The sequence below is a fragment of the Octopus bimaculoides genome, chromosome 6, assembly GCF_046866305.1.
Source record: "Octopus bimaculoides isolate indiv1 chromosome 6, ASM4686630v1, whole genome shotgun sequence".
Lineage (NCBI taxonomy): Eukaryota > Metazoa > Mollusca > Cephalopoda > Octopoda > Octopodidae > Octopus > Octopus bimaculoides.
The window spans coordinates 110,572,104-110,633,862 of NC_142933.1; the positions used below are offsets into that span (position 1 = coordinate 110,572,104).

General features: G+C 39.3%; 1 protein-coding gene across 2 annotated transcripts; it reads right to left on the reverse strand.

The window, feature by feature from the left end:
• Positions 1–5,053: 5,053 nt before the first annotated feature.
• Positions 5,054–45,925, reverse strand: LOC106873543 (retinoid-inducible serine carboxypeptidase). 2 transcript variants are annotated; one of them, XM_089354440.1, is made up of 12 exons: positions 45,510–45,925; positions 35,464–35,591; positions 33,871–33,960; positions 31,325–31,477; positions 28,908–28,982; positions 28,182–28,292; positions 21,443–21,674; positions 19,470–19,583; positions 10,909–10,971; positions 7,609–7,686; positions 5,603–5,757; positions 5,054–5,243 (listed from the first exon to the last, which is right to left on the reverse strand). In XM_089354440.1, the coding sequence occupies exons 1-12, from the start codon at positions 45,574–45,576 to the stop codon at positions 5,187–5,189; spliced, it is 1,323 nt and encodes a 440-aa protein (XP_089210566.1). In that variant the 5' UTR covers positions 45,577–45,925; the 3' UTR covers positions 5,054–5,186. The 2 variants fall into 2 exon arrangements, with proteins under 2 accessions (XP_089210566.1, XP_089210567.1); XM_089354441.1 differs by having other exon boundaries at positions 45,639–45,795.
• Between the last annotated feature and the right edge of the window lie 15,834 nt (positions 45,926–61,759).

The following is a 61,759-nucleotide window of genomic DNA, read 5'->3' on the forward strand; positions in this document are numbered from 1 at the left end:
CAGGAGGCTGTGCCAGGCTCCAATATGATCTGGCAGCGTTTCTACAGCTGGATGCCCTTCCTAATGCCAACCACTCCGAGAGTGTAGTGGGTGCATTTTACGTGCCACCAGCATCGGAGACAGTCAGGAGGCGATGGCATCGGCCACGTTCGGAGAGTGCTTTTTGCGTGCCACCAGCATGGGAGCCAGTCAGGGGGCAGTGGTATTGGCCACATTCAGATAGTGCTTTTCATGTGCCACTGGCACGGGAGCCTGTACATTTTACAGACCAATGCAAATATAGAAGGCAAGATCATCAGACCAACAGAATATCTTAATTACATCCATTTTTTCAACTTCACTATACACCTACAAAATTAAATTCCTTCATCACTTGTCCAGTATTTTTGTTTGGATTTCAATTGATTCCTGCAATAGATTTTCTGTCTTGTTTCCATTGTTTTACTTTTCCATCTCCAAACCATTCAAAATGGTATCTTTCTATCAGCCACTTGCATCCAGCTGTATCTCCAAAGAACAGCTTAACTCTTCTCTTTTCTTTTTTTCTTTTTTTTTTAAACAAGAAGATAATTGAATGACCTGACCCTATTTCTAGACATCATACTGTAAGGTTTCAACTAAATTATATCAAGCTGCTCAAGAAAAGGGATTTCAAATTTTCTTGGATTTTTTTTTTTTTTTAACATAAATTTTGTTTTTCTAAACAATTCCATATGAATTATTATTCTTATCGACTGAGAACATCACTGGAAAATACGAAAACTAAAAAGAAGCAGCACATATGCTAGGACACAACCTCCTAAGCAGGCCGAGTGCAAATATGAGTAGCATATGGGAACCAGCATTAAAGAAGGATAGGAAAATATTGGATTTATAAGCCCTAAAATTCACTCCATTATTTTACCCCAAGATTCCGAGTTCAATTCCAGGCAGTGACCTGAATAATAATAATAATTCCATATGGACACTGATATCTGAGCTGATTAGGCAAAATATTTTTGTTCCCTGCATTGAAAAAGTTCATATCTTGCTTCTGTCTAAAAATTGGTTGCCTCTCTTTGGACTTCTGTCAGTCTTAGAAATCATTTCAAAAACTAAAATTCCAGATATTGACCTTCTGCTTTTATCTGAAGTTTTTCCGAAATGGTTAATAGTTGCTTTTCTTGTTTTTTTGATGTTGTTATCTTTTAAGGTGACCTGGCAGAATTGTTAACACGCTTTTCATCTGTCTCCAGATTTTGAGTTCAAATTTCGCCAAGGTCGACTTTGTGTTTCATTCCATTGGGGTCAATAAAATAAGTAACGGTTTAAGCATTGGGGTTCACATAATCAGTTTAGCCCCTCCCACAAAACTTGAGGTGTTGTCAAAAGGGTTATTTTCTTTAAGTCCAAATCAGTTTCTCCCAATGAAACTTTGGAACCTGTCGAATCGTCGCTACTGATGTAAATGGCTGGACATATTGTAGATGATTCAGTTAATGCGATACATTAAAGTGGATAAGTAAAGGCTTGCATAAAATATATTTTCAATTTTTATTTGCATGCAACAAACAGCTTCATAAGTTTGAGAGGAATTTCAATGTGATTTCAAATGTTGTGCTAGAGATCCTATTTTGAACAACAGTTGTCTAGGCATAAAAGAGAATTGTCTTTAAGGTTATTTAGAGGATTTGGATACAGGTTGCATAATTTTAGTGTTACATTTGTTCTTGTCAATGTCTTTTTAGTTAACTACAAATTTTCATTATTTTTGTTTTTCATCTAGCGTGAAAATTAAATTAAGGTTTTAAATTTCTCTAATGCAAAGCTAAATGCTAAGCCTTTTTTTTTTTTCTTTTTTTCTTTTCTTTTGTATTTTCCACTCCCCTTTGTTTAAAGTGAGTGAATTGGTTGAAAAGAAATCAAGAAGCTGACATCTGGAGTTTCCAGCTACTTATCCGTAGTTCCTATCTTCCAGATTAGGTTTTGGGAGAGAGTGGCCTGGTGCTTCAATGATGGACAGTCTATCATATTTAGCAGGCAAGTAGGCTAGGTCACAACAAAATGTTGTTGGGCTGGTTTAACCTGCCCCCAACTTTCCACACTGTTGGACAGTTGGTGACTCCCTCTACTTTCTTTGTCCTTCTCTTCCTCTCAAACCATTTTCTTTTACTCTTGGAAATAATTTTTTAAATAATTATTTAGACAAGTTGTTTCAGAATTTTAAAAATTTATAATTTCAGTAAATATTAATTGTAAAAAAAAAAAATAAATAAATAAATTTTCCAAATGGTATTTTAGATATAAGATTCTGATTTAATCTCTTTTAATTCTGAAAGTATTTAAGATGACCAGTTAATGGGATGCTTTCTAACTTTATGATAATCATGTTTTGCTACAGAGTCCAAAGTCTTTGAAAATGGTTGGGGGTGAGTACCATTTTTAAAAACTCTTTTTAAATAATTGGAACAACAACTACAACAACAACAGCAACAAATATCACAAATGGTCAGTCTTTGGAATATCATAGTAAAGGTATTGTAATTTTCAATCTCAGTTGGTTTTTCTTGTTTGACCCATTGTCATGGTAACCCAGACAAAATATATCAGTTTATTAAAATGTTTAAACATACAGGTAAGTCTGCTTTTCCCTGTTTTTTTTTTTTCTTCTTTGTAACCTAAGTGAAACATTAAAAGTACACCCCACTCCCCACCAATGACATTCACTGTTGCTTTTTGTTGAAATAACCATAGTGTATTTCGTTTTGTGTCTTGGTATTGAAACATTTTTTAAAAAATAACTAAACTTTCAATGATGTTTCAATCACATCCAAAGTTTCCTGTTCTGTGCATCTGGTTGAGTAGTCAGTTCGCTTTGAAATATTGGATTCTCTTCAAATAGTGATTGCTGAAATATCCAAAAGAATCTTGAGGTAGAGAAAACATTAAATTGGACACCTCCTGGTTCCATCGATGAAGAAAATAGCTGGTTGCTGTTGTTTAATTTGCAGAGGTTTTGTGGGTTTTTTTTTGGATTGTTTGTTGGATAAAAGTAGCACTTTTAGTAGGTTCTTCTAAATGGTTTGGTCAACTGGAAAACAGGGCAGAAGTGGACAGTAAAAAGTCTTGGTCTGACCAAATGGTTCCATGTCTTATAGAGATTGTTAGTTGATGGTTTTCACACTTGTCTGTTGTTTGTGATGGAAATATCTCTTCTGTTTGTGTGTGAGTATACACACACAAATTCTTGTTTCGGATTTGTTAATGATGAATTGGGAAAAGGGGAGGGATTTGCTGGACTGGCTACATATGGGGGGGGGGGGGGGGGGGGGCGAGTGTGGCTTTGTTTCGCAACCACATGGTATCAGATTTAGTCCAACTATGTGGTACCTTTGATCAAGTGTCATCTACTTATTGACCTTGTGAATGGATTTGGTAGACAGAAACTGAAAGAAGCTTCCCGTGTGTTTGTGTGTCTGTTTTTGTCCCCCCAAGACCACTTGACAACCAGTGTTGGTGTGTTTACATCCTCCATAACTTTGCAGTTTGGCAAGAAACCACTAGAATAAGAACCAGGGCTTTCAACAAAAATAAAAAATACTGGGGTTGAATCATTCAACTAAAAATTCAAGGCAGGGCCACAGCCAAATGATTGAAATAAGTAAAAGATAAAATTGTTCACTCTTTACATATTGTTGCATCATTTTATATTTTCACACTCTTACCTTTTCTTACTCTTTTGCTCTCTGTAATTATCTCTTTTAATGACTGCCAGACAAGGCAGAACCTTGGATTAATTACTATATTAAAGCCTCACAGAGGCAATGTGGCCAGTGTTGTGTAACTGGCACCAGTGCCAATGGCACATAAAAAGCACCTTTTGAGCGTTGGGCTTCACGGAGGCAATGACAAATGACCAAGATCTTTGTCAATATGCTGTGCTTGAGAAGACGCATCAAGCCAAGTGAAATCATAGCCATGGCAGATACTGGTGTCGCCCAACTGGCACCCATGCCAGTGGCACATAAAAGCCCCTGTTGGCATTAGGAAGGGGTATCCAGCCATAGAAGGCCATGCCAAATCAGAGTGGAGTCTGGTGCAGCCCCTCAGCTAGCCAGCATGGACAACAGACATTAAATGATAGGATTTCTAAACCTGTCACAATCTCTCTGCTCTCCCTTATTGACTCTCTCTTTTGTGTTCATATATAGTTTTTTTGTTTTCTTGGAATCTTGTAAATTATTTTTTCCACTTTGAAATTCAGAGACTACCGAGTTTTAGAGGAAATCATAATCGTCATCAATTCTCAAGTTTGTCACTACTGTGTCCACTGCTAACAGATTCTTTACGGGGCGCGCGCGCGCGGACACACACACACACACACACACACTTATATAAAAATCTTTTAAACCAACCAAACTGGGTCTGCCTCGACTGCAAATGCTTTGCTGTGTAAGGCTTTCACTTTTATTGAAATCCTCATAACGTTATGGCATTCCAGCATTTAAGGTACATCAGCCCATGGGTTGAACAAGTTTTATTTGGTGCCTCTTTCCAAGAGACAATTTATATTGATTACAATTTTGATTTTCTTCTCTTGGAACATTTGCCACTCGTTATCCTATTTACTGCCATTATCAATAGTTTGTGATTTAATTGGATGAAATTTCTTTCCTACATCAGCAAACATCTCTCTTATGAATTTGGTGGCCTGAAGTGCTAAATGAGAGAATTGACAGTATTTCACAACTCTTATGTTAAATATTTGGTTTATCTGTTCATTTATTTGGCACTTAAATTTGGGAAGAATTTGTTTTCATTTCGAAATAAGTCATTTTGTACCTGAAAATTTCTAAAGATCTATTTTGGGAGTGTATTATTGTCTCCAGACCGAGGAACTTAGTGCTATGGATTCTAATAGTTGAGGAAAGTTGTTTTGGGTTTTTTTGTAATTTAAGAATATTTCTAGTGTTTTTGAATCTATAATGATTTTAATGTCCTTGCTGGTGGTCTGTTTCGCAATTAAAAGAAACAAGAATTCTATTTTTGTTAATTAAAGCAAAGAAGAAAAAAAAATCTTTGAAGCATTTATTTGTGGCAATTATGTTTTCACTGGAGAACAAAGTCAGTTTCAGACGCTTCCGAAATACTCCGGTCCTGGAAGTGACTGTCTTGATGACTTGTTAGGGTTGGCATTTCTGTTAAGCTCAAGCTAAAATTAATTTGACCATTTGCAATGCACCAGTTGGATTATCTGATGGAATCTACAAGAGAAAAAATAGAAAACGGAATTGGTTTTTAATTGTGCAAGAGCTGCTGCTGCTAATTAAAATGGCTTTACTTTAATCAATGGACCCCACTAACTACCATATTATTTGGCTGAAACAAAACTAAATGTTGATGTCTATACTTTCGATGAATTACAAAATGGTCACCCATCTGGATTGTTCCCTGCCTTTCAAGTGTACTACTACTATTACTACTACACTGCATTCATTTGTATGAAAACAAAAGTAAATAAACCAATAGAAGTCTATTTTGCTGTATTTGTATTTTGTGTGTAATCAATTTATTGTGATGTTTAAACCCCAAAATACAATGAAAAACAAAAGTAAATATTTACCATGTGACCTGCATTTAATATCCAGTAGAATGAGAAATTTTTTAGGCTTCTTTTATATCCCATAACAGTTTGTGTGATTGGATCAACAAGAATTCTTCTTTTGGTGTTTTTAAAGGCCATGGAAATGTCCAGATCCGCCACCCATTTTTCAGTACCTGTTTGAAGAATTTCAATTAAATATTGTCTCTAGCTTTGGCACAACAACACAAATATTGGTTTAATATTAATGGATTTCACTCATTCATTTAACAGTTGCTAAATAACTGTTTTAGTTCAATTTAATGTGATATTGAGCTTTAATATAAAGTTTTCTATAGTAATGTTGCTGGGTAGACATGAAAACTGTTCACTCTGAAGGATATTGGTAATGTAATTGTAGTCCTCATCATTCCTGTTTCCAGGCTGAATGTGTTTTTACAGAAAATGGAAAATGACACCACTTATTTACAACTATTGTCAAGGTAAGGATAAAAACACACACACACTACATAAACTGAGTTTCTTTCAGTTTCCATCTATCAAATTCATTCAAAACTTTGGCTTCTATATAAAACACTTACCTAAGATGCCACATGGAGAAGGTTTTTTTTTTTTTTTTTTTCCCTCTCCATATGTAAATTGCACAAGTTTACCAAAACATTTTCTCCAGAAATAGTATATACTCACCTGGTGCTGTGGAGTAGTTCTGTTATTGAGTATCAGAGCTCAATGATATATATAAAACAAATTCCATCAAGATCAGACTAAAATCATTATTTAATGGCCTTTTTTTTTTGTACTGGCTTGGGTTGAGCAGTTTGAAAGGGTCTCGTGACTCACAGGGCTACATTGTGCTCCATAGATGCCCTTACAGTGTATTCTGGGTGCTCTTTTTGTGTCCCTAGGCGATCCTCTCAATTGGAGTGGGCAATGTTTAATTTCACACCAGAAATTAATAGAAATGATTGGAGTTTTTTTCCTAACTCTGCATCCTTCAATATGCTATCTTAACTTTGGTCTTCAAAATTCCTGGCAATATTTTAGCCAATTTACCTGCCCTCCTCCCTTTTCCAATCCCCTATCACTCCATTCTTAACCTTCCCCTACCCTGAGGCTTTATCATCATGCCTCTCTCTCCTGTCGGGATGGCTGTGTATCTTCCTGTCTCTCTACCAAATTTTAACCACTCGTCACCAAACAGGAGTGGCTGTGTGGTAAGTAGCTCGCTTACCAACCACATGGTTCCGGGTTCAGTCCCACTGCGTGGCACCTTGGGCAAGTGTCTTCTACTATAGCCTCGGGCCGACCAAAGCCTTGTGAGTGGATTTGGTAGACGGAAACTGAAAGAAGCCCGTCGTGTGTCTGTGTTTGTACCCCCCCCCCCCCCCAACATCGCTTGACAACCGATGCTGGTGTGTTTACGTCCCCGTAACTTAACGGTTCGGCAAAAGAGATCGATAGAATAAGTACTAGGCTTACAAAGAATAAGTCCTGGGATCGATTTGCTCGACTAAAGGCGGTGCTCCAGCATGGCCAGTCAAATGACTGAAACAAGTAAAAGAGTAAAAACAAAGTAACTTCCCCTCAATACGCCTCCCCCCCCCCCCCCAATCAAGGGGTCTCGTCTTGGTAACCTTGCAACTGCTGGTACCACAAAGAGCACCCAATGCACTCTGTGAAGTGGTTGGTATTACAAAGGGCATCCAACCACAGAAACCATTCCAAAGCAGACATTGGCATTCAGTACAATTATCTTGGCTCTGTCAAAGCATCCAAACAATGCCAGTATGGAAGAGTAAAGGTTACAGATAACTTTTCTTTGGTCAAAGTTAAAAGCAAATTTCAGTGTGGCATCCAATTTTTTTTTTTTTTTCTTTTTTAAATGGGTTTTTGTAAAGTGTAATGACAAAATATATTTTGAAATAAAGAATCAAAAACTCCTCCACCACCTCCTCCCGTACATGTGTGATCTGATTATGGTAAACATTACAATAAACAGGATGAATAATGAAACAAGTTCTACTCACCTAGAGTTGCTACAATAAGATCCAGTTGTCCACTGTAAACTACGACTTTTAGGTTGCTCGAACGGATCAGCTCATTAACTATGTCAAACAAATCCACAGTATAACATCAGTTTCAGATGAAAATGGTTGGGTTCAAAATTGATAGCCAACTGATTACAGGGCACCTAACACTTAGTATTAAATTATTGGAATTGGTTTCTGTTGTAAGTTAGTGATGGGAATGCATGCAGTGCCAATGATCTCAGCAGGGAACCTCCACACATTTGCAAGTCTCATACATATGTGAGACTGATGGCATTAAAGTTCCTGTGGAACCTTTAGCACTTGCAGGAAAGGAGGGAGACACGACATGGGTGATAGGAGGAGGAACAGAGGCAATCATAGTAGCAGTAGAAAATCCACGGCGCACTTGTGGGCCCCAGAGGCAGCTGGAGATTAGCTGTGACTTTATGGCAGATCAGTCTGGTGGTGGTTATCTACAATACATTTTCTGGGATGTCTGTCTGTGCAGTAACAATACTGTCTAATGTTTATCAATGAATGTTTGGGGTTGAAATATCTTCAGACCTTCCAGGGAAGAACTAGTTGATGGAATGTTGTCCTAGCTATGTTAAAAGACGTGGTTTCTTCCATTGGGTTGGTGCATGATATAAAACAATCATCAATTATGCACCAACCTAATAGAAACAAAAAGAAGAGTTCTAACACAATATCTCCACTTTTAAAAGACGGAGATAAAGATTACTTTTTGGTATTAATCCTGCTTCTGTCGCTATTTACTATTAAGTCCAGTGGCTATTTGCAATGCCAGTGGCTGAATAGACACCAAGATCCTGTGTCTGTCACTGCTATCTCTTGCTTCAGGTGTCTTCCATTGACAAGGCCAAGGAAAGCTGAAGTCACATCACCTGCTAGTTCCAGCAGTGGCAATGGCAGATGATTATCTCCTGCCATCTCTATGAACATGAGTGCTTATATGCACCAAAGGCCAAGATAAGAGATTCTCTGTCTCTCATGGTAACCAATCACAGTATTCTGTATCCTTACACAACATCCCCCTCCCCTTTAAATGATAAATATTACCTTTTGGTGTTCATACTGCTTCTATTGCTATTATTTTTTCTATGGAGTGGGGGGGGGACGTTAAAAATCCTGATAATAATAAATTAAACCCTGTAACATTAATCACTAATGTAACTTAGAATAAATGGCTGTTTGAAAATGAAGAGGCTTAGTCCAGCAGGCTACTCTCCTTACCCCCTCCCCTAAATTGCTGGCCTTGTGCCAAGATTTGAGATGTTTATTACAGCTGTTTTTACATAAGCACAAAATCACAAATTTGTAAGGCTGGTTCTAAGTCGAAACTAAATTCAGTGCATGCCAATGGTATGTACTGACCCCTCTCCATCCAATTGGGTTTGAATTTACTGCCGTTATCAAAATTAATCCAGCAGTTGGGCCCTCTTCACTGAGGATCCAGCTGGGTTGTTGGCTCATCACATGCCATATATGGTCACAGCAGATGAGGAGGTTATCTCGCAGAGATGGGGACAGACTGGGATTCTGCTTAACAAGTTGCCCCGGACAGAGAGTGCAGCAATGGCACCATGGCTTCACACCCGAATTAACTGGCATTTCAGTTAGTTGTGCTTAAAAATAAATATTTAATGTTTATCTCGTCTGTTTTTTTAGAATGTATCGGAAATAGAACTCTTGGTGCTTCTACCAATTTCAAGATCAAAACTAATACACTTCAGGGATTTATATCTGCCAACTTCAGGTTCTAAAGGAAATCCCAAGTAACTAAGCAGATTTTGATAAAGGTCCATATAAGATTATTATTGTTAAAATTTGTGTGCAATAATTTGGTTATATTTCTACAACACAAAATATTATTAATAATTTTTTTTAAAAATACAATTCTGCATCATCATCATTCAACATCCACTTTCCATGCTGGCATGGTTTCTATGGCTGGATGCCCTTCCTAATGCCAACCACTCCAACAGTGTAATGGGTGCCACTTACATGACACCAGTAACAACCACAACTATTTTTTCATTAATATGCAGTTCCTTATCTGTGAAAGAATGTGTCCAGAGAGCACTGGAAACCAGCAATTGCTGACAAAGTATGCTTGCGAAGACCTGTTGAGGATGACAGTACCGCCTGATTGGCACCCGTGCCAGTGGCACATAAAAAGTAACATTCAAGCATGGTCGTTGCCAGTGCCACCAGACTGGCACCTGTGCAGGCGGCACGTAAAAAGCATCATTTGAGCGTGGCTGATGGCACGTAAAAGCACCCACTACACTCTTGGAGTGGTTGGCGCTAGGAAGGGCATGAAACTGCCAGATTGGTGACTGGTGCAGCCTTCTGGCTTGTCAAACTGTCCAATCCATGGAAAGCGGACGTTAACGATGATGATAATGATTGAAAGATAAATTATCCATATATTGCAGAAAAAATTGTTACTGGCCAGCCATGAGACTCAAACTCACATCCCTGGGATGTGAGTTCAAGTCTTATGGCTGGCCAGTAACAAATTTTTCTGCAATATATGGATAATTTACCCTGTTTATGCTCTTGTGTTAGCATTATCATGCATTTGAGAAAATTATTTCTGTATCTTTATACATCTCAACACTTCTAAAGCAAACTTTGTTGACTTTCATCATATGTTGAAAATATGTTTTTTTAATCATCAAATGGCAATGAAGATCCATCCAAATAAAATAGAAATCAAAGGGGTCCATGGGTAAAAAAAAAAGGGGGGGTTAACCACAGTTCCACAACCTGAAATATATTTCAGTAAATTGAACAACTGTGGATACAAACTGATAAGGCTCGGTTCAGAAATATCATTAGATGAAATTTCACTGTAAACATTTTTGCTGTAGTTTGCCATAAAAAAAAACTGAAGAAAAAAAATAAAAAGATGAGTTTTCTTAAAATGGCAAATTCCTCAATTAACCTACCAATTAGAGAATAGTAGTTTCTTTAAAATGAGTTTTCTAGTTTACAGTCTGCTTTTGTGCCCCTTTTAGGGTGACAAATTTTCCCATTGTAAAAAATGTTTAAAGCAAATTTTCTGGACACAAGCGTTATATTCAGCATTGTTTAATGAGTATACAAATGGCTATTATATGTGCAAGGTTACAATTTTCTGTTGGTGTGTGGTCTGTGAAGATGTTTGCATATTGTGGATGAAATAATCAAGATGAGAATGGAAATATACCTGTCCAGTGCAAAGCAGACGTGAAATACATTCAAATGACAACATTTCCAAGAGTTTCTTACCAACTTTAGTTTCCGCTTTCATGAATTCACCCTCCTGTGCTACAAACACTTTCCTAGCTTGACCTGTAATTAAAAAAACAAAAATGGTCATAAATAATGTCTTTTTTTCTTTTTTCTCAACAATACTCTACAGACATCATCATCATCATCATAGGCCTACGTTCCCTGTTTGGCATCAATTGGATGGTTTAACCTTTAGCCATTCATTTTTCTCTGCCAAATGTAATGTTTATTTTTTTTTTTTCACATTGTTTCATATTAATCATGAATTACCTTGTAGCTTTGAGATGGTCTCTTTCTAGAATGATATTATAATGTAGGTGTGAGAGGCCAGATCTGGCTAGTTTGAGCATAAAACAGAATCTTTAGGCCAGATTAAACACTAAAAGATTAAAAAGATCCATGGAATGCATTGTGCTCTGATGTCAGTTTTTACATGGTTTTCATGGCTCAGTGCCCTTCCTAATTCCAACCACTTCACAGAGTGTATTGGCTGCTTTTATTCATGGCACCAACACTAGTGATGATTATATATAAGAAGGCGCCGAGCTGGCAGAAATATTAGCGCGCTGGGCGAAATGCTTAGCAGTATTTCATCTGCTGCTACGTTCTGAGTTCAAATCCTGCAGAGGTCGACTTTGCCTTTCATCCTTTCGGGGTTGATAAATTAAGCACCAGTTACGCACTGGGGTCAATGTAATCAACTTAATCCCTTTGTCCTTGTTTAGCCCCTTGTGGGCAATAAAAAAAAAAATATATATATATATACACACTCACACACACACACACAGGGTGAGTAAAAACTTGTGCCCAATTCCTGTTTTAGGGTTGATATGTGTGACTTCTCAATTGGGAGATACTTTTGACTCCTAATTGTTTTCTGTCTATCAGTTTATTGTTTGCAATTTATATTAGTGTGCAAGAAGTGTGCCATGTTCAAAGTATCTTCCTTCATGGTTAATGCACAATTGCAATCCAGCAGGTACAGAGTCACACACACACACACACACACACACACACACACACACACACACACACACACTTGCAGAGTTCACTTAATTTCCTCAAACTTTTCAGTAATTTTAACTTTCAATTCCTGGATAGTAAAAAGCTTTTCACAAAGGGTTCCCCAAAGAAAGAAATCTGCCAGTGTGAGGTCTGGGGGAGTGTGCAGGCCACTCAATCGGACCACTTTCCAGGAAAGTTTTATCAAGCCACTGACAAATTTTCAACCATAATGAGGTGGGGTGCTATCTTATATAACAGTGCCCTGGGCCAAAACAATGTTTGTAGTATATCCAGGTACTTCTCCCCAGTGACAGCTCCCTCAAAGTAAAAGAGGCTGGTTATTCCTAACAAAGATGTAGCTGCCCGAAATGTCACACCAGGTAAGTCCACTTCCCGATCACGCATCACTCTTGGATTCTCCTCAGCCTGGTAGGCACAATTATGTCTGTTAATTGTGCTATTGAGCTTGAAATGGACCTCGTCTGACCACCAGATGCTGCCCAGCATTGATGTGTCTCCGTCAAGTTTAGCCAAGATCTCTTGCAAAATTGAAGACAGCGGTCATCATCTCCATCATGAAGGGCATGAAATGTAAGGCTTCCATTTTTTTCTGCTGAAGGATATGCATAACGTTTGGCTCACTCCAATCTGTGCAGGTAAATGGTAAGTTGACTTTTGTGGAGCTCCTCACAGGTTCTGATGATATTCAGACATCGTTTCATTTGTAGCCATTTTTGGACAACCAGACCTTTTTTTTTTTGTTACAATGGCTACTGATCCTGTTGTTTCAAGTTTCTTGACAATTTAAAGGGTTTCTTCCTTGTGGTGAGTTAAAATCAACGATTGGTTTCCATTGCATTTGTTGTGAAGTTTCACAGCTGCATTGATTTATTGAAAGTGAATTCATGGGTCAGCTTGATGTAAATTTAACTTTCAAAACTGTCAATAAATAACCTGCAAAACGAGACTGAAAAACAATATCACCATCTTGTTTACCTGAATTTGCAGGGCAGCCAAGTGCACCTGTCCTCCTTTCCTGCAACTACTTGATAGCACTAGATTGACGACCGATCCTTCATTCCCCTGCTATATAAATTATCTTCCTGTTTATGTATAGTTCAATTCATTTCACTTTGTTGCACTTCATTTCTGCTTTCTAATTCGCTACTGCACCCATTAAAGCTTTCCTGTCTAGAATACATTTCTTCTCGTTGCAAGAGGTCAGGTTGAGGTTAAAGAGTATAAACAACAGGCTATATATATAATCCAGGTTTTAAAACTCAGTAATAACCTGCAAAAGACAGAAAGAAACCACTGACTTCCCAGAAAATGGGTGCCGCTTTTGATTCGACCTCAAAATGGTCCTTCCCAAGCCCTAAGTTCACAAAATCAGTTTCTTGGATTCTGTGTCAAATATAGACTGCCCCTGGACAAGATTCAAATCCATCACAAGATTACTCATTTTTGACAGCTGAGTGGGCAGGAGCAACATGAAACAAAAAACAATGCATTGCCCACTCCACAAATAGAAAAAAAACCACAATCTTATAGCACACCACCTGAACAACAATGACAAAAATAATAATCCTTTCTACTGGAAGAGCAAGGCCTCAAATTTGGGAGAAGGGATCAAGTCAATTACATCAACCTCAGTGCATAACTGGTACTTTTTTAATCAACCTCGAAAGGATGAAAGGCAAAGTCAACCACGGCGGAATTTGAGCTCAGAACGTAGCAACAGACAAAATACTGCTAAGCATTTCTCTTGGTGTGCTAACGATTCTGCCAGCTTACCGCCTTAATAATCATCATCATCATCATCATCGTTTAACGTCCGCTTTCCATGCTGGCATGGGTTGGACGATTTGACTGAGGACTGGTGAAACCGGATGGCAACACCAGGCTCCAGTCTGATTTGGCAGAGTTTCTACAGCTGGATGCCCTTCCTAACGCCAACCACTCAGAGAGTGTAGTGGGTGCTTTTACGTGTCACCTGCACGAAAACGGCCACGCTCGAAATGGTGTCTTTTATGTGCCACCCGCACAAGCCAGGCCAGGGGCACTGGCAACGATCTCGCTCGAAAATCCTACGGGAGCCAGTCAGGCGGTACTGGCAACGGCCACGCTCAAAATGGTGCATCTCATGTGCCACCCGCACAAGAACCAGTCCAGGGGCACTTGCAACGATCTTACTTGGCTTGCCGGGTCTTCTCACGCACAGCACATTTCCAAAGGTCTCGGTCAGTAGTCATCGCCTCCGTGAAGCCCAATGTACGAAGGTCTTGCCTCACCACCTCAGCCCAGGTCTTCCTGGGCCTACCTCTTCCACGGGTTCCCTCAACTGTTAGGGTGTGGCACTTTTTCACGCAGCTATCCTCCTCCATTCTCACCAGCGCAATCGTCTCTCTTGCATGCCACAACTGATGCTTCTAATGTTCAGCTTTTCTCTCAAGATACTTACACTCTGACGGGTATTCACATTGACATTACACATCCAACGGAGCATACTGGCTTCATTCCTTGCGAGCTTACGTATGTCCTCAGCAGTTACAGCCCATGTTTCACTGCCATGTAGCATGGTTGTTCGTACGCATGCGTCATACAGTCTGCCTTTTACTCTGAGTGAGAGTCCCTTTGTCGCCAGCAGGGGTAAGAGCTCTCTAAACTTTGCCCAGGCTATTCTTATTCTAGCAGCTACACTTTCAGCGCACCCACCCCCACTACTAACTTGGTCGCCCAGATAGCGGAAGCTATCGACTACCTCTAGTTTTTCACCCTGGAATGAGATAGAAGTTGTTTCCTGTTTGTTTGCAGTCTTTTAATAATAATAATAATAATAATAATAAAAAGTTGATAAATATGGAGACCTGAGAATTGAGATCGCTAAGATGTGGCAGCTACAAGGGTCGAATATAAAGGTTATCCCTATTGTCTTCGAAGCATTGGGTTCATTACCACCCAATCTGAAAAACATCTGAAAACCTTAGAAATACCCTACAATCGAGATGTATTGCAAAAGTTGGCATTACTTGGTACCGCACACATATTACTGTTTGTCTAAGGTCCTTGTTGTGACTTGACAAAACAGTACAAACCCCTGGTAGACACAATATCTTCAATCAACAACCTTACAATATTGTATACTGTGCGACGTCTATAATAATAATAATGATTTCTTTATTAACCACAAGGGTTTATATTAAGAAAAACATTATCAACAGGACAAAACAAAGAATGTGTGAGTCCTATAATAATAATAATAGCTTCAAATTTTGATGCAAGGCCAGTAAGTTCCAGGAAGGGCATAAATTGCAAAAGAGCAAAAGGCAAGATTGAACTCGGAACATAAAAGACTGACAAAATGCTGCTAGGCATTTTTACCTGGCGTGCCAACAATTCTACCAGCCCACCACCTTAATAATAATATCAGCGGAGTGAAGATAAAAGACTCAAATGTTTGGTCATTAAGTTCAAATGTTATTTTCACAGCAAATTGTGACATAGTTTTGTACGAGTTTTATTGTTTTGTTTGTTCTAATTTGTCTCACTGACATAAAACCACTGCTCCCCTCCACCACTACCACCAGGTCATGCATAAATTCTTTCCTCGTCAGAAAAACCATCTGCCACCCCCCCACCCCCAATCCTCTCACAATCCTTTTGTTTCCGTAGATATGTGTTGACAACTAGTTTGATATTCTTATTTTAATGAACAGATGTGAATCACAGATAGGAACAATTTATTTTGAAACATTGATTTGTAAATTTCTACGAATATGCAAATTTATGATGATGATAAAAGTGTGAACGAGTGTAGAAATTAAAGACGAAATGTCCTGAGATATACAAGGTGATTTTCAGGTGGATTTCTTTTTCAGAGAATAAAATAGAACGGATGTATATAAGTATGTATGTAATATCATCATCATCATCATCATCGTTTAACGTCCGCTTTCCATGCTAGCATGGGTTGGACGATTTTACTGAGGACTGGTGAAAACCGGATGGCAACACCAGGCTCCAATCTAATTTGGCAGAGTTTCTACATGTATATAGATAAATGTGTACGACATGTATTGTTTAAGTTCACTTCTTAGATTCTGGGAAAACTTCCAAAAATCCCAAAATGTTCAATAAGAAACACAGAAATTATATATATATATATCATCATCATCATCGTTTAACATCTACTTTCCATGCTAGCATGGGTGGGACGGTTTCACAAAAGCCAGCCAGGCAGAAGCCTGCACCTGTGACTGTCTTGGTAGGATTTTTTTACAGCAATGATCACCTGACAATGAAATGCCATTGGTTCCTTAACTTCATCATAGAGAAGGTGTAATATAAGCAAAAGCAGTCCTGGTGAATCAGTGGCCTGCATGGCCGCACTGTCCATTACAGAAGAGGAAGCCTTGGATAGCTTTGCAAATGAAAGACAAACAAATTTTCTATCTTGATGAATGCAAAACTGTTGAAAGACCAAAATGTTTACTTAGCTCCAAGTCTGTGGTGAGGCCCACAGGTGAGAGAGAAATCTCCTGGATAAGCTGCTAATCCATTGAAAATAACATTCCCAGATGATCTGAGATCAATTCCTGACAGCCAAGTAAAACAATGTAGAAAGGGAGATTTGAACTGAAGCTCTCTATGTTGCTGGTCCAACACCTTACCACTCAGCCACTTTTACAATCCTGATAAACAGAGTTCTTTTGATTAGACATAAAGTTAGGTCTTTCAAATGGAATGAATTGGGGTTGGGGTTACCATTGAAATACTCCTCTTGCCTGGTATATTACTGGTACTGAGTAACTTCCAGTTTTGAACAAAGAACAGCAAAGATGACGCCTAATGTGGCTTGAATTTGGGATAGAGAGGGATTCAACTGAAGTCCTCCACTTCACCACATTCTCACCTTCCTGGGATGAAGGGAAGTTTAGTCAACCTTGAACAATTCTGAACTGAGAAATTAACAAGAATCAAACTAAATTCTTTGCTCTTGCATTTTCTGCCAACATTTTGCATGTTTGGGTGCAGAGGGAATATTGGGTTATAATGGCCCAACACCCCCACCTCGCCCCAGCAAAAGGAGACCTCTACTCCAGCACAATTTAAGAGAGAGAGAGACCTTAGCACACAATGACAAATCCAAAATATTACTAGAGTTCCATTCTCTTTGGTCTTTGGAATCAAATATTTATGGCCAAACTGTGGATCTTGATAAAAAGATGCAGGCATAGCTTAAGAAGTTGGCTTCACAACCACAGGGCTTCAGGTTCAGTCCTGCTGTGGGGCACTTTGGGAAAGTGTCTTCTACTTGGGCTGTTGAGAGCCTTGCAACTAGATTTTGGTAAACAGAAACTGAAAGAATCCAATTGTGTGTGTGTGTGTGTGTCTCTCTCTCTCTCTCACTCATTGTCTGCACATTACGTGGCAGCTGTAAAACAACCATCACCATCTTATAAGTAGTGTTGATAACTTCCAGTTTCCCCTGAAATGGCCCTGGGGAAATATTACCTTCCTAGGAAACCACTGACAATTGGCAACAGGAAGGGCAGCCAGCCAAGGAAAACCTGCCTCAATGAATTTTGTCTGACTCGTGCAAGCAGGGAAAAGTGCACATCATGACAGTGGTGGTGGTGAATGATGAGTTAGTCCTCAAGCTGTGAATTCTAAGGTCATTCTCATGACATTCTCCTGATAAGAATAATGAAATTAGGGTTTTTGTTTTCACCAGTCAGGTTGTTTCTGATAAAATTTACTTGCTGAATAATTCTTTATGTTATTTCTTTTCCACTTAACAGATTAAAGAAAAATTATCTTATTATCTCACCCCATCTTAGGTTTATATATATATAAGATATATATATTATATATTAGATTGGAGCCTGGTGTTGCCATCCGGTTTCACCAGTCCTCAGTCAAATCGTCCAACCCATGCTAGCATGGAAAGCGGACGTTAAACGATGATGATGATGATGATGATGATGATATATATATATATATATATATATATATATATATATATATATATATGATTATATATGAGAAGGTCTTACAGCTGTTTCCGGGATATTTATTATATCCCTTCATCAGAGACGATGTGAGGGGATGGTTAAGCAATAGTTAATTTAGATAAGATACGAAATAGAGAGTGAAGTGGAGGAATGAAAATAGATGTGAGATATGCAGGGATATTGCATCTGTAGATCCATTATTTAGGCAGAATAGTATACATATAAGATTCCAATACCTTGTGAGTAAATTCCAATGGCAGATCATATATCAGCATGTGTATATATAAAGAATTTTTTTCAGAATGAGATAAAAAACCAAGGCTGTGAAGATTTTAGAACATTTATAAATTGAAGGTCTTACAGCTGTTTCCAGGATATTTATTATATCCCTTTATCTACTACTGTCTACTACTTCTAAGGATCCCTCTGACATTTGAGGGAGTCTATTTTTTGCGCATTCCTGATGATGTTTAAAGTACCTGCGCGTCTCCCACATGTAAAGACTGCTAATTTCTCTGTTAGTTTTCCATTTAAATGTTTCTATGAGCACATTAATACTGGTGAGAGTTCCACCCCAATATTCCCATCTTCTAAAACGTGAAGAGCCACATAGCTCCTCTACAGCCAGAAACCTGTTCTGCTCTGACCCCTTCTCTCATACTTCAACCCTTTGTCTCCTAGCATTGAGCTGTTTCTTTCAGGATAGTCTCATAAACCAATTGGTCACTTCACTAATACTAATGGCACAAAGAAAGCAATCGGTACACTCTGTAAAGTGGTTAGTATTAGGAACGGTATCCAGCCATAGAAGCCATGCCAAAGCACACAATAGAGCACAATGCAGTCCTTAGACCCAGTGGATCCTTTCTAATCACCCAACCTATGCCATCAGGGGACATGGACATTAAATAATGATAATACAGATAAATATAGGGTGATTCAAAAGTCTTCATACATAGGAAAAATTTATTTTTTTTATAAGAAATGGATTATAAGATCCCCCAGATTCCCTAATCTGACCCTCTCTTGATTTCTATCTTTGGGGGCATTTGAAAGGCATGGTGTATCGCGGAAAGATAAGACATAAATCATTTGAAGGAAAGCATCACCAACGCATTTGTACATGTATCACCAGAAGTGCTATTACGAGTTCACAATGATTGGGGTAAACGTATTGCAATGTGTATTCAAAACAATGGTAACCATATAAGAGCCTGTTAGATAAAAAGAAAAACTGTTCTTATAAACTGTTTCTTATAAAAAAGATAAACTGTTTCTATGTATGGCAACTTTTCAATCACCCTGTATAAATGATGCAGGTAATTAAATATGTGAAAACTGAAATAAATATTAAGTAAGGATATTCTTGTCTTCACATGCAGGAGCCTACCTATTATTATGAACAACCAACAAAGAATTTATGACTAACCCCGCCCCCTCCCCCTCCCATTTAACTATAAAACCTATAAAGATTTCTAAATCCTGCAAGAAAAAAAGCGATTGTGTGAAGTTTTCTGATTGGAAAAATGTGGAACTTACTTCCCCAAACCACATGTGATGGGATGATCCCCAGTTTTTTCCGAATTACTGTATTCATTAAGTTGGAGAGTTTACTGATTTGCAAGGGGCCAGTCCAGGTCCAGAAAAGGTCGTCTGAAAACCAAAATAGGAATAACGTTAATTGGGAAAGAATGAAGGAAATAGCTTTCCATTTTTGATAAAAAAAACTTTCTTTATTAATCTTGAAAGAAATTCCAAATTATTTTAGCAGTTAATTTCTTGCAATAACAGAAATATCAACAGGTATTATTTAACTTTTTTGCAACAATATTTCTGTAGAAATACTCTGCCTTTATTTCAATTAATTTTCAAAATAATGAAGAATTTATCAAAATATCTTTATCCTTATTACATTACTGTTTGGAAAAATGGATTAACATAACATTTTTGAAGGAAGATTTTAATCTAAATCACTTTAGAAAAAGAAATAGTGTTGTAGAACCAGGGATAGTTTCAGGCAGATTGGTACCAAAAGGGATTAATAGCTTTCACCCACCTCCCTCACATTAGTTCTTGCAAAGATTTCTGGTACTGAAGTAACCAATATTTGGTAGTTGAATAAAGTCTTGCTCTTGGGCAGGTTAATAGCTTTAATCTGCCCTGGGACCATGTCTGTATCTAATCAGAATCTCTATCATTACTGCTAATTCCAAGCAGTACCATAAACATTTCTGATATTCACAGAACCCAGAGAAGTCGTTGTGTTTGAATACAATACACCTCAACACTGCAGCAGTTTGTTTTGCAGGTCTTGTTGATTTTGTGGTCAGCAGTGATGGAAATGAGCAGGGGGGGGGAAGGTGTTCCCTTGTGTTTCAGCTGACAGGTAATGAAAAGCAAGAGGTTGTAGTGTCTAACCCCACCTCCCTTCAAACCTCAGCATCACGGCCCTTAACATACTCCTTCCTAAAACCCATTTTCATCCCCAATGATCAGAACATGTCACATCTGATATTTAACTGAGGTTTATTTATATAATCCTATCGGATGAAGTAATATTTGATGGGGTCACAGAAAGACAAGGAGACAAAGATGTGTCCAGGCTGTGGCTACAGCTCCCTTCACAGCAACCATATCTAATATATATATATATATATACATATATATAACACATGTTGTAGATAATCGATCACTTGATCAAAGTATTGACCAGACTATTGGATGGTATATGTCACTGGTCACAAGGCACATCACATTAAGCATTGCTTCACCCTGCTGGCCAGATCAAAAAGCCAGTCCATTGCAGGGTTCACTCATTCGCAGCTGAGTGAATTGGAGCAAATGAGAAGTGAAGTGTCTTGCTCAAGAACACAATGTGCTGCCCAGTCCAGCAATCAAACTCAGAACATTGAGGGTGGCTCAAAGGTCCCTGTTGCGATATAAGCACAGGCATGGCATAAGTGCACTCATTGCTGTGTGGTAAGAAACTTGCTTCCCAACCACATGGTTCTAGGTTCAGTTCCACTGCATGGCAAGTGTCTTCTACTAAAGCCTCATGTTCACCAGAATCTTATGAGTGCATTTGGCAGACGGAAACTGAAAGAAGCCCATCATATATATATATATATATATATATTTCTCTCTCTGTGTTTGCTTTTGTGCTTGTCCTCTGCCACTGCTTGACAACTGGTGTTGGTTTGTTTACATCCTTGTAATTTAGTGACTCGGTAAAAGAGACCAATAGAACAAGTACCATGCTTTAAGGAAAAAGTAAATACTGGGATCCATTTCACTAAAAATTCTTCAACCTCGTGCCCCAGTATGGCCACAGTCTAATGACAGATAAAAGATATCATGTTGTCTAAATTGGGGTTACTAACAGAGCTTCATAGAGCTTTCACACTGGATAGGCAAATTTGGATTTACAAGCGCCACCACCACCAATATGAACAATAACCATCCATAACACATAGGAAATATTCTAATTGAAAAGCATTAAAGATGTTTTATACTTAGGTGTTGTGGTGTATCGATAAATTCCAGGCTTTGGTAACTGTCCATCTTCCCTTGTGGTGACCACTGCAGTATGTTGTACCAGTTGACGCCTCCAGTTAAATTTGCAACAACACCCTCGGTTGCACGCCACATGCGCGTAGCCTCCGCATAGTGTCCAGACTTCACCAAACTTACAACTTTCTCCGCATACCTGTTCACTAAAGTACGACCATTCTCATCTACAAGAGACTTTCACAATACAAAGAGAAGAGACAAATTAAGACAATGCCAACCACCATTACTGCCGCCGCTACTACCACTACTAATACTACTACTACTGTTACTACTACTATTACTACTGTTGCTGCTGCTGCTACTATTACTACTGTTGCTGCTGCTGCTACTATTACTACTGTTGCTGCTGCTGCTACTATTACTACTGTTGCTGCTACTACTACTACTACTGCTTCTACTGCAACAGCTGCTTCTACTACATCCTCATCTTTTAACGTCTGCTTTTCCATGCTGGTATGGGTTAGATGATTTGACAGGAGCTGGCAAGGCTGGAGAGCTGCACCAGGGGTCCAACTGTCTGGGGATGCTCTTCCTAACGCCAACAGAGTAAACTGGGTCACCCAAGAAGGTTGCAAGACAACAACCCCACCACCAGCTGTGAGGGGAGACTGTGATTTTACTTGGCTCAAGGTGTCTTCTCAAGCACAGCAAATCACCAGAGATCTCGGTCCCTTGTCATCCCCCCTGTGGGGCTCAACATCTGAACAGTAACTTGTACTACTACTACTACTACTGCTGCTGCAACAACAATCATTACTTCCATGGCAATCATTGATTTCTAACATTAGAACAGAGCCATGAATTTGAAGCGAAGTCATTGGTAGAACTAGTCTCAAGAGATCCCTATTTTAGTCAGATAAAAAAGCAATACCAATTTCTGAGGGATTAGAACAGTGGTCCCCAACCTTTTCCTTACCAAGGACTCCTTTTATTTAAATGAGTTTTCCCACGGAACACAGGATATTGAAAGGTCTGTCAGCTTAACATGTTCACAGACCCCCAGTACTACCTTTGCAGACCTTCAAGGTCCACAGACCACCTGGGGTCTCCAGACCCCAGGTTGGGAACCACTGGGCTAGAATATAAAACTATGAATGTAAATACAGTGAGATATTTAATGAGTGTTTTACCATTTGTAAAAACTGAGAACTGATTAAAAAATAAATTAGTGTTAATAATAATAATAATAATAATCCTTTCTGCTATAGGCACAACATCTGAAATTTGGGGAAGGGGTTTAATCAATTACATCAAACCCCAGTGTATGACCGGTGTTTAATTTTATCATCCCTGAAAAGGTAAAAGGGGAATGTTGATGGATTTGAACCCAAAACAAAGAAGTGGAAGAAATACTGCTAAGCATTTTGTTTGATGTGCTAATGGGTCTACCAGCTGGCAGCAACAACAACAACAATAACAGCAGCAGAAGCTGGAGTAAAATTTCCAACTTGCTGAGATCTTTGGGTGACATCTGGAACAATCCATATAAAACAAAAAGCAGCAGAAGCTGCAACGAAAACACCATTTTTACACTTGTTCACCTCCACAAATCTGTAAAAGGAAGTTAAGAGCCAACTGGGTTGACTCAAAGTTTCACAGCAGAGAAACATTTCATCAGTGATCAATTACAGGAATCAATAAATGATTGGAACAGTCAGAATGGTCAAATTTATTATTCTGACAGTGTTACTCACTTTTCTTCTTGTAAATTTTATATAAATTTCATGTCTTTGATTATCCTCTGAACTTTGATCACAATTCTTCAATAATAAGAGTGGCTGTGAGACACGGGAGTGGCTATGAGGCGCAGGAGTGGCTGTGTGGTAAGTAGCTTGCTCCCCAACCACATGGTTCCGGGTTCAGTCCCACTGCATAGCACCTCAGGCAAGTGTCTTCTACTATAGCCTCGAGCCGACCAAAGCCTTGTGAGTGGATTTTGTAGGCAGAAACTGAAACAAGCCCATTGTGTGTGTATGTGTGTGTGTGTTTGTGTTTGTCCCTCCAACATTGCTTGACAACCGGTGCTGGTGTGTTTACATCCCCATAACTTAGCAGTTTGGCAAAAGAGACCAATAGAATAAGTACTTGGCTTACTAAGAATAAGTCTTGGGGTCGATTTGTTCGACTAAAGGCAGTGCCCCAGCATGGCCGCAGTCAAATGACTGAAACAAAAGAATAATTCAATGAATGGAAACTTTGGAATCTGTTGTTCTTCCTGATGCTTGGCACATGGTTATCTATATATATAAAAATGAGAATGTGTGTCTGTCTGTCTGTCTGTCTGTCTGAATCCCTAAAACTCGAGAACTACGCAACCAATTTCATTCAAATTTTACAGATGCCTTACTTAGGGTTCCAGTTGTGTTTTAGTCAAAAAGAATTTTAACTTCTTGCAGAGTTCGAGCCCACGGCAACATAATATCTCCTCCACTATTTAAGTATTACGTGTCAAAAGTGAAACAAAAACACTCATGTCAAATACTTTCACTTTAAAAATGAGACTATTCTACTAACTGAAACAATCACATTTCGATACAGTAATGACATATACTTTCAGAGAGAGAGAGAAAGAGAGAAAGAGAGAGAGAGAGAGAGATGTATATGTATACATATAGATGTATATGTACACGTTATTCCACTAACTGAAACAATCACATTTCGATACTGTAATGACAGATACTTTCAGAGAGAGAGAAAGAGATGTATATGTATACATATACATGTATATGTACACGTATATGCATATATATATATATATATATATAGATATAGATATAGATCTATATGCATACATGTATATGTATACACATGTGTAGATGTATATATATATATATATAGATGTACATGTAATATGTACACATATATACATATATATACATGCATACAGATATCTATACATATATACACCCATCACACACAAACACATGCACACAAACACACACATTAGTCATTTGTTTTCTTATCCAAAACTACGTCAAAAGTACTGAACGGATCTTTATGAAATTTGGAAATTATATTCTATGTATAACGGCCATAACTCCCATCAAAATTCATATATTTTTGATGTTGATGAAATTTTAACCCGAACATAACAGATGAGCATTATTTGTAATTCAATGGTACAACAGTGTAAGACTACCCTTTCAGATATACTTACATTGTGATTTCTGCAATGTGGTGCATAAATTGTCAAGTAAATGAGACGCATCTTTGCCTCCACTGATTCACTTGCAAAGTGTTGAGTAAAATTATTTCGTTGCAGACCTCCTTTGGGTCTTTTTATTATCACTACGACACACATAGTCCCCAGTTGGTAACATTGATTTCAAGGCCCTCCTAGATGAGAGACTGGCATTCCACTTAATGTCTATGTTCCATGCTGGCATGGATTGGAGAGTTATTAATGTAGAAATATGGTATCGTAGCTACTAACAGTTGAGGGTTGCATAGTCTAGACGGCGTTTTTAGATTTCATTATTCTCTTTAACCCGGGCAAAGCCTGGTATTTCTGCTAGTAAGAAATATTTTTGTTGTAAGAAAATTTACCAATAAATTTTTAAAAAAAGAAAAAAAAAGATTTGCTGTTTTCTGAAAATGTTTAGCAAAAAAGAAAAAAGTGTGATTAAGTTTGAAGAGATGCAGCAAAGATGAAGAAGAAGTTTAGCGACATTAATGCAGCACTTCAGAGAGAAATGCTTTGAAATGATCCACAGCAAAAAGTATATTATTGGAGCAGCCTGACTAGGAATCAGGCATGTGCCATCAGTAATTACTCAGGGTAGGCAGTTGGTGACATTTATTTAGTAAAACACACAAAAAATAAGCGAAACACAGGCGCACGACTGAGTTGGAGGCAGATTTACCTCTGCCTTTATAATGCGTAAAGAAAACGTTGTTGTAGGAATGTACACAGCACGTGTACTACGGCAATATTATATGTAGCTTTAATAGTGAGATTGAGAAGCAGGGGCGAATTATGCCTACCTAATCTACAAAAAAAATAAGATATTATGCATTTTATACATAGTAATCAGAGTAAGCTTCATAATTTAATTGAATTAGGAGCATATTTTGCCATAAAAGATAAATGTTGCTATTAATCTATTTTATTCAGGGTAGGCACTACCGACCTTGCCTACTTAGGCAGCACATCCCTACTAGGAATTGTCATATTTTAAATGACCTGATCACGTTTTTTTTTTTAAGGTTTGATGTTGAATAAAGACTTTCCTATTTAACCCTTTTATAAACCCTTTAAATCGTTGTTTGTATTTTTTTTTTTAAATGCTGATATCATATGCTTTGCCACTGGCCATATGGGGAATTTTTCTTATGCTGAATTTTCGTATGCAGTGAAATTTCTTACAATTTCTTATGGCAAATTTACTCCTGGCAAAAATGTCTGCAGCAAATTTTCTGGAAAAGCTTGGCAGATCCTTTGCAAGTACTCAATCCAATAAAGACCACTGAACTCACCTCCTGATGTTTGTGACATCATTGTCTTGGTTTACTAAAGGCTGGCAGCAAAACGATAAGGTTGGGAATTAACGAAAGATAATTATTGGACAAAACAAAAAATATTTATTCACAGAGGCACCACATGAATTATTGTTTTTTTATCTTTCATTTGTTTCAATCACTAGACTGTGGCATTGCTGGGGCACCACCTTGAAGAATTTTTAGTCAAATGAATCAACTCCAGTACCTGCTACTCATTCTATCAGTTTTGTTTTTTGCCAAACTGCTAAGTTACGGAGAAGTAAACATACCAACACTGGTTGTCAAGTGGTGGTGGGGGGGGACAAACACAAAGACACACACACACAATGGGCTTCTTTTAGTTTCCATTTACTAAATCTACTCACAAGGCTTTAGAGCCTAAGACTATAGTAAAAGACATTTGGCCAAGGTGTCACACAGTGGAACTGAACCTGGAACCATGTGGTTGGGAAGCAAAGAGCCTGCACCTTTGTTAGATTCATCAGTTGAGGGTAGCTTTTACTGAGGAGACACACAATACACTTGAAACATTAGTGTCATGGAATCCTCTACACCACTGAATTGCCCATTGTCTAAAGTGATGAGAGGACATTCTCTGATGGCAAAAACAATAGTGATCAGACTATTCACATTCATTTCCGTCAGAAAACATCGAGAACAGAAAGATTGTTAAGAAGATATTTATAATTTCCAATGTTCCTTTTAACATGGGAGACAGACTTTAAATGGTGATGAATTTATATCTATAATAATAACAACACTGGTTTCGAATTTTGACACAAGGCCAGCAATTTCAGAGGTGGGAGTAAGTCAATTACATCGACCCCAGTACTCAACTGGTACTTAATTTTATCAACTCTGAAAGGATGAAAGGCGAAGTCAACCTCGGCAGAATTTGAACCCAGAACATAAAGGCGAAAGAAAAGTCGCTAAGCATTTTGCCAGCTTGCTGCCTTAAATATAATCCTTTCTGCTGTAGGCACAAAATTTGTGGGGAGGGGCTAAGTTGATTACATCGACCCCAGTCTCCAGCTGGTACTTATTTTATCAACGCTGAAAGAATGAAGTTGACCTCAGAAAGTAAAAACAGAGAAAATGCCACTAAGCATTTTGCTCCAAAAGCTAATGGTTCTACCAACTCACCACCACCACAAGAAGAAGAGGAGGAGAAGAAGAAGATTCTATCTGGACCCACCTGCAAAGTCATGTGCTGTTTATCTTGATATGATATCACCATGTCACGCACATATGGTTGTGATGCATTTGCCTGGTGTACCCTTATCAGACAGGTAGTCATGATGGGTTTATTGGGCTTTGTATGTCATTTTGATGGCATGCACTGCTCTCTCACTCAATAATAATGATAATAATAATAATGAAAATTGAAATACAAAAGATGTGGCATCTTAAAGCGAGAACTGTTATTGTGGGTGCCTTAGGTATGATAAGATAGGAATGTCAGAAGCATCTAGATAATATCCCAAGAGAACCATCTCTCAGAGAAATCCAAAGGATTGTGCTGACAAATACTGCCCACATTCCTTAGAAAAACCCCTAACAATTCAAATGTCTGTGTCATTTTACAAGGAGATATTTCGCTGTTGCCCCCACCACTTCTCCACTCCAAGTTTTCAGTCATACTATACCATCTCTTATCCTTCACTTGCTCTAGGATGCTGGGTGTGTCTTGGCAAGTGATTGTAACAAGACATGCAGACTAAAAGTAAATAATAATAATAGTCAAGAAGGAAGATGAAAAGATAGATTGATACAACCCGCTTAAGTATGAAACAGCACAGCTATGGAGAATGAAGACGGTGAAGATAGTGCCAATTATTGTTGGGTCCTTGGGGACAGTATCAGAAGGCATCAAAAGGAATAAATAGGAAATTGGAATAGAGTGCCCAGTAGAACTGTTACAAAAGGTTTGCCTCCTTGGCATGGCCAGAATAATCCAGAAAGTAATACATAGCTGAAAAGAACGGATAGCATGGTACCATAGGCAGCAGGTAGTAAGCCCGCTATGCATGCAAGATGCCAGGAGCCCCAACAAAACCTGTGATATAATAATGATAATAATACTAATAATTGTAACATTTTCATTTATATTTTATTTGATGTTTTTAACTTGCTGTGCTGTTCATTGATGAGGATAGAATAGATCACCATAAAAATACTTACCATAGTGTAAAGGAACGGCGCCCAACTTGACACAATCTTTGATGGATCTATCCAGGAGTCTCCCATGGCCAGTCCACGAAAGTTACATTTCAATTGCCCATTTTGGATAGCCTGACATTAAAAAAAAGGGTTACATTAGAAAGGGGTTGAGCAAAGACAATCCCATGTAAAACAGGTTTATGTTAGAAAGGGGTTGAGTAAAGATAGGTGGGTTAGAAAGAGGTCAAGTAGAAAGAGCTCAAGTAGGTACAGCTTGATAAAACATGGTGTTATTTGTTAAATACAACAATCACCATCTGTAAGTAGAGGTTTTTAGAGATAATGAGTTTTTAACTAAAGGGGGGGGGGGGAGAAGGAAAACAAATAAGAAAGAAACTGGTAGAAGAAAGTAATGGGGAGAATAAAAGAAAGAAAAGAGAAAAATGAAGGAAAACAGATAAAACAGGGGGTATCAAAAAAGATTTTAAAAAAAACATAAAAGATAGGAGAGAGAGAGAGAGAGAGAGAGAGAGAGAGAGAGAAGGTAAGTAAGAGAAGAAAGAAAGTGAGGTGGAATGGCTTTTCTGGTAGCACTCTAGAGCCATTCTTCAAGACAACATACTCACCATTTTACCTGCAGGGACCACTTTGCACGATTCCCCTGTAAATTTCTGTAAAATAATGTTTAAAAATTGTATTTCCAATAAAATATAATCAAAATGGGGAAACAAAATGGTAAGAACTTACTTGCCAGAGACGCAAGCTGAACACTGAAGCCATTTTGCCACCGTAAGACTCAGAAAAGATATACAATGGAACTTTCTAGAAGGAACAGAAAATAATAAAAAGAAAGGAAAAAAAAAGGAAATAATTATAAGAGGCAATAAAAATGAGATGTTATGGTGTTCATGCCTTTCTCGTGAGAAATAAGAATGTAGGGCTAATGTTTCACTCAGAATGAAAAATAATTCAACAGAAGATAACTATTACTACCACTTTTACTACTAATACTACTACTACTACTACTACAATGAGCAAAACAAGAAATCTTTAAGCTGTCACTCAGCCTGCTAAATATAGCAGCCAAAACTGCTTTAAGTCATCATACATTAACATCTAAAAAAAAAAGCACTGTATGTTGTATAATGATGATGGCAATTGTTGTTTGTCCCAAATTAACTCTTAATGGAATTTGCCCCATGGTCTGCAGGTATTAAACCAAAAGAACCGGTACAACCTGCAGAAGTAGAGTTGAAGCTAGTCCATGTTTCCACCCAACTAAAGAGCATATTACACACCCTGAAACACCTTTCATGATTTGCATAAAAGGACGGAGTGACCAGTGACCATCCAGACATGTTGCACTCTCTCTATTGTCCAGTTTATTTCAGAACGAAATGGAGACTCTGGTGGTGAGGACAGAGAAAGCAGTGAAAGTGGACCTGGTCAGATTGCAACAGTTGCTGCACTTATTGTTGGCTGAGTGCACCACAGCACAATGCATGGAATTAGGGAGACAGTTCATGCCAAGGCTGAGTTTTAGGGTACAGTTGTAGTTCAGATTTTGGGTACTGTGGATGGGTCTCTAGAGTTTGGCAAGGGTTGTGAAGTTTGAAGTTGTTTATGGCACCAAATAGTACAGGTGTGGGAAGTTTGTGAAGGTTTCAATCAAAGAAAGTGTGAGAGAGTACAGTTCCTTCTGATACTTCGTTCAAGAAATTGCAAAATTTGGAATGTGTTCTTTTTGCACACAATATCACCATGGTGATTGAACAAACTGTTTACTTAATGTTGTTTCTCAAAAAAGGAGTCGGGGAGCATTTAAAAATAGAGAGAAGGGAATTAAGTTAAAAGCTTTGCTAATCTAGAGGGGATTTAGAATGGTGTGTGTGAGTTTCTTTTATTTTGTGGAATTTTTAAGCTGTCGTGTGTTCTTTTCTGTGAAGTTTATGATTAGTGTGGTGATGTAGTGGACTGAATCCATGTCCTGATTTTTCCAAATGGGAATGTATGCAGCTTAATGATATCAAGAACAGGGTTTTTTTAAGTTTTCTTTTAAGAACATTCATAGAAAGATAATGGGGCCTGCATGAGGTTACCTCAGTTACAGTTTTGCTTGGCACAGTCCAACCGATGCCAGCAAGGAACACAGATGTTAAATAACGATTAGCCTGACTTTCAGATTTTATGAATTTCATAGTTTTGCTTGCAAAATGCTGTAGAATCCACATCCTCATCATTTTTTAAAGTCCACTTTTTCCTTGCTTGTATTGATCAGACAAAACCTTTCGAGGTAGATTCTTCTATGGCTGGACACTCTTCTTGTCACCAACCCATCATCTATTTCCTACTAAGGTAAGATCTTCCCATTGTTCTTCAAATACAAACAACTCAATGGCTGGACAATTTTTCACAGAAGATTATAAACAAATTTCACTGTTTTTGAATGAGCTGTGAGTGTTTACAATCAGTATAGAACTGTCGAGACAGGGAGACACACACACACACACACACACATTTTTTGTTATAGTTTACATCTAGCAAATCCACCCACATGGAATTGGTTGGCCAAGGGCTATAGTAGAAGACACTTGCCCAAGGTGCCATGCAGTGGGACTGAACCTAAAACTAAATAGTTGTAAAAAGAAATTCTTTATTACACGGCCATGCCAGCACCTTTGATACGGAAAAAACATTATTTGGGTTTCAGGTTTCCTCACTAATGCACACACACACACACTTCTATGGTCCCACACAGTAGAAAGAGAAACTAGAATATGAATTTGCTTCCCAACCACATGGTTCTGGGTTCAGTCCCACTGCGTGGCATCTTGGGCAAATGTCTTCTTCTATAGCCCTGGGCTAACCAAAGCTTTGTGAGTGGATTTAGTAAACAGAAACTAAAAGAAGCCTGTCATGTGTATGTGTGTGTGTGTGTCTGTCTGTCTGTTCCCCACCCTCACTGCTTGACAACCAGTGTTGGTGTGTTTACATCCCCATAACTTAGCAGTTCAGCAAAAGAGACCGATAGAACAAATACCAGGCTTAAAAAAGTACTCAGGTCAATTTATTAAGCTAAACTATTTTAAGGTGGTGTCCCAGGATGGCCACAGTCAAATGACTGAAACAAGTAAAAGATAAAAGATTTAAAAAAAAAAACATACCTGAAACAAAGCCTTTTTCAAAACAGTTTTTAATGTTGTGATCAAATCATGGGCAATGGTTTGGACATCTTTGGCCAGAGCGGAGTCTGAAGTGACGTAACTGAAGCCGGAACCAACTGGATTATCAATAAACAAAAGACTGGCCTCTGTCAGCTGACAAAAACAAACAAACAAACAACAAAAATACATATAATTCTTGTTAAAAACTCAGTGGATACAATTAAAATAACTTTGACCCTTTAACCCTTTAGCATTCAGACTACTTGGCCAAATGTAATCCTTATTTATTCATGTTGTCTTGAGTTAATTATGTGTTATCTCATAGTTCTGAGATTTCAATGATGTAATTGTTAATTTTTAGAATAACATTGTAGGGTAGGTGTGAGAGGTCGGATCTGGATGGTTCCAACATGAAACATGTAGAATACTTGGGCTAGAAATGGCTGCTTTAAACATTAAAGGGTTAAAATAGCCATCTGTTTATCATACCAAATGTATATACAACATTCTTTTCTACTCTAGGCACAAGGCCCTAAATTTTGGGGGAGGGGTCCAGTCGATTAGATCAAGCCCAGTACACAACTGGTATTTAATTTATCGACCCCCGAAAGGATGAAAGGCAAAGTTGACCTGGGCAGAATTTGAACTCAGAATATAAAGACAGACGAAATACCACTAAGTATTTTGCCCGGCATGCTAACGATTCTGCCAGCTCGCTGCCTTAAGTATATACACCATTGACAGATATGATGGTATGGTTTTTGGCTGAGAGAAAAGACTTTACTGAAATAACTTTTTCATTATGAAATGCTTAGCGGTATTTCGTCTGCCACTACGTTCTGAGTTCAAATTCCGCCAAGATTGACTTTGCCTTTCATCCTTTCGGGGTCAATTAAATAAGTACCAGTTTCACACTGGAGTTGATATAATCGACTTAATCCCTTTGTCTGTCCTTGTTTGTCCCCTCTATGTTTAGCCCCTTGTGGGCAATAAAGAAATAAATATTATCTCAAGTCAAGGTGGTGAGCTGGCAGAAACGTTAGCATACCAGGCGAAATGCTTAGCAGTATTTCATCTCTTTATGTTCTGAGTTCAAATTCCGCTGAAGTCAACTATGCCTTTCATCCTTTCAGGGTCAATAAATTAAGTACCAGTTGCGTACTGGGTCGATCTAATTGACTGCCCTCCCCACTCCCCAAAAAATTTTCGTGCCTTGTGCCTAGAGTAGAAAAGAATATCTCAAGTTCAAGGCATTACAGGGTCATCTGCCCAATTTCCATGGGTCTGTAAGTGACCAAGATTACAAAAGTCCCCCACCATCACCACCACCCACCAATCAGGTCCCCAGTCAGTTGCTGGGTTACTCATTTACTGCTGAGCGAGCAGAAGCAACCCCCAGTCAGGGACTTGAAGCCACTTATTGTAAGTGCAACATCCTGGCAACCAATCCACTCAATATTAACCCTTTGGGTATCAACCCACCCAAAACTGCCCCAGAAATATGCTAACAAAAGACTGAGCCCTTAAAATATCAACCCACCAGAAACTGCCCCTGGTCCGTTGATACAAACCTCCTGTTTTAAAGTGATGCAAAGGTACGCAAGGGCTTGGTGGTAGGGTTAAGCCTAGAAAACATAATTCTGATTTACTAAAATATAATGTTTATTTAAAATCTGAATTGGTGTCAGAAGCCAAAAATCACAATTGATATTTAATACATGAAATATTAAAAATAAGTAATAAAAAGGAGAGTATTGTAGTTCACTTGAAGCATTGTGTATTGTTTGTAAAGAATAAAAAGTTTTGAATGGTACAACAATGCACTATAATACAAAAAAAAAAAAGGACTATATACCTGTTTTCTGAAAAAAAAGAAAAGCCATTGGAAAACAGTTTATAGCAGAGACTCCATCTAAGAATATCTGAAGAAGGAATTGTATTCCAAAATATCATCGGACTATAGATAACTAGATTACAACAGGTATATAGTCCATTTTTTGTATTATAGTGCATTGCTGTACCATTCAAAACGTTTTATTCTTTACAAGTAATAAAAAATAAATATGAAAAATACAGAGAGAAAAATTCAAAAATCCATCAATTGCCACCAATATCATTTCTGTTTCCAACAAGGAAGGCTACTTCTACTTCTGACATGTTCCAGTTTTATTCTCACCTCATTTGTTACTAGATACAGTACAGATACACTTTATATCATTAGATGCAGTACAAATTAATCAAGTATTTAACCCTTTCATTATTGTATTTATTTTGAGATGCTCTGTGTTTCTTTCAGTTACTTTAAATATAACAAAGAATTTAGTAAAATAACTTACTTATAATTAAGCTAGTGTTAGGAACATAAATTGTGACTAAGGTTTGGTGGAAGATTTTAATTCAAAACTTATGGGAACAAGACATTTGTACTCAGAGCCAGAGCCAGTTCCAGCTGGGTTGGTATCAAAAGGGTTAAGAGAACTGAAATGAGAGAAGAAATGCTTGGATATGTAAAATTAAATTACTTCAAAGAGAATAAACAAACTTACCCAAGTATATTTGCGATGTTGGAGATTTATGTCTAAAGGACCAATTTCCATGAAATTACCAAATCCCACTGAAGAAGCGCCAGGACCTCCCTTGAAATAAGAATAAGAAGAATAAGGCTGTGCATTGTTTATCTTGATATGAGGTCAGCATGTCACACACGTGGTTATAATGCATGTCCCTGGTGTACCCTTATCAGACGGGTAATCACGAAGGGTAAATTGGGCTTTGTATATTTGTACCCCAGTGTCACTCTGATGGCATGAGCTGCTCTCTCACTCAGTAGTAGTTTCTGATTTAGGGCCCAAGGCCAGTAATTTTGAGATGAAGAGGTTAGTGAATTCCATCAACCCCAGCACTTTGAATGGCACTTTGTTTTTATTGACCCTGGAGGGGTGAAAAGCAGGATAAACCTCATCAGAAGTGGAACTCAGAATATGAAAAAAAGTCAGAGAAAAATGTCCTTTGGCATTTCATCCAATGTTCGAATGATTCTGCCAGCTCACTGATCCATTCTTTGATTTCACCACTGAAGACATTTCCATACCAAATGCAATCTTCTTATCACACATTCAGCTTTCAACATGGCACATCTACAGATATACTCCAGGCTGAGATATGCCACACCAAGCACACTACCATGCAGTGAGGAGCCATATGGTGTCCAGTGTGATGGCCCAGACATCATTCTTTCCATTGTCCAGCCGATTTCTGCCATAGCACAGAGATGAAGAGACCAAAGGGATCTTGCTCAGAATGTGACAGTTCCTTTGGATTTACTACTTATGGTCAACATTCCAGTAGAATGTTTTGGGAATGTCCAATCCATGCCAGTATGGAATATGGACGCTTAATGATGATGATGAGGAGGCTGAAGGAGCCCTTGGACCAGTTGTTCTTTGTCTTTTTTGACTCCATGGTTGTAATAGAAATAGGTATTAGAAACAACGAGAGGGTGAGTCAAAAAGTAATGCCATTTTGTTTAGGACAGGTATAATTAGCAACACAGGAACATGTATCATACATCAAAATGAAGCTGGTCCTCTGTGGATCACATGCCTACTTTTCAACATAGTATTTGTGTGTCTGTATTTGTCCCCCCCAACCATCACTTGACAACTGATGTCGGTGTGTTTACATCCCCGTAACTTAGCAGTTCAGCAAAAGTGAACAATAGAATAAGTGCTAGGCTTACAAAGAATAAGTTCTGGGGTTGATTTGTTCAACTAAAGGCAGTGCTCCAGCATGGCTGCAGTCAAATGACTAAAAAGAGTAAAAGAGCAAAAAAAAATTTGTTAGGAGCATGAATGGCCATGTGGCGACGGACCTTGTTTTCCAACCACATGGTTCTGGGTTCAGTTCCACTGTGCAGCACCTGAGGCAAGTGCCGGCTTCCACAATAGCCCTGGGCTGACCAATGTGAATTTGGTAACCAGAAACTGTGTGGAAGCCTATCAGATGTGTGTGTGCATGTTTGTCACTTGACAACAGGTGGTGGTGGGGGTTGCCGATGTGGTGACAGAGGAACAGAGTAAATCAACAAGGAAAACATGTTAAACAATAAAAAAAAAGCCATAGAAAGTTGTGAAACTCACCTGCAACCATAGAATAAGGGGTCTGTTCTCAGGTTCAACATGTTCATACATCCAGTAGAACATATAGGCTTGAGGACGGACATTCACGTAACCCCACCATTCAGTATTGTTTCGGAACTTATCAAACACTGGCAAACAAAATCAATCAAATTCAGAAAACAAATTAACAGAAATTACAGAATATATTAACATATGTAATTATTTAAATTAACGTTTTTAATTAACTTGTGAAATTATATCAAATGTTCTCTTTGAACAAACAAACAAACATTATTGAGTAATGTGGAATGTTTAGCTTTACAAAATACAAGGCAACCTCACTAATGTTGGTGTCATGATAAATTGAACCCTGCACACTCTGGAAAGTGGCTGCTGATGATAGAAAGAAGGGCATTCAGCCATAGAAACCAAGCCAAGAATTAAATGTGCAAGGAAAACATGATCCTCAGACAAATTAGGAGTGAAATAACTTTGGATGATAATTTACTTGTGGCAAACCATCCAACCCATGCCAACATGGAAAACAGACATAAAATGAATGATGGTGTTGATGATATGAACTATATAAAGTAAATTTACACAATTTAAATTAAAATAATCGAAGGCTCACAGCACCTCATGAGAACAGAGGAATTAAGTTGTTAACTACAGTCAAGAAAATCACATTATGGGTTTAAGAATATTTCATCGAACACACACACACACACACACACACACACACACACACACACACACACACACACACACACACATTTAAGGGTTGGTATTAGTATTTATTTAATTATGGTTTTATTACATGATGAAGCAGATGTGATATGAATATGGAGCCAGTCTGTGTAGACGTTCCAAGATTATTTGTTAAGTTAATTCCCGATATGTAGGTCACTTGAAGTGATGTAAACAATTTTGTTCTCTAGAGAAACACAATGTAATACCAGTGTTGAATTTCTTCTGATCAATAACAATCATTTAATCAAATAGATTATTGAATCACACAGTAAATGTTCGTAATAACCAGTCGAGCAGTTTTGATTAGCTGAAACAGGCCTTCAGTTGACGTAAAGTAAAAGCTTTATATAAACAAATAACCCTAATTGTAATGTAATACGAATGTGATGTCCTAAATTTAAGTTGGGATGGGAAAAACTGACAAAAATACAATTCTCATATTTCTAATGATGACAAAAGAAATCTAATGAGGTCAATGACACAGAAATTGAACTGGATATTGATGTGGTGGTGATATCCCAGGTCAGCCTTGATTTAGCAGATGTATGATGGAAGCTGTGACTAATTCAATTGGTGTTTAGAATGAGGTGGAATTGGTGGGAGATTAGAATGTTATTTCTAGCAGAGCAAGTAACCACTTTTGACATTTGTTGGGTAAATCAAACCGGATATTTTAAAACAGGTCAGATGCAACCCACCAGAAGCAGTTTTGGTAATGTGCACGGTATATTCTATGCTGTTCAAAATATTTCTATGGAGCACAAACGAGACATCCTGTCATGAAATGTGATGGCACTGGTGGTTCCATGGCTGTTATTGGTGAACAGTCTGATTTGTCTGTGCAGCACAATAATGATAATCCTTTCTACTGTGGGCACAAGGCCTGACAATTAGAGGCAATTAGGGGGGATTAGCCGATATATCGACCCTAGTGCTTAACGGATACTTTATTTTATAGACCCTGAAAGGATGGAAGGCTAAGTTGACATCGACAGCATTTGAACCCCAAACATAAAGCCAGAAGAAATGCTAAGCCTTTTGTCCAGTACAGTAAGGATTCTGCCAGCTCACCACCACCACCTACAATAGGCACAAGGCCTGAAATTTAGGGGAAGGGAGATAGGTACTGGAATCGATGTAATTGACTAAGTGGTACTTACTTCATTGACCCCGAAAGGATGAAAGGCAAAGTTGACCTCAGCGGAATTTGAACTCAGAATGGAGCGCTGGGCAGAATACTGCTAACCATTTCGTCCAATGTACTAACAATTCTACCAGCTTGCTGCCCTACTACTACTACTACTACTACTAATAATAATAATAATAATAATAATAATAATCCTTGCCTTCAGTTGATCTTTGGTATTACAAGGAGTTTTGTTAGTCTCTCACTCAACTGCACCCCACACATAACAGTCAAGGGAGTTGCAGTCTGGAGAGTTAAGTTGCCAGATGTTAGGGGTGATGTGGTCGCAGAAATGTCTGACAGCCATGACTGGGTTCTCCTGTTTGTCTGGCATGGTGCAGAGTCCTATTGCTAGCAGCCACCCTCTTGACCCAGGGTAGCACTACCTCCTCCAGGCACTTGATGTAGGACCCCATGTTGAGTCTGAGGCCATATTGAAAGAAGAACGGAAGTATAACATCGCCATCACTAGTGATCACTCCAAACACCATGATGTTGACTGGATGCTTGATTTTTATCACTCTTGTTACATGTCCTCATATTAATACCCAAACACTCTGAAATGTTCATGTTGGAGCTTCTGGCATGAATGCCAAACAGTATAGTATGTCAGTTCCAAACTTCTGGCAGAATGAATTGTGTCATGGTGCTGTTTTCTCAAAAACGGTGCCCAACTGACCCTACCGTGCTGTGAAGTTGACAAAATCAAAAATAAACAATGTGCATGCATAACATTAAAAATATAAAATCACAACAATTTACCCATTGCACCCAGTATGTATATATATATATATATATATATATATATATATCCAAGACTGTGTTTAAATGTTTAAAGGGATATATTATCTTGTCAGTTACCATGTTTTCTCTGAAGTTGGTTTCAGCTGCCAACTAACCACAATGGTCCTTAAGTTGTACCTTCGCTAACAATAAGTCACTAGGCTCTGGTAACTTTTCTCGCTGGGTAAATCTGAGTGTCCTGTTCAAGACTGCATAGTTTCCAAAGAGTAAGCAATAGTATTAATAATGGTAAGGAGAACAGAGATCTTCCACATCCATTATTTTATTTAGCAGTTACTTACAGCATCCTTATGAGACCTACATGTGTTTCAACTGCAGCAACTGCACACAGTTGAATATGCAACCTAGCATCATGGTCGGTGCAGTTTCATCAGGGTCCTTCACCCTTCGCCGTTTCTAAGTGATACCGACAGACTCTACAAACTGAATGAACAAAGTGTTCTTTAGGAGGTATGGATGCTACTACTGTTAATAGTTGTAGGAATCTTGACTTAGAGTTCACCTCCACTAAATGTGGAAGGTGAAACAAAACACAGTCCTCAAAATAGGTCAACGTTGGACTGAATGTTTATCATTAATAATAAATCTGTTTTGTCAAGTGCATACTTGTTGCAATGTGTCCAGTAGATTATCCCAGCCATGTTGCCATGCTTCTCAGTGTATGATACCACTCTCTAAGTTGGAGAAAAAGAATTCAAAAAGGCACTTGACCATGTTTAGAGAGATCTTGAATGGTGGGGTTCCCCAATTATTCTTAGAGTCTTTCTTCTTATTCCTTCTCTTTACTGTTGCATACTATGTATACTTTCCTTCTTTGTTTTATTGTATACTGTATATACTTTACACACACATGTCGTCGTTTAATGTCCGCCTTCCATGCTGGCATGGGTTGGACGGTTTGACTGAGGACTGGTGAGCCAGAAGGCTGCACCAGGCTCCAATCCAATCTGGCAAAGTTTCTACAGCTGGACGCTCTTCCTAACGCCAACCACTCCGAGAGTGTAGTGGGTGCTTTTTACATGTCACCGGCACAGGAGTCAGTCAGGTGACTCTGGCATCGACCATGCTTGAATGGTGCCTTTTACGTACCACCGGTACTGGAGCCAGTCAGACAGCACTGGCAATGACCGACACTGGTATATATATGTATATAGTAATAATAATGACTAGCTGGACCCGTGAAAAACTTCACGGAAAACATTAAAAAATGTAAGCATCTGTAAATTGTGTGCTGGTGCCATGAGAAATGTTTCTATATTGTGACACAGAATATAGAAAGAAATGTAGAACCAATAACTATATAATCCAACCAAAATATCTGTTATGCAAATATAAACAGAATTACTATTTAGCCTTAAAATACATATTCAAAGAACCTTCTTGGTTGAGGGGTACGGAATGTTCTGGTATTCTTTTACTTCTTTCAGTAATTTGATGGTGGCCATGCTGGAGCACCGCCCTTTAATCAAAGAAATCAACCCCTGAACTTATTCCCTGTAAGCCTGGTGCTTATTCTTTCAGTCTCTTATGCCGAACTGCTAAGTTACAGGGATGCAAACACACTAACATCGGTTGTCAAGCCCATCATATATATGTGTATATATATATATATATATATATATGACAGGCTTCTTTCAGTTTCTGTCTACCAAATTCACTCACAAGGCTTCGGTCGGTCGGAGACAAAAGTAGAGGACACTCTTTAAAGCATAGAGTTGAATTTTGTGTAGCCACCTGTTGGCAACTTTTCTCTCCCACCCATTTTTTAGGGGTATTACCCAATTTTCTGGGCTCTTTTGATAGATATACCCCCTTCGAAATTTGCATTAGTTTTTGAATGAAAAGTAAAAAAGGAAGGGAGGGGTCTTGTTTGTAGTTTGTAGAAAGAACGTTAAACATGCCTGAAAAAAAAACGACAGATATGTACACAACAGGTATGTACAAAAAGAACAAATTGGCATATTAATATTATTGATAAGGAGAACGGAGATCTTTCACATCCATAATTTTATTTAAGAGTTATTTACAGCATCTTTACAGGACCTACATTTGTTTCAACTGCAGTGACTGCCCACTGTTGGATATGCAACCTAGCATTATGGTCAGTGACAAAGCAGGAAAGTGACTCAAACATAAACCCAGAAGCATTATTGAAAAAGATAATAGAAAGATCCTGTGAGAATCTATGATTCAGTGTTAGAATGAGATAGAGAATAGGAAAGCAGATATGGTGATAATCAAGAAAGAAATCAAACAGTGCTGAATCATAGATATAACATGTTTAGGTGACAACAAGAGAATGTGATAAAGAAGAAAGAAAAAGTTGATAAGATACGACCGGTTAGCTTGGGAGCTTAAGCAGTTGCGATCGTTTGAAAAAGGTGGTAGCCAAACCAATAACTGTCAGAGCCCTATGAACAATAACTACAGATCTTGATAAGTACACTGAACAAATGTAGGCTGTTTGGGATAAATTTCATGATATTTTATATCTTGATGAATTGGTTAACTGTCAACAGCGTTGGAGAGCATAAAGATTAAAGTTGTAGTTGAGAAAAAGTTAGCTGACATGAAAACTGAAAGCCACCTGAATATTACAAACAAGCTTAAAAGCCACCAATCTTTCAACTTGATGGACAAGTTGTCTCTCGGATGTCATTCTCACATTGATCCCATCATCAATGTATTGGCATGCCAGGCGAAATGCTTAACGGTATTTCGTCTGTCTTTATGTTCTGAGTTCAAATTTCACTGAGTTCAACTTTGCCTTTCATCCTTTCGGGGTCGATAAATTAAGTACCAGTTATGTACAGGGGTTGCTCTAATCAACTATCCCCCTCCCCAAAAATGTCTGGCCTTGTGCCTAGAGTAGAAAAGAATACATTGGCTTTGATTTTCTCAATGATAGCCAATAAGAAGTTCAGTTACAGGAATGGAACAATTTCAACATGGAATGTGTTGGTCGTAATTGCAACAAAAGACAAAGAAGATAACTTTTCCCGCATATTTCCTTATATGGAATAAGATTCCTGCAGTATTTATTACACTCTAAGGAGACACGTCCCATGAGCTTTCAAAACTTCCTGCCCCCGCTTTCTTCAAACTTGTTATCCCTACAGAACTGAGAGGCAAGATGTAAATATTATCCTATCAAATACAGATAATGGTGTTTTCTCACTTTCAGCTGATAGTTTTATAAGATTCCCCACAAAAACTGATAGAAAGGGTTGCTTTGTGGAATAAATGCCATTGGTGACATACATAAACACATACAGACTCAAAGGTGTATTTTGAGTTTACAGCAGTAAATAACAATGAGTGACAAACACAAAACCTTGTGGCCCCTCACTTTCTATGAATATGGCCAAATGCAATCACATCTGCTAAAGTGTACCAAAACCCATTGTCTCTTTTTTTTACCAGCAACAGAAAAGAACATCAAATATAACCAACCAACCAAGGTGCAGATGTGGTTAAGAAGTTTACTTCCTAACCACATGGTTTCAGGTTCAGTTCTCATTGCACCTTCTAATATCTATTCACCATTCATTTCCACCACTTTATTTGGAATAATTGAAATTCTTAAACTTGTACAAATTTTTTATTGGATACCAAAAATGATCAGTAAATCTCATTTTTCTCCTCAGATCTTTGGAGCTGTTTAGGTTTGCTGTAGAGTTGGGAAGGCTATTGTCCTGGATGTGTGGTCCCAACAGTCAAATTTGGAAGAGGAAGTATTTGGGGCCGTATGTCATCTTCAGGCCCAGGAATGTTGTTCACTTGTGAGGGCAGAATGAATTCCAATGCTTACACCAGCATGTTAGATCAAGTTTATCAAACTTCCTTAGCTAAAATCTTCAATGATAACATTCCAGACAGTGAAATCTTTCAACAAAACAATGCTCCATGCCACACATTCAGAGCCTCAATGGATTGGTTTGAGGAAAGAGGGATGAGAGTGATGAAATGGCCCCCTCATTCCCCAGACCTCAATACACTTCAATTAATATATATATATATATATATATATAGGGAGAATTCACGAAAAAACAACAGACAAAGACAGGTGGTGTAAACAACAAATGGATGTATTAGTATAATGCTCAGGAATAGAGAAAGTCTTTAACGTTTCGAGCCTACGCTCTTCAACAGAAAGGAACACAGAAAGAAACAAGGAGAGAAAAAAATGTGTCTAGTGGTCAGCGAAGAACGTAGTAGAGTACAGTATAAAGTGCTCGTTCACCTTCAGATTTCCCCCTGTGTTATCCAGTAGAAGTTGTATTATACGAACTTCCAGGTTTGTGTTTGGGCATGTGTTATGTGTGAATAGGTAATTACAAAAACATTGGAGTCAACAAAGAAGTTGGACATTTATTTTTTTTACTCACTACAATTGTTTCCATGCAATATAATTCTCCAGATGCAGGTATTTGATTATGCAACTGTTTCCCTGCATTATGAGATCTAGTTGTGTTCCCTCTAGCAATATGTAAATATTGTCTCTGTAAGTTTAAAATCCTCTGCTTCCATAACATCCCCTCTGTCTGTCTTGAAGCCAAGGATTTTAAACTTACAGAAACAATATTTACATATTGCTAGAGGGAACGCAACTAGATCTCATAAAGCAGGAAAACAGTTGCATAATCAAATACCTGCATCTGGAGAACTACATTGCATGGATACAATTGTAGTGAGTAAAAAAATAAATGTCCAACCATACTCCTTCTTGTTCACTCCAATTTTTTCAATTATATATATATCGTTTAACGTCCGCTTTCCATGCTAGCATGGGTTGGACATATATATATATATATATATGAGATCGTTACCAGTGCCCCTGGACTGGCTTGTGTGGGTGGCACGTAAAAGCACCTACTACACTCTCTGAGTGGTTGGCGTTAGGAAGGGCATCCATCTGTAGAAACTCAGAAAATTTAGATTGGAGCCTGGTGTTGCCATCCGGTTTCACCAGTCCTCAGTCAAATCGTCCAACCCATGCTAGCATGGAAAGCGGACGTTAAACGATGATATATATATATATATTTGTACAATAGGCTTCTTTCAGTTTCCCTCTACCAAATCCAATCACAAGTCTTTGGTTGGCCCAAGGCTATATAGTAGAAGACACTTTCCCAAGGTACTACACAGTGGGACTGAACTCGAAACCATGTGGTTGGGAAAGCAAACTTCTTACCACACAGCCACCCCTAATATGCAACTACATGCAACTACCCAAGGTTAGTCAACCTACACAAATTATTTCCACACCATTATCCTTATTAGCTTCAAACATTGTGTCTAGATGGCCACCGCCAACGATAAGGGTAGAGGAACAGCAACTGTTGGGCTCTGACCAAGTCCTTCTTAACCACATCCATGGTGGCTTTCATCAGAATCTACTGCATCAAAGAATAGAGTGTGGCCATGAACAGACTGTAACATATCCAGACACGACACAGCACCGCATGCAATCCGTTCCCGTATTTCAGTGAACAATGTGATTCTTAACAAGAGGGAGACAAAGAGAAATGGATCTAAGAAGAGGTGACATGCCTTCTCGTTTGGCTGGGCACTGCTGCCGTAGCATTGCTAGACCAGGGTTGCTTTGGTTATATCAGCGTTGCAGAACAAACTATATCGGCGAAGGTAAAGAAAACGCACACCCTAGGATTAGGGTTAATGTTTTTGTTACGCCGAAGACGGGTGGTGTGCATATTCTTTACTTTCGCCACTATATCATGAGTCGGTTCAGGTTGGTAAACTGACTATTATGTTATTAATAAGACTCAAATGAAATCAATCACTACAAATCTTTATCAAAATCCAAGCCTTCCTTGTTCGACATTAACTTTTGTTTACTTATGATAAAATAAACAAACATTTGTAAAAAATAGCGATAAAACACAGAACCAAAACAGTCCAAGTCATTTATAGATAAACCAATATGTATTTATTCTTGCTGTAAAATTCGCGGCTCCCATGGAGATGTTAACGGAACCCTTTCCCCACTTAAAATTTGTTTGTTTTGTTTTGTTTTTTTGTTACGGAATCCCATGTTTTATTTAGGATTAGGGTTGGGGTTTTAGGGTTAGGGTTACGGAAAAAAGTGAAATATGAAGAAATTGGGGAGGAAGAGTAAGTGGGGGGGGTTTCAAAATTCCGATTTTTGGCAATTTTCTGGAATCTCCGTATCCGAAAACGTGGGTTTTTGACAAAACAAAAAAAAAATAATAATAATAATTTGTGAGAAAATGGGGGGGGGGAGGTAGGAGAGGAAGTCTTTCCCATATTTCTTTATGTCATTGCAGTTTTGTGAGATTTGGCTGTTATTTCTAGCATGTGAATAGCCTGTTTGAAGGCCAAGGCCGTTGAATTGGGAGAGGAGGGGATTAGGGTAAAAAAATTTTTTGTGTGAAATTGAAATTTTACAAACAATTTTTTTTTTTCAGAATCATAATCTCCGTATCTTTGTACGTATTTCGCAAAAAAAAAAAAAAAATTCCGGAATAAGTAAAATAAAAATGAAATGGAGGGGGGGGGGGAATTTGATGTTACCAATTTTTGAAAATTCTCAGAATCGGAATCTCCATAGCCTAAAACATTGGATTCCGTATTAAAAAAAAGAAAAGAAAAATTTTAATGGAGGGGGGGGAGGGTTCCGTTTACATCTCCGTCATGTGAACCAAATTCGCAAATGCCTTTTTTGTTGTTTTTTTCATCTTGGGTCGAGGTCTGATTCAACTACTTTATTGTTAAATAAGTCTTTCAAAATTTGGCAGAGGGCCGAAGTCTATCGGTTTCATTCTTCGCCCAAACCACTCATGTTTGTAACTGAAGGTTCGTCAATGAAATATAAACAAGTGACTAAATTAGAAAGTTTATCTGCATAATGGTACAAGTTTGATAGTCGTGTGTGTGTGTGTGTGTGTGTCGCGACAGTTTTATAACTTCATAAACATATTTTCTTTCGATACCAGCCGAAACCAATTCAATGCGTTTTGAACTCGAAGGGTAAGGAAAATATGTAAATAAAATGTAAAGCATTTCCGATTCTGCTAACATACCCTTCCATAATTTTATATTAAAATTGAGACAAAAGCACAGATATATGCAAGGAATTAACGATAAAGTCGACACTGATAGGAATTGAACCCACTTCGTAAAGCGACGCCATTATATACCACAAAAAGTATTAGAAGACTTTCTAAATATTCAGCCATTTATAGCAATAATTTTAATTCGAATTCTCACTTTGGTAATTTTGGAAAGTTAGAAATTTTGTGGAAGAGACGGAGTCGGTGGAGTAAATATTTTAGAGGATACTTACAAAAGGCTTCGATAGGTCCCACGAGAAATATTAGAAATAAAAAAGATTTCAATATCGTTGAAGACATATTCTAAATAAATTGTTGTTTCTAAAATATTCTCCCTGTTGCCGTTGCGGTCGAGTATTTACCTAATTTGCCTGTCGTCCGAGTTCTGTCAGTTGCCAAAGAAAAAGTTATAACCAAATCCGCTTCAAGTCACATGTGGGAATTGTTCAACTTATCGAAACAGACACACATCCTCTCATTCTCTATCTCTCTGTCCTTCTCACTTTCTTTTTCACTTACATATGTTAAAATACATATTCAAGTATATGCTTTCAGAGTTTGAAGTTGATAACTCCACCCTACACACAGATAGATAGATAAATGCGTGAGTGTGTGTGTGTGTGTCTTCTTTTGTTTCAGTCATTGAACTGCGGCCATGCTGGGGCACCGCCTTGAAAGGTTTTTAGTCGAACAAATCGACCCCAGGACCTGGTACTTATTGTATCGGTTTGTTTTGCCGAATCGCTAGGTTATACATTTTTATTTTTTAATCAACAGATAGTTACAAACAATTTTGGTAAGCACCATGCACAAAACTCTCAGCCGATTCACTTTTTTTTTTTTTGTAACTTTCAGCAATTAAAAAACAATACATAAGTGTATTGCCGAGATGGTGTGGAGTAATCACCCCCATTCAGGAAACAGTATACATCTACAAGAGCTCAAACCACCCACCGCTGTAATTACAAGCCTGGTTTCAGGCATTAGCGAACGACTAACTGATCTTTAGCAGAAGACCAAACTGAAAGTTTAGTAACCCGCTAAAATAAAAATTAAAAATTGAAAGAAGATAAACAGCTTTGCAAGTTTAACTCAGTGTTTATTGAAGAGAAGTGCAAAAATTAAGAAGCGACTTGTTAGAATATACATGTCTGTGAGGAGACATAAACAAGAAAAGCAAAAATCTTCTATTATACCAAAAGAACTGGTAAGTCATACAAGTGTTCTATGAAGAGAACATAAGATTGCTGCATAATTCAGCATGAATGTGAATCCACATTAAACATCGTATAAGGTAAACGAAGGTTTATAAAAGTCATATTTACTTAGTGAGTTTACATACGCGAGGATGAATTATGATGATGTCGTTGTCGACGTTAGATGCAGAAAGAGCTGGTAGCGGTGATAAATTTCATTGTATCGTAACGTGGAGAAAGCGAGCAAATAGCTTCCTGGAGCAAAAAACGCAAGCTAGACTAAGTGGAGAAAAACTGATCTATTTAAGAAAATTGCTAGGCTCCACAGAGATGTGAAAGGTTTTTCCGCCAAGAGAACAAGTGATCCATTTGAGCGCATCTGATTGGTTGACCGGATAATTTTTAGGGAACAAATTGCCCCTAAAAACTAAACCAATCAGAGCAAATGGTTAAAACATGATCTTTATAGCTAAGTGTTCTCTGCTACGTCCAAACAACAGCTATAAATAAAAGGAAGAGATAGTAGTTTGTCATTCTGCTACAAATTTCTCGGCCAATAGAGAGATCTTTAACAAGGCTGCCCCCACTACAACAAAGCTTTGGCTAGGAGCGGGTTTACTGAGAAGCTCACGTATGTGGACAACCCCCAAACACCCTCTTCTCACCCTAAAAGGATTAGGAAGAGGAAAATAATATGGTATAACCTCCCTTTCAACCTAGAAGTTTCCACCAACGTAACTAGGGGCTTCCTGTCGTTAATTAGGAAACACTTCGCCAGAGGCCACAAATATTACAAACTCTTCAACTCCTATAATGTCATAGTGAGCTACTCCCGCTTAGACATCATCGCATCTTACATCGTACACATCGACAGACGTAAAAATGCACCCGCACCACCTCCACCCCCAACCTGCAACTTCCGAAACCCCAACCTGCAACTTCCGAAACCCCACCATGTGCCCTCTAGAAAGACCTTTCCTCTCAAGGGCCATAGTATACAGAGCCAGTCTTACACCATCCGATAGTATTAGTAGACACTATACGGGTATGACAGCTAATAACTTCAAGGGAAGATACTCCCAGCATATGCACTCATTCAGATCCTGGAACAGAGAGAACTCTACTTCCCTGTCTCGTTTTCTCTGGAGAATCCGTGACCTCAGAGACAAAACACCCAGCATCAAGTGGGCTACTGTTGACAGCGCGCCACCATATTCACCCGGCGCCCCCAATTACCAGCTCTGTCTCCGCCAAAAACTCCATATCCTCCAAAAACATTCAGTATCCATTAACAAGAGACGATTTATCTCATTGCTGTCACCAGAGGTATGCCCTTCTGGCAAATTTCAAGCCCCTGACCTCTGAGAGCCCGGATATATCACCTTAGCACCAGCTGCTACCCTGCACCGCCTGCACCAAGGTCACCATCACCAAACAACCCCATGAGTAGGACCACCAATTACCAATCCCCAATGCTCGTTATGCGCATGCCTATTCATGCATGAACGCGCGCGAGAGTACGCATATGCACGTGTACACTAATATGCATGCGTACATGTATGCATATGTACATATAAAGGAATAGCCATGTGTGTGTGTGTGCTCGCATGTGTATGCATGTGTGTGTGTACGCGCGCGCATGTTCGTTCATGTGTGTGTGTCTGTGGGTAGGTGGGTGTTTGGTCGGTTGGGTATGTGCGTATGCGCCCATGTACAAATACATACGCTCGCATCAGTATAGACATGCACGCAAAACCATATGAGCACGTCCACACACTCACATATACAACTATATACTTGCACATACCGCACCTTCCTACTTTCCCTCCAGTAACTGTTGTCGCTTCAACATCAAACAACGACACCACGTGACCTTCTTCGTCCAATCGCAGCCCACCTTACGGCAATAACATTCGACTTCTCTCATTCAAATTCCAAATGGCTGAAGATTAGCATCACGCTTGAAACTCGGAGTAACAACGAATTTGAATCAAACTGTTTTGATCCATGTATATATATGTGCAAATGTGTGTGTGTGTATATATATATATATACATACATATATATATATATATATATATATATATATATATATATATATATATATATATATCAGAAGCGACTCCAGGTCATCAGCGTCACTCGAGCTCATCACAGATTTCACGTAAGACACATGTATAAAAGAAGTTAAGAGACGTAATGCATACCTATTTCTTTACTGCCCACAAGGGGCTACACACAGATGGGACAAACAAGGACAGACAAGCGGATTAAGTCGATTATATCGACCCCAGTGCGTAACTGGTACTTAATTTATCGACCCCGAAAGGATGAAAGGCAAAGTCGACCTCGGCGGAATTTGAACTCAGAACGCAGTGGTAGACGAATTACCGCTTAGTATTTCGCCCGGAGTGCTAACGTCTCTGCCAGTTCGCAGACGTAATGCATACCACCCACTTATATGTGCACTGATAACTCAGCAGTAAGCAAGTTTGCTGTTTCTAACGAAAGAATGTCACAAAAATATACTTTTAATATAAAAGTTACTTCATTTATACATGAACTGTAGCCATCTTGGTTTCATGGCGAACTCGTGTAATATATGTATAATGAAATTATTGTATACAGTGCTCAGGTGCACTACAACTTGTCAAAAGTGCGTATAAAGCATATGCAGTAATGTACAAATGTCTGGAAAGTGAACAGTGTATGAGTCAGATACATGCTTGCGTGTGTATGGAGGGTAGAAAATCAGGTGTAGTGTTGGCGAATCTCAGGAAGAAGTATAGAAGTTTTGAAGGATGCAGTGCTCCGACAACTAACAACTGATGCCTGCAGTTTGTTCCATACTTCAGCAACTCTTAGCGGGAAAAAGGGTTTCCGAAAGTCATGGGAGCAATGTTGTTTTCTGACTTTGTAAACATGTCCACAGGTGTTAGACAGGTGGAATTTGAAAAGGTGCTCAGAGTTATTGTTAGTAAGATGGTTAATAATTTTATGGGCGTCTGCCAAGTCAGCTGCCAGACGTCGGAGTTCCAATGTATCCATACCCAGGGAAGTAAGGCGTTCAGAATATGGCAAATGCCTGATGGAGGGTATTCTCTTGGTTGCACGTCGCTGAACGGTTTCCAGACGATTAATATCCTGGGCAAGATAGGGGTTCCAGACCGGAGATGCAAATTCCAGGTGAGGCCGCACTATAGCTATATAAAGCCTTATATAGATAACTGGAGAGCGGCTCACAAAGGACTTGGTAAGTGATGCCAAGACACCCTCAGCCTTCTTGGCATTTTTAGCAATGTGTTTTGTCCAACGCAAATCGCTGTCGACAATAATGTCCAGATCACGTTCACAAAAGATTTTTTGAGATTAGTGTTGTGGAGGGAGTAAGTAGACGCTGGGTTTTCCTCCCAAAATGCATGGTGGTACATTTGTCCACAGCCAGCTTGAGATGCCAGTTCATGATCCATTGCTGCATCGTGTCCAGGTCTGATTGCAATAAAGATCTATAGTGTACAGGATCTGTCCTTTTTATTTCGAGGTACAGCTTGATGTCATCTGCCTATTTCAGCACTGTGGCATTCTTTAAGTTGGCATCTATGTCATTAATATATGCAACAAATAAAAGGGGGCCAAGAACAGATCCCAGTGGTACACCAGATGTCATCTCATAGGGTGAAGAGTGCTGTCCTAGAACTGTGACAAACCTCTTTTCGGCCGATAATGAAGGACTTCAACCAGTTATAGAGATCATCTCTTACACTCATTGCAGAGAGTTTTACCATAAGTCTTTTGTGTGGCACAGAATCAAAAGCCCTAGCAAAGTCAAGGTAAACAACATCCACCCAGGAACCGCCATCAGTGATTCGGGTAATGTCCTCAAGAAACTCAATGAGTTGATTACAGCAGCTGGGGTTAGGAATAAATCCAAATTGTGACGGCTGGATGAGGCTGTGAGACTTCCAGAAGTTCCAGAGGTTTTCTCTGACACACGATTCCATCAGTTTGGCGATGCAGCTAGTAAGACTGACGTTGACAGGCTAGTAAGACTGATAGTTGACAGGCGATGTGCGGTCACCTTTTTTGAACAGAGGGATAACACTGACAGTTTTCCACTGCTCTGGAGTAACACCATTGTCAAGACAGACTTGATGAATTTTCCTGTGGCACAGGGTTACGATTTAGGGAAGCTACAGTTCTTAGCTTTGGGCATACATCAGGTGGTAGGCCAGGACGTGTCCGAAAGGTAATTCTGTTTTCGCGCCGAGCCCTATCAGCAGCTAGATGGTATGCCCGCGCCTCAGTAGAGTTGGAAAACGACAACCTAATCAATCTGGGTTTGGATCCTGGTCGGCCAAAGCGGAAAGCACTTTTTGGAGGAACACAGCTTAGGTCCTTAGATGTGTTGCCAGTAAATGCCTGTAGATCATAAAAGTGTGGTGTCCTTTTTTTTCTTTTTCTTTTTTTTTTGACCTGGGATCTTTTGAAAGTTTGTGGCACATTGAAAGTAGATCGAAACACGACATTTACTGCATTCAACCCATCTATTTCGGAAGGAATTTTCGAGTTCTGTGCATAGATGACAGATGTGATTTGCCGGGCAATGCTCTATTTTGGGACAGCGACCAGTTTTGTCGCACAGTTCATCTAAGTATGACACCGTGGCAGTTTTGTTCTGTCTGTCCATCCGTACCGTAGTACAAAAGGTAAACAAATAATAATAATAATAATAATAAAAGACGTGAAGATATAGCACACTTGTGAGGGAGATAAATAAGATGTTTTATTTTTCGTTGTTGACTGTTCCCGCTTTCCTGATTGTAGTATGTGTGTATACAAAGATATAACTACACACATTTACACACGTGCAGATAAAGCACACTTGTTAAGGAGATAAATAAGATGCTTTATTTTTGTTGTTAACTGTTTCCACTTTACTCACTGTGTGTATTCAAAAAGATACAATTATATATACATCAAGAGATGTAAGGAGTCAATGGTTGGTGTGTTTATAACGTGCGCGCGCGCGATACTCACTATAATGCCTCAGCGAAAAAGAAGAAAGTATGGTTTAAATTTGCTTTGTGTATATTTTCGTGTGTGATGTGTGCTGATATATAAAACTGTGTGTATGGTTTTTCTAGAATTCAGGATGTACTTACAATTACCTCTACGAGGTAGAGTGACTTGTTTTCAATCGTGGTTGCTACACGTGGTTTGTTGAATCTCCAATTTACTTTATAAGTGGTGTTATATGGAAAATAAAACCACAAGTATTGAAGGCACTTGCAATAAGGAATTATAATGGGAAGCAAGGTTCTTGATATCGGCTGAATATCGCCTTCTCCCATTAATTTCTTATTCATCGTGTTGCTTAAGGCTCCAGCAGTCAAGTAAAGAAGTGTAGTGAAACCACCTCTCTCGGTTATTTATTTACAAATGCGAACGTAGCGTGTAACATCTATCTCTCTCCCGCCTTGGACCCTGCTGTGTCCATCACCCTGATTGACTCTTATTTGCGCGGCATTTGTCTCCAGTTCTGTTTCGCGCCAGGGTGCATACCGACCAATCGTGGCCATCTAATAAGGTCACGTGAGAGAGTGTTTTTCTGATACTTCTGGAGCCTCTTTGTACCTATAAATAGCCTGTTTTATCCACGCCAGTTGGTCGCGGCTTCAGACCTTCTAAGGTCTGGTCGTTGACCATGTAACACCAACCAGCAAGTTTCCAGCGACGACATCAGCATCATCGTTCAACTGTTTACTACAAGCTTCGTCGCCAACGTCAACACGACGTCTCTACGTACACAAGCTACCAACAGCAACCAAACAGCGCCTGCACAGGTTCACTCAATACTGTTGTGAAATATCTTCACCAAGGTTAACAGAACTCAACCTGCGAAGACCATCTGTATCAAGTAGCCGGCTCGGCATAGAAGCCTCAACTTCACGACATGTGACTTAGCTCTGCCTCCACGCCACAACCTCTTATATACAGACTTTCAATCTACTGTGTATCTTAACTGAGAACTGGTACTTCTTATCCTTGTGTTCAGGACTTTTAACGTCCTTATTATAGACTGTTTTCTATGCTCTGTATCTCTTGCATTCACATACATATATTTGTATACACACTCTTTGTTTACATGACGGCCTGTCTTATATTGTGTTTTATTATGTCGCATTCACACTCACACAGACATTCTAGTTGACAACCAATAAAACCTTACTTACATCTTTATCGGTTGAGTCTCTCTCTTTTCCTTGCTGGCATTTCCTCGCATTTCACATGTGAGTTCTCTTATGTTATGTTATAATATATTATATTTTTGTGTCGAACGTGCGACGCGTTAAAAGGAGCCTGTTCCCATTCGTCACCATTCTCCTTTGGTTCGCACGGTCGTTTTCTACAGAAGTATCGTGCCAAATGAAGGGACGATGCCCAGGAGCTGGTGGAGGTACGAATAAGGCCAAGCTGGAGCATGTGCTCAAACTCGGACCAAGCCTTCTTAAGACGGTCAGGAGCAAGTCGCCGCGGGTGTGAAAAGACAGGTGGCCCAGTGGTGGTAATATAGTGGAGGGTCGAGTGAGTAAGTTTTGCCGTTTGGAATCGCTGATGAACGACTGAGAACAGCATTGGTAGTGGCTTTTGCAGGTGTAGACAAAGACGTAGAACCGTCGACGAGTCTGTCGCCTGACATCTACAAATAGGTTAAAATTGTTCAAAAAGTCCGCACCCAGAATAGGACGTGGGAGATCAGCTATGACAAAAATCCACCTAAAATCCCGGCGAAGATTAATGTCAATATGTAAGGAAACTTGACCGTAAGTTATAATGGGAGACCAGTTGACCGCATGCAAGGCGATCTCTGAACGCTTTGGCTCGTCTGTAGCGAGACGCAAAGGCCAAATAGAGCAACTAGAACCTGCGTCGACCATAAACGCTTTACCAGACACACGATCCTTTACAAAAAATGCACGATTTGAGGATAATTGGTTGGAAGTGTTTGACGTGCTCAAACCCTCCGCTGGGCGTTTTCCGACGATTGGAAAGAACAAGGCTGAATGCATTTGCGGACATTATGCTGATACCTGGCGTGGTACCAACAAAGACTGGGACTAGAGGAAAAAGAATCGGTCGAGCGTGAACGAGACCGGCTCCGACTGCGACAGCGCGAAGAGTTGGAGCGCCCTCGCCAAAGCGCGTCCATTGGGAGTGTTAAGGAGTCGAGTTACTCCACAATCTCATCATGTGATGAGGAAGATGCAGCAGAAGAGACCTCTGAGCAAGAGCAGACATGACGAGGAGCTGGCTGGATAGCGAACCCTAAAGTTTTATCAGCCATGGTTGCTAGTTGATCCACGGTGTTGGTATCACCCGCTGTGGCTAAAATAATTTGCATATTGGGAGGTAGCCGGGAGAAGAAAAGCTTCCGTAAGAGCGAGTTGTCCTCAGTCGTGTCGCTGAGTTCGCGGAGATGCCGTAAAAACTGAGACAGCGTCCTGTCTCTTAGCTCCTCGTCCTGCATTAGCTGCTTAAACTCTGCGGATTTAGTGTTCCGCCGGAGAACCTCGGATTTGACCACCTCGTACGTCGCATCCGGGCGAGGATCTGTGATGAGATCCCTGACGGAAGTAGCAAGTGGCGCAGGAATGTTACAAAGGAGACGATTTAGCTGTCGCGGGGAAGGCACAGCATGTGCCGCAATGTACGCATCCAACTGTGCGAACCAAAGCGTGACGTCACCAGTGAAAGAAGGAAAATTAGGTAAACTAATTTTCTGTCAGAGGAGAAAAAAGAAAAAAAGGACAAAAAAAAACCGACAAAAGTGTTGTTGGAAATAATAGCGTTTGTGCGAGAAAAAACAATTTCTGAGCAAAATTTATGGAATTGTGTACTGTATGCACAAATAAACAAAGCAAAAAAAAAATATTTCGTCACCAAACCTGTTTGTGGTTTTTTTTTTGTGCTGAAAGAAAACAAAACAAAATGCCAAAATCACTGTGAATGTATGTGTGCTGTACCAACAAGGTTTGTTTTGTTATTTTTCTCTGCTTGTGTGTGGGGGTGTGTATTTTTATTTCTTGTCAAAAAATGGCGCGCGACTGGTAAAGTCCTGTTTCCATGTGGGGCAATTCAAATGTGGCGGCAAACTGAACGGTGGCTGGAAGTGGAGTCTTCTGGCTGTAGCTTCTTACGGCTGCCGGAGTTCCTTCACTCGTCGGGCCACCATTTATAATGGGAGGCAAGGTTCTCGATATTGGTTGAATATTGCCTTCTCCCATTAATTTCTTATTCATCGTGTTGCTTAAGGCTCTAGCAGTCGAGTAAAGAAGTATTAGGCAAAACGCAGGCTCTCCATCAGTTTTATTTACAATATATACAAAGGTGTAGTAAGTTGCTCTTTGCAGCGATCTCACGTGGTGTGAATTCGTCGTTCTCAGTTACGCGGGCCCATTGTCTCAGGAAATGCAACAAGCGGATTAGCCTAGGGGCCCAGTCAGTGAAGTGTGCTCTGCGAGCAGTCGCGGGGAAAAAGAGATCGAACCTCGTGGTTTCTTCCTTTTATATAGTTTGCCATCACGAGCCTCGTTGTGAGCTCGCACATGGCAAATGGATGCAGGTGAGGTCTCGGAGATGGCAATGGCTGCTGCGAGATCTCACCCCATATGGCGCTGACTGCTTGTGCCGCTACAGAATCGTATAATGCGTTAAAAGAGCAATTTTTAGTGATAGAATTATGTTTTAGCTAGAGAGACACGGGCAAAGAAGCTTCTCTCTCTCTCTGCACACAGTTCCTTCTTGTCCAAGTTGTTCAAAATTCTTTTCTCGATGGAAATACGAGCCAGTGAAGACAGCCATTCTTGGGCCATTGTGATTCTCAGACGTGAGCAGATTCCATCCAACGTTGAGAAACTTTTCTCATTAGCGACTGATGTTAAGGGCTTGGTCAGCATTCGCTTAATTATTTAATGGATTCCGGTATAGCGGAAGTCAACTCCAATTTATACAGTAATTTTAAAATGGAGTTGATTGACTTGCACTTTTTGAAATACTGTCAAAAACATATATTTTAGCTCTTTCACTAAGCTCTTATTTTCAATGAAGGAGTCAGCCTACCTGCTCAAAGAATTTCACCTTTTTTCCGCAATATTTCTAGCCCCAAAAATGGCTTATTTTGCATATCTAGCACCGCATCTTTCTCCATTAAGGGTTAAAATAAGGCAACCATGCTAAACACAACTGATCTTTACACAGAGACGCACAGAATAACAGCAATCAAATAATGAAAGCGGAGTGCACAACAAGCATCACCAATCTGACTGTCACTGATTATTTTATAATGAAGACGATTAATAAGGAGAATGTGTAAAAATGGATATATGCAACTTGAGATGAAATGAATTGGTAAGCGACGATTTAGTCTTCGTTATAAAATACAATGATTGCCATACATGAAATAAAATAACATAACAGGTTACAACAAGGATGTGTGAGAGACTTCGTGGTTAGGTTGGACTGATCTTCTAGACAAAGTTGACGTACTTTTTTGGTGGTATGTAGAGGTAGGCGTTGGTCTGTTGGTCGTGTAGTGTTCATGCAGCAATGATGTAGACAGGCGTCTGGTGGAGGTGAGAGCAGAGACTGGCTAGTGTCAGAACATCTTTGCCGGAAACGAGTTGCGTATGGTCAGTGGCGTGTACCAAAGACCTAGAACAGTCGAGAATTGCCGTTCTTAAAGAGATCAGTGGGCTCCCAGAAGCTGGTGGTTAATTTCCTGCGTAAAGAAAAAAACTAAACTGTTGCGCTAACGCGATTGGACAGCTAGAAACTGACCAATCCAAACAACAGGTTCGTTTAATCACATGGTCATGTGACCTGCTGGAACGAAAAGGGCTTGTGGAGCCTGTATTCGAGTATTTAAGTTTAGATGAGTCAAAACGAAAACATATCACACAATGACAGTATAAATCACTTCTGCTACAATTTCTGATCCTCTCCGACTAGTCCTCGAGCGTTTGAGGTCTCCTTCGAATGCTAGGGAGTGAGGCCGGCTCTCTCCCTGTTTTTCTCCTTTCCTTCTTTCGATGTTCAAGTAATTTCTAACAAAGTACAATGCCTCGACTTTAACGAGGGAAGTTTAATCAATTTATTGTACCTGAGTGGTACTTTATTTTATCACTCTCCAGCAGAAGAAGAATAAAAAAAAGGGTGACCATGGTAAGATTTGAACTCACAAAGTAAAGAGCTGTAACTAAGTACTGCACAGCAATTTGTTCGACGCTCTAACAGTCGTGTTCTTTTCCATAAGTGATTTTCATCACTGGCATAAAGTCAGAAATTAGGCGGGTGGGGCGTTGCATGGTTAAATTGACCTCAAGATGCAAATGGTGCTTTATTCTATCGATCTCCGAAGAATACAAAGGCAGTGGTTGATCTTGATGGAATCTCAGATCGTAAAAGGCCCGCATATATTGCAACCTCAACCCCCATTACATAATATCTTAACATCTGTTCTTTTGAAGATCTGTTTTTGTTTTCTTCTCCATCGCCTTTTTTCTTTCCGTTTTCCTTTCTTTCTTTCTTTCTTCCTTTCAAATAGCATTTAATATTTCCTCTCTTTTTTTTTTCTTGCAGAAATAATGGAGTTTGAGCCTGTTTCTCCGCCATCGTCATCGCCGATGTCGGCCCAGTGAACTGGACATATGTCAAAGTGCCAAAGAATATCGACCTTTGAAACAATACACCTTTACCGCCGCTGCTACCACTGCCGCTGTCGTCGTTGTTGCTGTTATTGTTGTTATTCTTGTTGATGTTGGCCCAGATGGTGTAAATGTAGCTCCTTTTGTCTTTTCATCGATGCTACTGTTGTTGTTGTTGTTGTTGTTGTGCTGCTGCTGCTGTTGTTGCAGCAATGGTGTCCTTTCCTCTTTCTTGTTTTGGTTGTACAGGCAGAATGCTTTGAGATGGCGAAGTGTTACATAGACGTGGAGTTTCGACCATCTAGCCTACACAATTAATTGCAGTTCTGCCCCATTCGGCAGAAAGATGAGGTCTGGGATCTTTTCCAGCTGCTTGGGCTTTACATGTAGAAGGAGCTCCAGTGCGGTCCCAAACTAGTTCTCTTACTTCGTTCTCTTCGGAAGAATATCGTCCCACCCCCCACCGCAACACTGCGCATGCCAGGATCCACCAGAGATGTAGCTCTGGTGGGACTCTCAGAATTATGACCGTTACCGCCCTTCTTTCCAAATAAGAAGGGAAAAGAAACGACCACTGATGCGCGCCGAACTGACTTGCCCTAGATATGTGGTCGATCTCCTACCATACATCGCTGAGAGCCCTTTCTATTTGAGCGTTCGTGGTCGCCTCTAGATGACTAGTTTTTAAACTAACGCACCGATATCTTACCATCTTTTTAGCAGTAGCAGCCAGTGTCTCAGGGGTGGGTGCAAGCTCTACCCTTATCCCCCTCGGTTTTCCTAAATCTAACGGCATCTTCTAATTTCGCCCGCTTATCTTCCAGGAAAAGAGTGTATAGTTCTTTTGTGGAGTTCACTCCAGCGAAAGAAATCTTGCTATTGTTGCTTTTGTTATTGCTGCTGCCAGTTACGATAACGTCTACTAAGAGGCCACCAAACAAATCTAGCATGAACACACAGAATTAATAGAGCAGATAATCTAAACCGGGCGATTTGGGACATGGGCAATCGCTCATCGCTTCCCATATTTCAGTGACTGTTATCGGCTTTTCGTAGAACATCGCGTCCGCTGCCGAGAGCCGCAGCAAGCCGTCCAGGTACGAACTAAAGTCCGCTACCGTTGTCGACACATCGTTCCCCCAAACAGCTGCTCGAAATGCTGCTGGAAAGCCGCGCACATCTGCTCGGAACCGAGTAGCATGCGGCCGTCCCGATCCTTAAAAGACCCGATCGTCGTTTTCTTGCCACGTTGCGTCTCCACCGTTGGGGCCTATCGAACAGCTTCAGTTCCTTCGTGTTTTAGCGCTCTGACAACGCAGCATTGGAGTTTCGCCTTAAAGAAATGCTCAAGGGCCATTCTGGCCGCCAGTACATTCATTATAGAGCTTCTGAGTTCAATCCCAGGATAGGCACTAAGGTAAGTCACAAAAAAATTCGTCTGAAGCAGAAATGTGGCGAAACGCAGAGAGCGGAGGGAGAACAGTGTACCCCATAGATAAAATAAAGGGTTAGGTTTGAAATTCCGACAACAACCGAGTTCCGAAAAAGGCAGGAGGCTGGAACGTACGACATCCGAAACAGTGAAAGCAACAATCAAGATGTCCTGTATAAATAGTCTGCGGTGGGACCGAACCGGGAACCATGTGGTTGAGAAGCAAACATCTTACCACACAGTATGTATGTAAATATATGCATCAACAACTTGGTTGATTGATGAATAAATTGAAGAAGAAAAAAAAAGTAACTGAGGTGTGAGAAGTTGTCATTAAGACAGCAGCACAGATTCAATAGGTTCATTCATTTTTCCTGAGCAGTAACTTTGACCTGCAAGTTAGAATGCAACTAAGGCCGTTTGTTACTCACAATGACATCACGTCGGCAAATAAGTGCTTTGTCACGTTGTTGAATTGCAGAGCATTCTTTTCATCGCTCGCACTACAATATCCATCTCATGAGATCATTCTTGGTGCATATTTTAATGGTGAGAAACTCATTAAAAGACTGAATTAAATGAAATTGTCGTGTTTAGAGGTTATCTTATAATGTGGTGTAATATATAATCCAACGTCAAATATTTAGTGAAAGGCATATCATTACGTATGTGGATCTGTTATGACTTGCGTATGTATAATGTGAGAGTGTGTATGAATATGTGTGTGCCTGGGAGTGTGTATGTATACATGTGTGTGCGTGTGTGTATCTAACAAGAAAATGGAAATGAGATACTTAGAAAAGAAACAGAAAATCAGGTATGTATCTAGGTAGGTATGGTGATGGGTGGGTAGATGCTGATTATCAAGGTAACCGGATGAGACTCACCTCTATTCTCGGAAATAACAAAATATTTCAAAGACTTAAACATCCGTTATCAGATTCAGAAGAAGACAAATCGATTGTCCCCGAGTCTAGAATTCAGACTGGTTTTTCCTGTATTAATTCTAAATTTAATTTCTTTGTCAATTTCTTGCTAAAAGTTTTCTAAAACACTCGTCCGCACATATGCTTTCGGCAATGCAAGGTAGCAAATTTGATTTGTTTACTACCACACCTGAGAAGTTAAATAAGTGGACCAAGTCTTGTTAAGTGGACCAAGTCTTGTTAAGTGGACCAAATCTTGGTTAGGCATTGAATTGTAGGAACCACGAAGCACACTGTTTTTGACAGTATCTTCCATGAGTATACATTACGACCAAGTTCCTGACATTTTAGAAGTACGTTCTTGTATCAATACCGTATCTCTTCATCCTCAAAACTTCTTGACAGATTCCAATGTCTGATCTCTGTTGTGAATGTCTGATCTCCATTGTACTTCGTCATCAAAGAACATCTTCCCTCTTTAGAAGATGTACGTTTGATAACACATTCAATTCACAGCTGTAAGAAGACTTGGATTAACTGCAGTGTTTCGAACTTATTGTATGTTTCCTCAGTCACATTTACCCCACCAAACCGATGGTCCTAACAATAAAGTGCAAGCACCAAGGTGTCTCAAAGACCCCTTACACCGATGTATCACGTCTGTTATGAACACACATCGCCAATAAGAAGGAGGTGTTCGCTGATGACAAACGGCAAGAATAAAATCAACAGTAATCAGCGTGTTCTGCGTTTGAATCTACCAGAATGTTACTAAGAAGGAATCTCCTTTTTTGATTGTCCGTCGAAGGTCGACGTTGACTGTCCTTGTTCAGAAATCATCTCTGGCAGGCTCACATGTGGGCTACAAGGCCTACCCTTGATCTGCAGTAGTGATAACATCTACTGCAGATGAAGTTACTTGACGAAACGGAGAAGTGACGGCTCCCATGTGCTCTCATCTACAAACATGTCCCATCCACCGTATCTGCTATGAGTTAATAAGGTAATGAGAAGGAATAAATACACTATTGTTTGGTTTCTGCGAGCATCCCATGAATTAGTGTCTGTTTTTGCATCAATCTATTGATGAGCAGCTGCTCCATATAAGACTGCACACTTTTTTCTTTCTCTCAGCATGCTCTGGTTTTATTCTGTAGCTGATCTCACACTGATCCTACAAGAACCGATTGAGGTCCCCCAGTGCATATTATAGACATAGTGGTCCGGTAGGCTATTGAGCAGTTGATCTGTTTCGGAATAAGAAGGTTGAAGGCAGTTGATATTTGAGCACACCAAACGGAGTTCTGAAATACCTAGGCACTAATACAAAATCTCACCAATGAAATGCGAGATTTTGAAACAATATTCTGTTATGAAGACTGAATCTCGTGGTACTCATTTTATCCTCTTCTTTAGGACTTTTTTTCCAAGACTGCGCCACCAATTTTATATTGTTGTCAATTTTTTGTGAGTTTCTCGATGGCAGTAACTAAAGGTAGCAGGTACTTTAACCAAGTACTTCAACAGCCATTAATGGGGAATAGAATCGAATGCTTTCATATAATCAAGTCATTCCTGTTACAAAATTCGTGTCGTGTTTTCTCTCTTCAGACAGCTCAGCCTTGTTTGCCCAAAGTTGTTTCATACATTCCTACATTTCCTTTTTTCCACCTGCCTGCGCATCAGTCATCATGTTAGACTCACAATGATCGCAGAGGAACTGGTTATAGTTTTCTTCCAATTCGGTAGCTTCATTTTTGGCTCTAGCACAGACGAATCGGTTATATTTGGAGACATACAACAGTTTAGTGATGTTAGCAGTAGTTACATTCAAGTTTTTCCTTTGCAGAATCCATGTCGGTCACTGGCAAATGTTGCATACCACTGATTGAAATCAGCTCTTTGGGCTTGTGGTTATCTGAATTGGTGTGTGTGTATGTGTATGCGTGTGTGTGTGTGTGTGTGTGTGTGTGTGTGTGTGTGTGTGTGTGTGTGTGTGTGTGTGTGTGCGCGTGTGTGTCCGCGCGCGCGCGCGTATATATTAATGTCCAGCTTAGAAATCTTAAACAGAGAGTCCTTAGAATATTCTATAATTTTTTTCACTGTACCACGAATCAATTGTATTTGGAGAATGTTGGGGGCAGCCAGAGAGCAAGGGGAACCCCCACGCCTACACCTAAGATAATAGGAAGAAATAATTTGGTATGGCATAATCGGAATTTGGGA

What these genes read in the sequence shown, in the direction of transcription:
- LOC106873543 (XM_089354440.1), bottom strand. Translation starts at nt 45,576, where the DNA reads ATGTCTTCAACGATATTGAAATCTTTTTTATTTCTAATATTTCTCGTG. An exon ending in TCAGCTTGCGTCTCTGGCAA is followed by an intron (nt 28,293 to 28,907) that starts GTAAGTTCTTAC and finishes TTTTAATGTCAG; the next exon opens with GCTATCCAAAATGGGCAATT. An exon ending in TATTAAATGCAGGTCACATG is followed by an intron (nt 5,244 to 5,602) that starts GTAAATATTTAC and finishes TTTCTCTTGTAG; the next exon opens with ATTCCATCAGATAATCCAAC.